The sequence below is a fragment of the Sceloporus occidentalis genome, unplaced genomic scaffold (genome assembly GCF_023333645.1).
Source record: "Sceloporus occidentalis isolate IW3139 unplaced genomic scaffold, rSceOcc1.0.p SCAF_158, whole genome shotgun sequence".
Classification (NCBI taxonomy): domain Eukaryota; kingdom Metazoa; phylum Chordata; class Lepidosauria; order Squamata; family Phrynosomatidae; genus Sceloporus; species Sceloporus occidentalis.
In genome coordinates this window covers 1,823,069-1,884,016 of record NW_028317138.1, presented here as the reverse complement: position 1 = coordinate 1,884,016, position 60,948 = coordinate 1,823,069, and the positions used below count along the sequence as shown (strand labels likewise).

Genomic DNA, 60,948 nt, shown 5'->3' with positions numbered 1-60,948 from the left:
TGAAAGGGGAAATGGGCAGGCAGTGGAGCTGTCAAGAGCCCACTCCCGCGACCTGGAGGATTTGGGTGTTGACTCGGAGAAGCCGTGCTTCTCCCAGAGTTCTCCAGGTCAAACCTGGAGAGTTTCCAAGTATATTGATATCCTTGCTTGAATGCAGGTGGCTCAATCAAGTGTATCTTTAAAGAGAATCTTCACGATGGGCTTTTAGTTTAGAAAGTTCCCAGATTGCTTACAAGGTCCCTTATATACTCAGGTGCATCTGCCTACCAAGGACATCCATTTTGACATTTAAATCCCTTTAAATTTCATACTTCACTCATCTAAGCTAACAGTAATCCATCTTAAGGAAGTCTGATTCCCATATCCGGGAACTTGGGTCTCAGGGTTTTTGCCCCAATCTCAGGGTGAAGCAGCAGAATCTGCAGAATCTCAGGGTCACACACTAAGTTCCCAGTTATGGTGATTCCCAATGCCAGCAGAAACATGGCCATAGTATTGGCATGATGTTGCTTGCCAACCCAAGGAATCAAGCAAACATTTACTATCTATAGGGCCAAAATGAACCAAAATGTGTGACCCATATTTTGGTGAACTCATAAAATCTCCCAGGGAAAAGAGCCAAGTAATTAAACCCGCTAACATAGCAATTTAATAAGGTTTAGCACATACACCCATCTATTTATTAACCAACTATCCAAAGAGACTGTAAGGGGCTTGTATACCGTATCATTTTTGTATGTCTTTTAAAAAAAAAAAAAAAAAAAATCTTCAAATTGAACAGATTTGTTTTAAATATATTACAACACATGGAAGGTTTCTCTGTCCGTTAGAATATAATGTTCTGATGAAGTTATGATAGGACAGTATAAAAACAAATCGTTTGGGAGAAAGCTGGAGTTAGAGTAGATGTAAGGTAGGAATATGGTGACCCTTTAAAAAGAGATGATCGGAATTGATTTTTTGCATATATTCTAATACCCTTGATTTATTCTATGATTGCCTATATTATTATATTATTATTATTATTATTATATTATAAGTACATGGTTCTTGATAAGTACAGGCTTGTGTTTATACTAGAAATATTGGTTCTAAAACCCATCCTGGAGAGCCATATATCTTAGCTACATCTTTATTGGAATACTTCGCAGCAATCCCAAAGTTCAGGTCTGTTTGTGGTACCCGAGGGTTTTTTTGTTCCTTGAGGATGCTTCTGAGAACCAACAAGAACATAGGACCGGTTTCAGGCAAACATAGGCACCTCTGGGCTTTCTGATGGATATTTTCCAACGGAATCCATAAGATTTATCGCGGACGCTGGGGTCTGTTTAGACTCTGATTGCCTCTGTCGAGGGGCCCGAGGACCGTTTCTGGTCGGCCATGGACATGGAACGAATAACAAATAATGCAAAAATAATTTCTCAGAGTACAATAAATGAAACAAGAACAGTTTCTTTAAAAAAAAGTAAGAAGTGCGCTCTAATGAGATTATGATATACTAATAAATTTGTGGTAACACTAGGGAACCCCTCATAATATAATCTCGGAGTGTGTGTTGGCTTCTCTCTTATTTCTCTATACACTGACTCATACGCCTTCAGCTATGTATACATCTACTTATTTATATAAAGCCATACATCGTATGGTTCCAGATACTCGTCGCTGTCTATATATTCACATGTAAACCTCCATGAATGTGTTTCTGCCCACATAGATCAGTAACTTGGCTTCTGCATACAACACCCACCTTATTTCTGAAAGCCCTCGGCATCAACCAGAAGTCCCTTGTTTCCTTGTTTTATGAATTAAGTTATTAGCATACCTGAGTTGCAGGGAGGTGCTGATGTTACTACCCATAAATTTAGGAGGGGTTGGTGTCCCCAGCTCTATAAAATACAGTCACACACTGAGGTCACATCACTTATTTGCAACTATGGCAGGTAGATGTATGTATGCCCCCCACCACCAGAAGACAACCACCCAGGAGACCACGCAATCTAAGGTAATGTGCCCAAATTAACATCAAATCTTTGTGTTAATGAAACTGTTTTATTTAATGGGCATGCTACTAACATGGGGTATTCAGGGGTCTCCTGTAGCCAGGGATAGCCATTCACAAAGCTAAATGTAGGGCAACAATAATTTTAATACATTGAATTTACATAATGTCAGTTTGTTATGGAAGAATCCTAAATTGTCCTCGAAAATCACTCTTCTGAAGTCTGGAATAATACAGCAGAAACTTAACGTACAAATGTCTTAAGAAGATAATGCAACCTACATTTTGGCAGGGAAGTTGGTAAATTCTGACAGCATTTGATCATGGAGAGATCTAGTTAATAATAGAGATATTATGTAGCAACTCTGTGGTTACTATGGTTCAGCAATTAGCCCCCCATGGAAGACCATGAAGATTACATGAATAAAGTATCTAAAAAATTACCACAAATGAGAAGTGAGACTTCTCTAACTTTTAAACCTTCAACTCTGTTGTTTCGTTGATGGATACCAACTAGACTCCAAATAGAGAAGTATTGATTATTAATAGAGTCATCATTGAACCAACACGGTCTACTCCAGACTATGCGACCCCGAGAATCCAAACACTGAATGCAGCTGACTTCATTTAGAATATCTTTACCTCCTGACAAGCCATGGCTTCCATAAGGATCGGTAATATTTGAACCATCTAGTTTTCATTACTAATGAGACTCAATTAAGTGTATCTTTAAATAATGACAAGTCCATGTTTTCACAAGGGCTGGTATTAAATTAATTTGGATATCATATTCGATGAAGTCCTTACATAGAATCGTCACAATGGGCTATTAAAGGGTTAATAATTCAAGAGTCTCAAGGTCAGCTCATTTTCAAAGTCCCCACTCCCAGCTATCCTAATAACGTTTGCAAAAGACAGCAACTTAATGATATCATCAGGTTTAATAAAGATGCCGCTGCGTTAAAGTGTTACCTGTCTAAAAGTCACAGTGTAACGGAAGAATTATCTGTGTCCGACTTGCCTTTTGATTTTAGACTATATTATCGAGGCATAGAAATTGGATTTTGTAATATCAAACGATGTGGTTACACATAGATGATGTTGATGATTCCATAATGATTTTCCGATCGTTCCTTCTGATAATTGTTAAATGGGAGTTTACTTGTCGTCTTCTTATAATCCCTGATTAGAAGATAATGCCTTTGGAGACATGTTCAATGAACTTTTCTTATTAGTGATGAAGCATTCTCATATTAGTAATTAATAATTATTCTAAGCAGCGCCATAATTAAAATATCAAATTTCGAGCATCTGCATAACACCCAGAGAACAAATTACATCATATTTTAGACCTTGTCCAGTAACTTGCCAACGAAGTCCAGGAACTAATTGCAACTTCTTGTCAATCCCTTGCTACTCCTTAACCAGCTAATTATCCTTCTCTTTAACAAGATATGCCTAAAGTAGGAGTAATCAAACGGTATACTTCCTAGTCCTACATAGTTGTCTATATTACATCATATAAACTTCAATTAGTTCTTGCTGAAACAGTTTAGCAGTAAAACCTCTTCTATGCATCTACCTCCTGCAACACGTTCTTGGTTTTCCTTGTAAACTAAGCTGGTTCCTGATGGAAAAAAATGGGCTATGAGTTGGATTATGAGACTAGCAATAAATTTATGGGTTTTCCTTCTGGTGATGGAAGGTCAACTAGAGACCAAGATCTTTAGCTCTCAAAGGTTCTGGAGAAGGAAGGCTTTATCTGCTAGATCCAAGATCGCTCAGGAAAAGATAAAACTACAATACTTTCTCCAGTATTACCTCATATGATCTTACATGATCATTAAAAGTTTGGTTAGTAACGTTTTCCTTTGACCTGTCGATTATAAGAATTTCCGATATTTAAAGTGGAGGACGAGCGACGTGGTTACAAGCACGGCCACCACGAGGACAGGGCTTTGGCAAGAATTTTTTTAAATAACCATTTCCGTAAATAATTCATAACACTAGAGCATAGACAATGCTTATTAAGTATACATCAGAAGATAATAATACTAGCCGGTGAGATGAATACATTTAGGAAACAAAAGCCTTCATTTCCTCTTCAAACCAAAGCTGTAAAATCCCCATCAAAGCTTTAGACCACTGTTTAACAGGGTTGTGGCCACCTACCCAGAAATATGTTTGTGTGATTCATTTTAACAAACATATTAACCGCCGCACCCTGGGTTTAATGTTATTTATTGTGAGGTGAGTCCTATTGACAGCCTAGAATAATAATAGCCTCCTTAATTCCGGACTTAGTGCCAAGACGTCATGTTTTATTTCCTTGCCAATAAGGAAGATCTGGTAACCGGCCACAGATGTGTGGCTTCTTTGTCTAAAGAGCTGGAGTTCCAAGATGGAACACACAGCGTTCCCAGCTCTGCCAGAAGTCATGGGAGTTGTAGATCAGTAAAAGCTACAGAGGTTATTCTCAGTAATGTCCATTATCGGGTTGCACGGAGTTAGTAATGACCATTGTACAAGCCAGTGTCCTAAATTCTAAAATTCTGGAGGTCATCTCCACCTGCTATGTACAAAACATACTTATTTTTATACAATACATCACATCAAATGTTCTAGCCGCTTTCAAAGCAGCCAATTCAGGTCTATTTCTGGTTTTTCTTCCTTGTGGTTATCGGTAATGGCTTGTAATGCATTGAGCAACATGGCAATTTGACCAGGAGCCAATATTAAAGGAGTCCCCAGTCTTGGGATGATGGGCTGGCAGCTTCCTAGGTGGTAGCCATATCATAATTTGGATTTTATTCATCAATCCACATCAATACATCGATGGGGTGAGAGAAGAGCAAGTTGACCAATGTTACAATTTCTTATAGGGGACGTCACACTAGTCTGACTTTTCCTTTCAGTCTTAGCAGGATATCATGAAATGATGGGTGTTTTTTAATTAAAAATGTGTGTTTTGTGTAATTTCACAAACTGCCGGATAGCTACTAAACAAAAAATCGAATTATGAGTGCAAAGAAGTTTGAAATCTGGTGGTTGACAGCATCACCCTGCCAGCTTACAGAAAAATTGGCAGTGGCCCCATGAAAATAGGGGTGTAGCTTCAAGTTGGCCCAGACGGTTGGCAGGGCATATTTATAAATTTCAAATTGAGTAATCAATAACAATTTTGAACACACCTACGATACTTGACATCTTCACAGAAGTTCCATCTCAAATGTCCCTATTATTAACTAGTTTTTGGGTATTTTTTCTAGAGGACACCATTAACGTCAATCTGTTTCCTTTAAATTCTGAAATTATTGCTCAGTTTAAGGTATTTTGTCTCCGTAGCCTGATGTCTTGACCACAGCCGGAGGGATTCCCATCGGGGAGATGGGAGCTGTGATGACCGTTGGTCTCCGAGGACCACTTCTCATGCAAGATGTGATCTTTACAGAAGAGATGGCTCATTTTACCAGGGAACGGATCCCCGAGAGAGTGGTGCATGCAAGGGGAGCTGGTGAGACATATCCTTTTACCTATCTCATTGACGCTAGGACTTCTTCCTAGGACATCTTGCCAAACCAATAATTAACGCAAAAGCCACATCTGAAAATAAAAGTTACGTTGAAACTAGACCATGATATATAATTAAGTATTCATAAACCATTAATAGGGATTCCATTTGCAGAAGAAGACCTCTGAAGTCATCTTTTCCATGTAGGCTTAATAAAGAGGTATCACCATTACCAAAACCATTAACATACATAACGGCAATCCTAGTTTCATGTATTGAGTTCCTTGTGGACGGTTCAACTGATTGCTAAAGTTAATTTTTTTTGCTTGCAGACCCTAAAAGCGTAGAGCTGCCCTTTCACCTATTCTGCAGCATAGCCCCCAAACCATAAATTCCTTCTCGGAAAGGGAATTCCATCCTAAGAAACTGATGATTACATTAAATTTAATTATATAGCGCCAGGAGATTCCATCGGCGCTGTATGATTAGACCATTATTGGGATCTGGTTCTTATTCATCGACGAGGGCATATATGGGATACATGAAGAAATGAAGGATAGATATAATACGTTCAGCATTAGAAAATAAATTTTCACAATAAGAACATTCTTTGTAAAATGGGATATAGGAGGTTTTTGGAAAAGTTTTTTTTTTAGCTTTTTACATTCTGTTAGATTGAACCAAATAAGAGATAGATGGAACACAATGGACCTAGAAGCGATTTCGATCTCACTGGCCAACTGTGACCTCTTTGATCAATCAAGGGGCAAGGGTGGTCTTTTTTCTCCTCTGTGATACCCATGACTATGCCTGTTACCCCCTCCCTCATGGAATTACCTAAAAAAACCGTTATATCTAGAAATGCAAAAAGATTCTATTAGCATAGATTTCTGTTTTTTCTGCAGGAAGTAGATGGGGAATTACCGCTGATTTATTTAACCAAACAACACATATATTTTTTAATTTTTTAATAAAAAATCTTAATCAGCTTTATTGAATGTAAATTAATTAATGTTATGTCAAGGAATCATTTGCACGCTTTTGTGAGCTGGAATACACGCTACATGGTGGGGCCACACGCATAAACTCATGACTTTATTACAGGAGCGTTCGGTTATTTTGAAGTGATTTACGATATCACGAAATACTGCAAAGCCAAAGTGTTTGAGAAGATTGGGAAGAGAACTCCAATAGCGGTTCGGTTTTCTACGACGAGTAAGTACCGGGAATATGTGATAATAATAAGTAACATCATGAAGTTTTTTTTATATAATAACCATACTAAGCTTAGTGACACCCCTGATGGTTGAGCTTAAAAGCACTAGACGCACAACAAAAACCAGAATAAAAGAAAAGTTATTGACCAGAGACTCACTGGGGCTCCAGAAACATCCACCAACATGCCTACTGCCCAAAGACAGGGGTATTTTCTCCATACTGCATGCTGGGTACTTGCTCAGTGTTTCAGAAGAACAAACCCTACTCGGTTTGTTCTTGTCTAGTTTTAGTTGTAGACCGTTTCTTTCAGGTTGTGCCTTGACTCAATGGAGGACTACCAGTAGAGTCGGGTACATTGGTGGCAGCTACGTCCTCACAGGTTTCACATATCTCGAGTAAGAGGGTGAATGTGCTTCTTTACAGCTGGGGAATCCGGAAGTGCTGACACGTTGCGAGATCCCCGGGGATTTGCTCTTAAATTCTACACGGAACATGGGAACTGGGACCTTGTGGGAAACAACACCCCGATATTCTTCATCAGGGATCCCTTGCTGGTCGGTATCTAAGCGTGTTTCCATCCATGGGTAAAGTATGAATATAATGTTGATACAAGCTGTAAAAGGTCCAATTTGACCCTTATTATAGAGGGTTGGACACCAGACAATGAAAATGCATAGGCATTAAACCAGAAGATCCAACTTGAGGAACATTTAGTTGACTTGGGTGACCCACCAGTTTTTGGTTATTGACTAGACCACTTAGAATGCCTAAGATACAATTCAGAACATGAACATGATGTAACTATGATTTTTTTGTCTCCAGTTTCCGTCTCTTTCTCATGCTCAGAAGAGGAACCCACAAACTCATACTAGAGACCCTAATGCACTTTGGGATTTTATTACCCTACGACCTGAATCTCTCCATGAGGTACCCGTCAAATGCTTGTTAACCAGCGCAGCGTGTTTCTCCTGGGAACAATTGTTTAGGATAAAATGGTATAAACACTAGGGACAATAAGGAAACTGATGTTTAATACTCCCATTACAACCTCAAATTACAACTCAATGAAGGTGCAGACTGTTGAGTAGTCAGCATTTTGTATTTATCAAACAAAAAGAAAATCCAGGGGAGGAAAAAGCCTTCACCACACCTAATCCAAGGATACCTTGAGGTTATTTGTTCAGCTATAAATAATCTTTACTACTTGGTAATCATAGCTGACAATGAGATACCGTCTAACTCATTTTGTGCCTTAAAGACCCCTTAATCATAGGCACAGGAACACATTTTGTGAGATGTTTGTGAGTCATATTTTTACAAGAAGTTGCTAATCAGAGGGATCTCTGTGACTAAATAACACGCCACGTGTCTCTCTACATATAGATCACACACTTGTTCAGCGATTGCGGCATCCCTGATGGGTTCCGGTATATGGACGGCTTCGGGAATCATGCCTTCAAACTGGTGAATGCGGCGGGGAAAGCTGTTTATTGCAAGTTCCACTACAAGGTACCTGCGGACCTGACGCGTCACTGGATTATATCCTGTATGCATACAGAAAATATATAGAAATGTTTCCCAGCTCACACTACTGGTGCATGGGCTGACAACATTTATTCATGGAATATATATATATATATATATATATATATATACTTGTCACATGAGCCTATATGAAAATGACATCACTAGTGTGTAGTCAACATTAAGATGACCTCACTAAAACAAGTTCTAATGTCCAGTGTAGTGATCAATATGACATCAGGGGTGCATATTCTAATGATGCATCTTCTACAGATCATGTCAAGGCAATATTAAGTGAAATATCAAGCTGGGATCAGTAGTGACCATTCTGCCATACTTCTAAATCAGAGTGACATCACTAGTGCGTATTCTAATTATGTTATATATCTAGATCAAATGATGTCACTTGTCTTTATTGAGATTACATCATCGGACCATATTCGAATGTCATGTTTCTAGGTGTCCTAGTCCCATACAGTTTCTGGCGTAATTCCCTGCTTAGTTCAGGCCATGAATGCTTAACCTAAAGAAAATACGTATGGATACCAGGAATGAATTCTAACCCGGAACTTTCTATTCTAATACTTCCAGTCCAAACAAGGAATTAAGAACCTGTCCCCAGAGAAAGCAGAGGCTTTGGCTGGAAGTGATCCAGATTATGCTCTGCGGGATTTGTATGACGCCATCGCCAGAGGCGACTTTCCGTCCTGGACGTTGTGCATCCAGGTCATGACTTTTGAAGAAGCTGAGAAGTTGCATTTCAATCCCTTTGACATCACCAAAGTAAGTGAAAAGAAACTGCACGAAGACACCTGATCACCCAACAGGGCAACATACCCTCAGTTTTTAGGCAGAAGAGCTGCCACCCCTGTCAGCCAAACCATTATATACCAATGATCATAGATAGTTACATAGTAAGTACAGTCTTACTTAGTGATGTATATAGCACCAAAATATTTCGTAGCTTTGTAAAATGGGTAAACAGGACATATCAAATAGTGTTTCTCATAACAGTTTGGGCTTACAGAAACAAAAGGTAAGGAGATCATGTTGAAATGAGTTTACAAGCTAGAAGATCTGGCTTAAATACTGGGCTCTTTTTTATTTTTGTAACTGATGCTACATCTGCCGTTTTATGAGATGTGATGAATAAAGTTATAATAAGCTAAATCAACAGGGTATTATTAAATACAAGTAGCAGATGGTACCAAGAAAACAAAAATCAGGAGCAATCCATCGCCTAATGGCTTCTGTACATGACACTTAGTCATATGTTTAAACTGCATTGAGTCACCATGTGTATGATGCAACATATTAACATAATTGTCAGCATTCCATAAGAACCAGCACGTGCTTAATGATGTCACTAGCAATGGGGACACCTAGTGGCCAAAAACAAATATGCACACACTGAATCATTTAAACTACTTTCATACTAGAAAGAACACACCTATAAAATGCTGTAAAGAGAATTTATTTTATGTAATCTTAAATATAATTGTAAGTACAAACTGTTACAACAGGTGTAATAAAGCACATACACACCCATTCCAAATGTTACACCAGAACAGTCATTGCAACAAATTCATTATCATTAATTTCATGTATTATTAAGTACGAGAAAAACGTACGAGAAATTAAAAAAAGGTTTTTTTATTGATTTGATGTTGTCTTGATAATTTAGGCTTTCCCTCTGGTCTCTGGTGAGGTGGGCTCCCTCTTTGGTGTACAATACATGGGACATGGTGTATTTCCCATTTTCACACAATGTGGTCTCTGTTCTGCAGGTTTGGCCTGAAGAAGACTTCCCTCTGATCCCAGTGGGGACCCTGACATTAAACAGAAACCCAGTCAACTACTTTGCTGAAGTGGAACAAATTGCCTTCGCGCCTAGTAATATGGTTCCAGGAATAGAACCCAGCCCTGACAAAATGCTCCACGTAAGCTGCAGACCCCCTCCGACGCTTTACTAATGGTGGTTTCTCTACATTGCCATTCCAAAGTTTGGGGTCACTTAGAAATCTTCTTGTTTTTGAAAGAAAAGCAAATTGTGTCCATGAAAATAACATGAAATGGATCAGAAATCCAGTGCAGGTGGGGTTAATGCTGTAAATGACTATTGTAGCTGCTTTTTAATAGAATTCTTTCATAGGCATACAGAGGCCCTTTATCACTCCCATCACTCCTGTGTTCCAATGGCCCTTTATCACTCCCATCACTCCTGTGTTCCAATGGCCCTTTATCACTCCCATCACTCCTGTGTTCCAATGGCCCTTTATCACTCCCATCACTCCTATGTTCCAATGGCGCATTGTGTTTGCTGATCCAAGTTTAAAAGGCTAATTGATTGTTAGAGAAACCCTTTTGCAATTACGTTACAGCCAGAAATGTCCTTGTTTTCCTTGACAACAGCTCAGTGACCCCAAACTTTTGAATGGCTGTGTATGTGTTTTACACTCTAAAGCTGTGTCTAAAGCAGTTGGTATATGAGGGACGCCAACAAGCAGTTGGTATATGCAGATGAGAGAGATCATGCAATTATGGGTAAAGAATAAAAAATGGCGTACCTGGTGTCCTCTCTGCAGAACTCATCTCCTTCTGGTCTGTGCCGTCATGGCTCCCAGACAAGGAGAGCTTTGAATAAGCTGTCACATATTTACTTTATTTTTATGTTGTATATGTGTTTTCTACATATCCCCAAAGTTTATGATTCAAAAAATAATGGCAGGGCATTCCTATGAAAATAAAGTATAGACACACGGAGTTAAATTGTGTAATATATGAAGGTTTTTGTGAATCAAGGCCATTGTCCCATGGAAATCGATGTTTATTCCTACTAATGTTTCATTAATACTCTGACCTTGGTATTTGCCATTTAGTACAAAGTGAATTTACGAAATGAATGTCCTGGTATTATGCAAACATGTTAAATATTAAATCAGTGATTAAATTCGGGGACATCCAAGAGGGGTCTGGCACAAGTCGTTCTTACAAGATGTGGGTTTTTTTGTGTTTTTTAGGGACGACTTTTTGCTTACCCTGATGCTCAGAGATACCGGCTAGGAGTGAACTTCAATCAGATACCCATCAATTCGCCCAAGAATGCAAAGGTGGCAAACTTTGAGAGAGATGGATTTATGGCTATGGGTGACAACCAAGGTGAGTCTTTAAACCTACTATGTAGAAAGGGGGCCGACGGCACTCCGTACTCACCCGATGTGCTGCTCCAGGGGCAGATCAGCGGTTGCTGAGTTCGGCCAGCGGCTGGATATACCCCATGTAAAAATATAACGTGTGGCCGGTCATATCCCGCAGTTGGTCTCATGTACTTCATCCCCAATCTGGTCTTGGATGCAGACCCACAGCTGATATTCAAAAGAAGTTCTAAAGTAACCGAGAACTTTCTTATTTGCCAGGCATTTCTTGGTATTTTACCATCCTGCCCATATATATATATATATATATATATATATATATATATATATATATATATATATATATATATATATATATATATATACCGTATATACATGTTACGGGTCAGACCAGATATATAATGAATAACGCATAATTATTTATATTCAATATGTGAATAGCTGATATTGATTGGTTATAAGAAATCACCATGACGATTACTACCTTGTTCCTGCTGATCACACAGACACATTACATGTGCATTTACTTTGTCGAGCATCACGCTCCCAGTGACAAGCTCAACGCAGGTGTCTTGTTGGCCCAAAACTCACGTGTTTTAAATTTTTATGAAGGTAACGGACCAAACTACCACCCAAACAGCTTTGGAGGCCCAGAAGATGACCCACAGTTCCGCACAACAGTGTTCAATGCTTGTGGAGACGTGGACAGATATGACACCGGGGACGAGGACAACGCAAGCCAGGTAGATCATTAACACAATATTCTGGGCAACCCATGCCTGTTAACACACACAGCAGTCCTTTTGGTCCTTTGAACTTTTTGTTTGTTTCGGTTCTTGCCTAAACTCAGATTCCTTTACCAACCTCACCTTGTTAAATAATGATCACTCACACTCAACTGACACACTCCATTCCACTCCGTCTTCTCTGCTGTCATTAAGTCTCGATGCTTATTGTCTATAAGATTCTTCCTTTAGCCAAAGGTTGTCAGTTCTTGGTGAAACTAGAAGTGTTACCAAAGCACATCTCTCTTCTCGAAGGCTTGTTGACGTCCCTCAAGATGATATTTGCTTTTCAGGATTTGAATATATGCCATCAGCACATATTGACAGGGGAGGGGGGGGGGTTTATTGCAATTTTATCGGAAGAATAGTTCCAGATTAAATAGAATTTTAAATTCTATAGGATATATAGGAATTAAACAGATTAAACGGAATTTTATGGCGGATCAGTTTTTAGAGTTGTAATGCACCCGCGGTGACGAAAGTTCTAATGCAATCTAATACATTTAAAAGTAGCCTGGGTTTACCCAGTATTAGACAGCCCCGGCATTAGAATAATTATTTAATTACAGTGTATGTAAAAATAATAAAAAAATATAATTATACCGAGCGCAGAAAACACATTTTGCTACGGAAGACTACGGAAGACTAAAGATCTCAAGTTTTTTAGTAACTGTACACTGGAAAAGTAACCAGCCTGCAACAGTATTTGGAATTGTTCTTTCTTACACTGTGTTTCCCGATATTGTATATTCATTATAGGTTTTTATGTTTTAGCAAATTTTGCAATAACATTTTTTCCCCAACCAAAAAAATATTTATAAACACATTATTCATTCACACACAGAGTGCGTGTTTTAAGATTAAGTAAAGAATGAATCATTCGCGGTGGTCTGAAGATCTTATTCCCGATCCTTCATGGTCCTTTTCTAGGTGCGGAGATTCTACTTGGAGGTTCTTAAGGAAGATGAACGCCAGAGACTGAGCCAAAACCTAGCGGCGAGTCTGAAAGGAGCGCAGCTTTTCATCCAGAAAAAAGCCGTGAGTGTCGGATAATAAACTCACTTATGCAAAGACCGACAACCACCAGAGCGGTACAAGGTTCAGGACGCAGAAATGTCACAATCAGTATTAGCAACAACCTTTTCCAAGCATACACTGCTGTTGGCTAAACCATGCAGATTATATACAATTCTGGAGCAAAATAAGTACAAGAACAAACAAAATTAAAAGAACAATAGGTAAAAGTGTACATGTGCTACAACACTCTGTGGGAATCCCACTCTCCCACACTTCAACAAGATAAAAGACAAGTATTGGTGGTGCATTGGTAAACGTAACTCACCCCAATGGGTTTATGCAGAATAAATGACATAAAAATTACGAGAAAAAAAAAAGGATAATAGTGCACTCTGTATGTTATAATATATAGCGCATTTTTAAAAAAAAATATAAAAAAAACTCACATTCTGATGAGTCAGACAAAGAGTCATCAACGCCAACACACCCAACTGTGCTTGAATGGAGACCTACTTGAGGAAGCCACGGGCGAAACGCGTATCGGAGGATTCACAGACACTTAAGTAGAGTATATTTTATGTTGTAATTTATGTAATAAAGTTTTTATTTCACATAACTTTTTATATTACATTTATATACAAATACTCCTTAAACTCTGCTGGATCCACTCTGCTGTCCATCACCTTGAAGGGGAGCACTGCCCTAAGTCAGTATAGTGTTCTTTATCCCTGGAGCCAGGTTACCGGCTCTAGGCAAGGTGAGAAGCTAACTGTAGCCACCTTTTTCTGTTCCATTTTTGATGTGTTGCAATTCTGCTCTATGTGATTTTATCCATTTGTAGCACCGTTGGGTGTGTGATCCCTAATCACACCAGGCGTTGATGATTTGACTCAGTCTTTGACTTATCAGAATGTGAGTTTTTTATACATTTTTTTTTTTAAAAAACCCGCTATATTTTATCATCCAGAGTGCACTATTATCCTTTTTTTTCTCGTCATTTTTATGTCATTTATTCTGCATAACCCATTGGGGTGAGTTACGTTTATATTTACTTCTGTCGCTCTGCTCACTGTTGGTAAGTAAAAGAACAAGTATACAAGTGATAAATCTCCCAAACTATTAGCTTTATTAATAATAGCAACTCTTATCTGCTGGGAACTAAAGCTCAAAACGAGATAAAAAGTCACTGCGGTTTGTCACTTTTTAGGTAAAGCTCTTCACAGAGGTCCATCCCGACTACGGGGCTCGTGTGCAGGCGGAACTTGACAAACTGAACGCGAAGACTGGAACTGTGGTAACATAATAGTGTACCTAACCCAACTGACACTGAAAAAGTCTTCCCATAAATAATTATTTCATTATGTCAAATTGTGTCTCATTCATATTATTTCAGGGAATGCTTAACTGTCATGTGACACAAAAGCAGGCAGTAATAGGCTGTTGCCATAGCTACTAAAAGAAAGAATCTGAAAGGTTCCAGTGTTATGTGATTAAACCTTCTGTGGAAAATACAAAATCACAGATGAAGAGTTTTCACTTAACATGATCTAGGTTTTATTAATGTTTTATCTAAGTGAAACAGCACCTTTATAGGAAATATATTTATAGGAAATATATAGGAAATATATTGATAGGAAATATGTTTATAGGAAATAAAGGGAAATATATTTATAGGATATATAGGAAATATATTTATAGGAAATACCATATATAGGAAATAAATAGGAAATATATGTATAGGAAATATAGGAACTATATAAGAAATATAGGAAATATTTTTACAGAAAACATATAGGAAATATATTTAGAGGATTTATATAGGAAATATTTTTAAAGGATATATAGGAAACATATTTATAGAAAATATAGAAATATATAGAACATATATAAAAACAATATTTATAGGAAATGTAAGAAATATATAGGAAATATAAAGTTCTTTTGTTATAGAACCACTTATTTACATGAGTAAATAGTTAGCATTTTTAAAGTGGTTGGAATATGCAAATATATGCAATGCATTGTGGGACCACGAACAAGTGTCCAAAACCTTTAAGAGGAGGAACATTTATAGATATTTCAAATGTTGTTTCTTTCTTTCTATCTATCTATCAATCATTTCTATATTGATGTAATTAGCTGACTTTTTATGTTTCCATTTCAGGAGCTCTACCAACGAACGGATGATAAACCCTCACCGTATCAGATTAACAGGCGCTAGCAGACATGCATTAAACACGCTTCGGCTTCTCCACATATCGAGCAGCCCTGCAGATAAGACAAGAGAACCCCCCGAGAGACCCCCGGTGAAGGCAAATATTCTGGTCGGAAGAAATGTATCAGATTTTATTTGCAAAATAATAAACTCATTGCGTGTCTTTCCCGTCTCACTGTTTTCAAAGCTTAAATATAATTGCCTTTAAATGCCTAATATTTACTTTCACCACTGATTGGGATATATAACATTTTATTATTCTCATTTAACGTAACAATATTGTACTTTTTAAGGAATGCATATTAAAGTCCTCAGAGGGTTAGGTTACTTAGAGTACTTTAATATGAATTCTTCTGTAGTTGGGACAGTTTATCGTATACGGTCATATTAGCCAAAGATAAAGTGTCTGTAGTTGAGGTTGATACCTTTTATTACGCCAACATAAGATATAAAGTTACATAAGCTTCTGGGATCTCAGAAGTCCCATGTTCAGATGGAATTAAAGGGGATAAAGTACAATAGATTTCATATTCAGGCTTTTTTGGATCAGCAGCTCTTTCCAGGGGCAGGTTGAAGGACATCACTGTGACCGCGGTGCCCGACCTGCGCATGGCACGGCCAAGGTGTAATACACACTTTGTTGCATAACAGGGCAGGGAACAGAGGTCCGCACTGAGTGAAAGCGAGATTTTGGCAACAAATCACACTGTCCGCCGTATCGGATCGTTAGACTTATCGGCACTAATGAAGTTCGATAATAATCCAATCTATAAGAATAGAGTCTATGGTTAAAGGTGCTGTTCCACTTTTGCTGCTGAACACTTGTTTAACTAAATACATTCATATTTTTTTTTGCCTGGAACACTTAGTTGTCATGTGACACAAAAGCAGACACTGATAGGCTGTTGCTACAGAAACTGGAAATGCCTTTTAAAAGTTTATTTGTTGATTTATGTGATTAAATCTTTGAGTATAAAAGGACAGATCTTATAAGGTTTATTTGTTTAACACACTAGAGAGTGCATTTAATGCGTGGTCTAAATGGAGCTTTAATAGCCCTGGGCTACTATATGTGAGAGACACCAAGTTAGATTTTCTCTTCTCATTCGGTTTTTCCCTTCTCTCTCAGGCTTTATCGCATCTTCTTTCCCCAATCCTTATCTCCTTTCCCACCTTTTCTTTTGAGTTTTATTCACTAAAGGGTGAGTTGTGGTTCATTTCGCTATTCACTATGAAAGGCCAACACTGTTAGGATTCCCCAGCAAAATAGGCCTGTATGATGTATAGTTCAATGTGTAAGGAGGCTTTCAAGACATCTCACTGACTTAACTATACATTATACAGAGCCAACCAACGCATTTCTACCGCAGAAGCTCATTGGGGTTTGTCCTTCAAAATGTATAGTGAAGTCAATGAGTTAGGTGACAGAGAGAGAGAAAGTGAGGGAATGAGAAGAGAGTAAGTGTGGAGGATAGGTTTGGAAGGGGAAGGAAAGAAAGAAAAGATAAAAGACAGTAAGCAACTGGGTGATGATGGATTCTGTAAACTTAGGCGTTTGGCCAAGAATTAGAATTAGTACCCTCCTTTCCTCACCCCCTACCACTATCCCTCCTTCCCTTCTCACTCTTTTCCCTTGACACCCCCTCATTATATACCTCTGTCCTCTCCTCACTTTCTCCCTCTGTCACTCTCACATCCTCTCCTCACTTTCTCCCTCTGTCACATTCCCCACTCACTCTCACATCCTCTCCTCACTTTCTCCCTCTGTCACATTTCTCACTCAGTCTCTCGTCCTCTCTTCACTCTTTCCCTTTGTCACCCTCATCCTTGTCCTTCTCTTTTCCCTGCTCTTCCCGCCTCTCCGTCTGTCGCCTCTCCGTCTGTCACCCTCCTCTCCCCACTCTCTCCCCCCTCTTTCCCCACCTCTCCCCCTCCTCTCCCCCTCCTCTCCCCCTCACACTTTTTGCTCTTTCCCGACCTTTGTACACTATTTTGCTGGCTCCCGTGGATGACACTGACTGACAGCTCCGCTGTCCAATCGGCGCGCTCCACCGCCCTTTTTGCTGTCAAATCTACGGCTGGTCCTGTCAGAGTGGGCGGGGTCTGCTGTGTGATATTATAACTGTGAGCCGCCGCAGCGCTCCGTTCGCACCGTAAACATGGCGCAGCAGAGGGACAAGTCCGCCGATCAGATGAAGCTCTGGAAGGAGAGCCGGGGCTCCCAGGTACCTCAGCCCCAGACATGTCTGCCCTGCTAGCCGAGGCCTTGCCGGCTGTACACAGCCAGGGCCCTCATATATGTCTCTATAGATATAATATTAATATATTATATTTGCAGAAATAAATAGAAAGCCTGGGTTTTAGTGCCTCTATATTAGGCCCCTTATTCCTCATGTAAGGTCATTATATTATTATTCTGTATATAATATAGTTTTGAGTTTGTAACCACACAGGTGCATTTAAATAAAGGGAGCTGTTCTGCATTAATTGCATCATATGCATGTCCTACAGGAGAATAATACCCTATGGGGGCAATTACTGGGGTTTATCAGGGATTTGTGCTCTTCGTGCAAGCTGTAGGTACACAGAAATGGGGTGAGGAGCCTGCAGTACCTTCAGTGCAACTCCAACTCCGAGCATGCTCATCCAGCCCACCACAGGGGGGAGGGATAAGGGTTACCTGTGAATGTGCAATCTCTGTGAAGTTGCAGGTGGCTGTGCATGCTGGGAATTGTAGTTCTCAGCAACTGTTGCTAATCCCTGTAGATCCCTCTGGTTTGGACCGGGTGTCCCGTAGCTGAGAGCGGGCTCAGGTCTACCACCCGTTCTGGGTTTCCGTCCTGTGTAAATTGTTACTGGCGTGTAGCAGATATTTTTAATAATCGTCCATGGTCTTGGGGTCAAGATATAGAATAAAAGAAAATGTGATTTGTAACCCTTTTAGAACTAAATGATACGTCAATTCATCGCAACATCACATTATCTGCATTAAAGGGGGGGATGTTTATTTTCAAAATAAAAATCCTTGTGTTAGAGTTATTTTGACATAACGTCAGTTTGACCTTAGTTACCATAACTTCTATTTGAATAATTCTATATGTTGTATAGAATATAATTAATTAAAACAATATATAATTAATTAGCACAATTGTTAAAAATCGCAGCGGCATCATAAATTTGTCCAAATTCTGCTTTTTGACCAGTAGTTCCTGTGTTTTAAAACATGAGGGCAGAACAAAAAGTAAATAAATCTGCCCCTTTGCCCTGATTTTTGTACTTTGGCCGTTTGTTCTCCGAACTCTCTGATAAAAACGTTGTTGGTTTACGATCCCGTGTTGCTGTAAATTTATATCTTATTTTTAGCCATGATAGGTTTTTATTTTATTTTCTTTTTTTGTGACCCATCTTTGGATTTTTTTTTTTTTTTACAGGGTTATTGTTTGTTTTTCCACTTTTCTTTACTATGAATAATAGAATAAACGGTTAATATTTTAGAGCTCTTTGATCCAAGGAGAAGGGGGATGAAATTCCTTCTTCGCCCCGAGTGCCAAAATTAGAAATAAATGGCCTTTTCTGGACCAAAAGCAGGAAGGAGGGTAGAAAGATTGGGTGTTTCTTATGTTGCTGTGTTCCTACCCAACGCCTTTCAGGCAAGAAAGCCGTGAAGCCTTAGGTATTTATGTGTAGCCACTTATATCACCTTTACACATCTCCCCACCCATGCATTCATCACCGAGCAGGGGTTTGGGCGTACCTTCACCCGTGTTGTTGTAGAGGGCCAGGACAAGGGATACCCCTAATCCATACACTACCGTCCAAACGTTTGGGGTCACTTAGAAATGTCCTTGTTCTTGGAAGAAAAGCTAATTTTGTCTATTAAAATAACATGAAATGGATGAGAAATCCAGCGCAGGCGGGGTTAATGCTGTAAACGACTATTGTAGCTGGAAACTGCTGATTGTTAATGGAATTTCTTTAAAGGCGTACAGAGGCCCTTTATCACTCCCATCACTCCTGGGTTCCAATGGCCCTTTATCACTCCCATCACTCCTGGGTCCCAATGGCCCTTTATCACTCCCATCACTCCTGCGTTCCAATGGCCCTTTATCACTCCCATCACTCCTGCGTTCCAATGGCCCTTTATCACTCCCATCACTCCTGGGTTCCAATGGCCCTTTATCACTCCCATCACTCCTGGGTTCCAATGGCCCTTTATCACTCCCATCACTCCTGGGTCCCAATGGCCCTTTATCACTCCCATCACTCCTGGGTCCCAATGGCCCTTTATCACTCCCATCACTCCCATCACTCCTGCGTTCCAATGGTCCTTTATCACTCCCGCGTTCCAATGGTCCTTTATCACTCCCATCACTCCTGCGTTCCAATGGCCCTTTATCACTCCCATGTTCCAATGGCCCTTTATCACTCCCATCACTCCTGCGTTCCAATGGCCCTTTATCACTCCCATCACTCCTGTGTTCCAATGGCCCTTTATCACTCCCATCACTCCTGTGTTCCAATGGCCCTTTATCACTCCCATCACTCCTGTGTTCCAATGGCACGTTGTGTTCGTTGACCCAAGTTTAAGTTTAAAAGCCTAATTGATGGTTAGAAACCATTTTTTGCAATTATGTTACAGCCAGAAATGTCGTTTTCTGTAAAAACAGCTGAGTGACCCCAAACTTTGAATGGTAGTGTACATTAGGGGACATCAGATGTCATTGTTTTACTGCACACGGTGGGCTGGGGGTGGAGGGGTACATCGTTTAGGCTTACCATGTAACCCTGCCATTGGGGCAAATGCTTCAGACACCTACATAAACATCTGTAGCGGAGCCATTATTCCCAAGAGCTTACAGTCTTGGTTAATCTTTCCCAACGAAGAAAGGGACTTGATGAAGCCTCATATCTTTTTTTTTTATCTTTTTTCTTTTTCTCCCCGATTCTCTCAATGCTCTTCTCAATTGATCGAATGAAAATGGCCAGTCTCGCTTGCCGTATGTGATCTCAAACATGGATATTTTTGTAAAGTGTTTTCTTCGCTCTATCAGGGTGCAGAACGTATAGACAAGTCATAAAGCCATTCCATAATAAGCAGGGAGCCAAAGGGCAAAGCTAACATAGCATCCTGACCGCTCACCTAAATAACGAGGACGAATGTTTCTCTGGTGACGAACAATGCGATACATTCTTCCATTGTTACGCTTATAGGCCAGGTGAACGTGATACGTACGTAAGCCAAAATATTTAGCCGTTTAAATGCGTGCTTTGGACAGGAATTAACATTTATTCATATTTTTATTTACAAATAATATAATATATAACACTTATATTTCTAGCCGATATCTTGGATTCGGGAAGTGCAAATCCTCGTAATTAAAGCCTTTAATAAACCACTTAGCTGTCGAGTTGATGGCGACTCATCGCGGCATGAATATTATTTCATGGAATCGCCCTTTTTATGGGTTAATTAATTTTGTAACTTTTGCTGCTCTCCCCCCCCCCCCCCTGTTTCTTAGGGGGTGGATTAAAATGTGTTTATCTGTATGCTTTGGCACAAACAAAATCCCATGACTTGCTGAGAGCGCATATTGTTGAATTGTGAAATTGTTCAGGAATTGGCAGAAATTTGGTTGAAAGTTCTCCAAACTTTTTCTGTTTTATTTTTTGGAACGGATTTAAATGCACCGCAGCTAAAATGTCAATATTTTTCGTTTGTTCTCCATGATGCGCACGTGCTATTTGACCGACAAGTTTAGCAACTGTACCTGCGGATGGCTTTTTTATTATGATTATTAATAATAATAATAAATAATAATAAATTTTATTTATATAGCTTAAAGTCTGATATAAACTTAATTCCTCTTTTAATTCCCAGTTGATTTCCATTTGAAATCAAATGGGGGAAAATACATCAATTGAAATAATGGTGTAGAAATATACCTATTTTTTTTTTAGAATGCATTTTCTTTTCAACAAAAACAAAATAATGAGCCCAAAAATAAAAATTGACAGTCTCCTGGGCATGCCACCAACCACCCTATTTTTATATTTATTCAGAATCCGGATGTCCTTACCACAGGAGGGGGCAACCCCATATCGGACAAGCTGAACATTTTGACCATAGGTCCCCGGGGGCCGCTTCTGGTACAGGATGTGGCTTTCACGGATGAGATGGCTCATTTTGATAGGGAGAGGATCCCTGAAAGAGTCGTTCATGCCAAAGGAGCAGGTAGGAACACCTTTGTTAAAATAAGGTAGTTTACCAAGAGTTAACCATAAATAGCATGGCTACTTAAACAATATTCTGTTTTTAGGTGCGTTTGGCTATTTTGAAGTGACACATGACATCACCAGATTCACCAAAGCCAGGGTGTTTGAGTACGTTGGGAAGAGGACGCCACTCGCTGTGAGGTTCTCCACTGTTGGTATGATATAATTTCCTCCGTGTTTAAGCACAAAATGTTGCTCTCTTTACGTTCTCCCCTTACAATTTTTTCCCCCCTTCCCTTTAGCTGGCGAGGCTGGCTCAGCTGATACCGTCCGAGATCCTCGTGGGTTTGCCGTGAAGATGTACACAGAGGACGGAAACTGGGACCTTACCGGTAATAACACCCCAATCTTTTTCATCAGGGACGCCATGCTGGTAAGTGTGGTTTTTAGCCATTAGTTTGTTTTTTGTCTAAGCGCTCCCGTTGGTTCATAGGCTTTCATTCTTCAGGGGGTGCCTGGGGCAATTGAGTGTCCCATTTAATGCAGATGAGACCCCCCCCTCAGTTAATATACAGCTTAATTTGGGGGATTATTTGGCAGTTTGCCGCAGGGCACCATTGGGATCGGCCCCTTTATAGTACCCAGTGACGATGGTGAGTTAGAAACCAAAGCTCCCGGTCTCCCACTTTAGTGAATAAACACTTGTGGCTGTAGATTGTTTAGCTGTTGCGTGCATTGAATTGGTATTTCAGAATTGTGAAATGTTCTAGTCTGCGTTCCAGAATGTTTTGGACGATTAAATCCATTCCAGTTCAATACTTAAAACACGCAAACGGGGATAATCTCGCAACTAGTCCTAAATCCAAAGTCTCGGCATGAAATTCAGCACCATGCACTCTGATACTGCTTTATCTAAACGTTGCGCAATAGTCGCGTAATGAAAAAGAATACTTCTGTCCGATGTGAAGAATGCAGACACATGAATAATGTTACTGCCACGTTGTGGTGGAGGCTGTGTGTCACAGCATTAATTGCTGGTAAATCTAGTTGATTGTGGCCCTTTTATTACATCTTAAACATATGTATTTGCTTAAAGTCACGCAGTCAGCATGGTGTCTATTTAAATGATGGTGAGGCTTCTAAACTTTAAAGGCAGCGATTATAAAGGATAATATAAGGTTTTACTTTACTGAAAGTGTACAGAAGTGGCGCAGCCTCCCAGCAGAAGTGGTAGAGTATAATACAGTGAGGGTATTAAACATGCATGCTATAGACATACGGCTCCTGAATCCAAGACGAGACCAACGACTGGTTAAGGTTTACAGCTTTACAACGGGAAGATGGACCGTCAAATTTTATGTTCCTGATCTACCCTGGCTTCCCAGTTGACGTCATTTTTATGGATTAAGTTTCCATCTTTCTTCCTATGCAGTTTCCATCTTTCATCCATTCTCAGAAGAGGAATCCCCAGACTCACCTGAAGGATCCAGATATGGTCTGGGACTTCTGGGCTCTGCGTCCAGAATCTCTCCATCAGGTTCGACTTTTTTGTTATACTTTCCAAACTTGCTGTCAGTCAAGGTTAATAGTGAAGAGAAATATTTGGACTAAGGCTTTTGTTTTTTTTTTTCTTTCTTTCCAGGTCTCATTTTTGTTTTCGGACCGCGGGCTTCCAGACGGTCACCGTCACATGAATGGTTATGGCTCACACACCTTTAAACTTATCAATGCAAAGGGTGAAGCTGTGTATTGCAAATTTCACTACAAGGTATGCGTTTCTGGGACTAAAGAAAGTGAACTTTGTCTTCCAGTCTGATAGAGGATTTCAGCATCACGCCCCCCCCCCAAAAAAAAATCAAAAAAAAATCAGCAGAGCTGCACTGGTTCCATTGAATGTTGCGTGTTCTTATTACATTCAGATGAACACAGGGTAGCCCTGGCACCTTCTGGCCTGCGGGGCAGATAAAACCAAGTGGCCTCATGGCGTTACATGAACCCACTCCTTCCCACCTCCCTTTGCCGGTCTAAACCGGCTCATAGGGCAATGACTCCTTTGTCCCCCTAGGCCAGCCCACCCCCGATGTGAAGTTCTGGGCGTTTGGTTGGTTAAGGATTAGCACAATTTCCAAAATTATTTTGATAAACACATAGTGAAGTGATGCAGTGCAGTCTGCCTGCCACCAGATGGCGCTCATGCAATATCTGACATTATTATTTATTATTATTATTATTGTTAAATGTTTTATATAATGGCATCATATTCCACATACAATGAGTACTATTATCTATGAAAGTATAACTGTGTAATGGTAACACATATGGCAAGGGTAACAGGTATTATGTTAAAATCTGGACTTGTTATATTTCAACCTAAGGCCAGTAACAATCAAAGACTTGAAAGGACTTGCTTTGTACTTCGAGCTCTGTTATTTGACAGCCCCCATGGCATTTTGAGGGTTCATTTTTGTCGCACTATCCAGTTAATTCTGAAGTGTGCCGCGTATATTTTGTGTCATTCCAGACTGACCAAGGCATCAAAAACCTTATGGTGGAGGAAGCTAATCGCTTGGCGGCCAGTGATCCAGACTACGGGATTCATGATCTCTATGAAGCCATCGGCAACGGGAACTACCCTTCCTGGACCTTTTACATCCAAGTCATGACCTTCGAGCAAGCTGAGAAATTCCGCTTTAATCCATTCGATTTGACCAAAGTTAGTGAGCATCTTCATATAGTGTGTGTTGCACATGATACCGCAAGGTGGAGGTGCAAGTTAAAGGTGCTGTCCCACCAGGCCAAAACATCGGCTCTCCAGCATATTAAGACAGGCCTTTTAACTGTGAACATTTGACTTGCCCGACCCCCCCCCGTACACTTAGATTGACATTATGTGACCTAAAGTGTTTTTCTGTATTTATTTTTAAAGATTTGGCCTCATGGAGAATACCCGCTGATTCCCGTGGGGAAGATGGTGTTGAACAGGAACCCAGTGAACTACTTTGCCGAAGTGGAGCAGCTGGCGTTCGACCCGAGTAACATGCCCCCCGGGATAGAACCCAGTCCGGATAAAATGCTGCAGGTACGATCGCCAGAGCCTGGGGAGACCGCATGGGAATGCGTTTCGTTTCTTACCTTTCCTATACACCTTGGTGGGGACAAAAGATGGCTGACCTATCTTTCCTGCCCGCCTCCCCCAAATCAAAGGGACCTGGTTTTTTTTTTCTCCTCTTTCTTAATTATCGTATTTACCTGTGGATTGTAAGTGCTCCTATCAAGAAAGGCATGATATTTTTTTTGTAGCGGAAGTGCATTCTGCTTTTATATTTTGCTATTAGCTATAGTGATGATTTTCTTTCTGAAATCTCTTCTAGGGGAGACTCTTTTCTTACCCGGACACTCACCGACACCGATTGGGTGCCAATTATCTACAGATCCCGGTAAACTGCCCATACAAGGCTCGCGTTGCCAATTACCAACGAGATGGACCCATGTGCTTCTCTGACAATCAGGGTAAACCAGCCCCCCTATATTACACAACTACTTTTCTGCACCCAAAAATAAGATAACCTTTTTAAAGCACAAATAACTTTTTTGCTTTGAAGTCTCCCTGAAAAGGTTGCTGATTTTGGTTCAGATCTGTGTCCCTATTACATGTAGATTCCTCTGCATGCAGGTGGAGCGCCGAATTACTACCCCAACAGCTTCTCGGCTCCAGAGAACCAGCCTCAAGTAAGGGAACACAGGTTCCACGTGTCTGGAGACGTCTCGAGATACAACAGCTCCGACGACGATAACGTCACTCAGGTAACAGCCCGGTATTCCAGCGAGGAAGCGGCCGGGCAGCAGAGGCTTCGCTGTCTTTAAGATCCAGCCCTTTTAAAAGGTCTAAATAGTATTTTATCTCAAGGTCCGGGACTTCTACACCAAAGTGCTGAACGAAGAGGAGCGCAAGCGCCTGTGTGAGAACATCGCCGGGCACCTAAAGGGCGCTCAGCTCTTCATCCAGAAGAGAGCTGTAAGTCACCAGGCGCTTCTTGCAGAGAACACACTGTTTATTGCGGGGAGACTTTTAAAGTTATATTCTTACTTGGTAATAGACTGATATTGGATCTCAGGTTCTAACTCCTGTCCTCCTAACAGGTGAAAAACTTCAGCGACGTTCACCCCGATTACGGGGCCCGGATCCAGGCATTGCTGGATAAATACAACGCCGAAGGCCCAAAGAAGGTAAGACTTTCTGGATTAAATTCACCGAGGCCCTCGGATGATCTCCTTACACCGTGTTTTAGTTAACAAGGTCCGGTAGATCAGATATGGCAGCGTATCTGTAACTCGGGGCAGGTCTCTGTATTCCACATCCCGTCTTCTGCTTTCGCTCTCACTTTGATCTTTTGTGACGGAAACCTGGGATTTTGGCGTTTCCTGTTTTGCAACGAAAGCTTTAATGTCGATGAGAACGCCTAAGCCCAGTGTAGCTTCTGGCCGGTGATTCGGCTCGCTGTCCTGCTTCAGACCAGTTCCCTATAAATTAAAAACAAACACTCATTCGTACAGTGCGGTTGTGGGGTCCTATTGGTATACCATTAAGAACCGAAACTTTACACAAGACCCAGCAGACCTGCAAGTATTTAGTAAACCCCCCCAGATACCGGCAAAGTCAAAAAGTTTGTCTCTGGGGTCGAATAATATGCAATATTTTCTCTGGGTTCCTAATATCGGATGAAGTCTGTATCTGTTAAATTGCCTAAATATCTGTTCTTTTTTTTTTTTTTCTTTTATTTCGCACTATACTGGATAATTCTCATGTTGTTTTTTTTTATTTATTTTTTTACAGAAAACTGTGAAAACGTACACCCAGCATACATCCTACCCGACAGGCAACGACAAGGCCAATCTGTAAACCTTCTTCTTCGAGAGCGTATCCGTCCGCAGGCTCCTACCTGCCTTTTAATTGTACCGAGTGGCTTGGATAAGAAATCTCGCAGGATCAATTCAGCTAATTCTTTTATTCTTAACCCTTTCAGTGCCTTGCGGCTTCGTGCAGCTTGACAGTCCGTGGTGCTGGTACTGAAACGGTTACAAGTAATGGTAACCCGCATGTTGGAAATGTTCCAATTTGTTTTGAAAATAACACGTTGCAAATTATTAGTAACAGCCAAGATTTAAAAAATAAACGCTTGTTTCGGTTTAATTTCCTGAAAGATCCGGCACGGGATGATTCGCTTTGGCCGGAATTCTCAAAGCTTTTCTAAACTGGAAACGGCTTTAAGTGCCTTTCTTTTTAAAGGGCTCAACTAGTTGCTTGTTGGTTGTCTTGTTCTCTAACTCGTTGAATAGCGGTCAACTTTGAATGTTGCCCTTGGAGGGGGATCTGTCATCGTTATGGGCTGTCTGACAATCTGGGGCAGTACCTCCTGATTTTTCGGGGCAGTTGTGGTGGTGGGGGGGTATATGTCCTCTCCAGGGTTATTCTTCAGTAGGGTGTTATCTGTTATGCTGAGAAGGTTGGTGGGATGGGAATATCAGACTAACCTCCTTTTTCTGTATAATAAACCTTCTGTGATTAATGCAAACATACGGGTGCTTTTGTTTTTTGTATGTACATCATGTGCAGTCATGTCTCTTTTCTCTGTACCCCTGCCAGTTAAATCTGAGATCCATTCGCCTTGTTTTATAGAGATGCCGTTTCGTACCGGCGTGTAAAGAATGTAACCCTAAATGTATGTTTTATGAGGCTCCATTATTAATCTAGTGGATGCCAAAAGAATAGGGAACATTTTTGTGATGCTTACTCCTTGACAGAGTTAAAGGTGCAGTACCACTTGGACAACAGAATTACTGACAAGGCATTTTAAGCAAAAAAAACCCCAACTATTTTCTTGCCTTCTATGGCAACAACCTATCCATGCCAGCTCTTGAGTCACATGAAAAAAAGTTTCAGGGTGAAAACTTGTGCATGAGGCAAAATTCTACTCGACTGTTACTTTTTTATTGAACTATGAAAATTTCAGAGGGGTAGCACATTTAACATTTTATTTCGTGTTTAGGCATTGCTAAATTGCTAAAATTCCTTGAAACAAATTTGATGTATTTACATTGAACGCAAAGTGACATTTATTTTTTGCTTCCTCTTTCCTCTCTTTTGTGGTCATTCAATACATACGTATACTAAGATAAAAAAAAAAAAGTAGGTATTGCATTAAAGGGCTTCCGGTCATGTTGCACGTGGATTGCACTTCCCATTGTGGCCGTGGAGAAGGGGAAGATTAAGTAACTTCTGTATTTTTGTTTGGGGGGGGGGGGGTTGACACTGAGAAACTGAATTCAAAAGGATAGAAGAGTAATTTGGCCTTTGGTTGTATCTTATGTTAACGTTGACCTTGTGCATATGTCATAAACTGTGTTAACCGCCACTCTTTTATTTCGCTTATCTTGGTGAAGAGGGGTATCAGATCAGAGGGTGGTGGTGGTGGGGGGGGTTAAATTTTATTTTAAAGAGTTAAGGGTCTGAAGGACAATTCCAGACACAGACAAATATTTTAACTTTTAGATGCATGCAGAAGACGGCCGGCGTTGTTACATCAATCTGGAATTTGAGTATGAAAAATTAATTAGAAAAGCACGGGATAAAATGGGGATCGAACGTAAAGCAAAAAAGGGAGGAATTCCAATTTGCCCGAGATGTGTTTTTTTTTTTTTTTGTTTTTTTTTGTCTGAATGTCTTTGAATATGCTGTTTGTAATGATGTATCTGAAACATATTAGTGCTTACGGAAAGGTAGGTCCTCATCTTACAGACATAATGTTTTCAGGAAGCTTCTTTGGTAGAAGTGATGATTTTGAGTCATTGCTGTGATTTTAAGGAATTATCATGTGAATTATATTATTAAAGAATTCTATGTTTCTCCCCTTTTTGTTAGAGAAGAGTTTAACAAGATCCATCTTTTAAAATGAGCCCAAAATCATCTTATTTAAAAATACACCCTACAGGTGGGTCTTCTCTGCATGCTAGACAGATTTGGCCAAACTTCAGACATCCAGGAGTTAAACATTTTCAAATATAAATCTAGTCGTCTGTGGACTATAATTTAAAGAGCTTCTGCAGAAGCTTAGGGCCACCCTCCATCCATGGTCATGGTATTCACGTACGTTTTAATGGCTTTTATGATGCCATTTTTCAGTTTGCCATATGTGATAAGCACCTATAGGAGGGTAGGGGGTCCCATGGTTGAAGAACGTAGCTGCTGCCCAGCGGCCCCCTTTTCTTTATAGAAAATATGTTCTAAATATTACATTTGACCAAGTTGCCATGTTTCCAGCTTCAGAACCTCCCTAGAATTTTGATAGCTGATAAATATAAGTTGGAGGAATCCGTGGGGTGTATAATAATCACTTTAATGTTTGGATGTAGTTATTACGCCGCAGTGGAAAGAGAACATCCAGCAGGGACGGGGAGGAGAGCGAGGGCATTCCAGGGGAGGGAGATGTGTATTGCAGAAAGGTGGGAGGGTCTGGGGTTACTAAAATGTGTAAACACCGTAGGAGTTCTCATATCCGACAGTAAGCGACTAGAGACAAGAGCTGACACTCAGAATGTACCAGTCCAAAGTACCCAGCCCGGCTCTCCAGGTAACAAGAACAGCGGACATTCTACAGGTCGAGATGGTGGGGGAAAAGTTACGTGGAGGGTACTTTGTACCCTGGTGTTTTCGGATGTGCCTGCGGGAAAATGAGTATTGGGAAATAACTGTTCCCCCCCCCCCAAAAAAAAAAGTTCGGTCTCGTTACACACTGCTAGAACAGACCGGGGTAAATGGGTACAATGGGGTGGTTGGGTGGCAGTGCCGGCTGTATGTATGACAGGTGAGGGTCTTTGGCGTATCTTTAACCCCAGCATACGGGCTTCAAGCAATGTGTGGTATATTAAGGAGCAATCTATATGGTTCAGGGGGTAGAAATCTTTGCTGGGGGTGATATTTCATGGGTTACAGATGGATCTGTGTGCGACAGGGATAGTACTGCCAGGGCTGTCTCTAGAGACGGGTATTTTAAATGTCTGGTTTATTATTTCTCTGCATTGTTCTGTAAGATACAAAGTATCATTGTGGCTATGCTATATATATACACATATATATATATATAAAATATTTTACCATGTGCTGTTGTATGATTGTGTTTTCTGGGGAGTGTCACAGACAAGGCGTGAGCTCTGTGTATGTACTAAAGGTGGGGGTGGCATTAAAACAGATCCGTGTCTGTACTCGGCTTAGTTCTGTGAGTGCCAAGTATCCAGAAAGCGATGGCGTGTGAGTGTGCGAGGGGTTCTGCGGGGAGGCTGAAGGGCGATTATTGTGCTAGGAGATAAGGCATAAAGATGTGTGAGCGTGTGTGTTAGCATGTTTCTCTGTACATGTGCCAAAATGAGAGAATGATAAGGCCTTGGCTGAACCCTATCGCAGATCTCCTGGCTTTTTTTAGGGTTAAAAACTTTTATGAGTAACTTCATTTATGAATGTTTTCCAAAGTTTGCACAAGGATCACCGTTGTTCATAAAACCCTTGAAAGTCAACAAAGGGTTTAAAAAAATTTGGAGCTCTTTCTTTTAACTCTTTGGTCGGCGACCAAGTGGACGGGAATATACTTTAGATCAGTCAAGGTTTTATCTGCCACGACATTCTTGGATTTAATGATGAAAACACACCCAGAATGTAACGCATTGTAAAGAAAAAGGTCCATCATGGTCATTCCGAGGGTGCCGAGGGTGCCGAGGGCATGTAATATGCAGTTTTGCCCCAGTGACTTGTGTAAGAGGCTAATTTTCCTATTACCTCCGCAAGTACCCAGCAGAACCGTCTCATGCGCTTATTACACATACAGTATGTGCCCTTTATAGCACTTCAACACCTATCATTCCAAGTTAGAAAGCCATGATTGCCCAGCTAATCCTTGGTTTTTAACTTAAGCATTGCCAACGCACCCCGTGCATCTTGCTGACGCTGGCCTAATGTGCTTGCATGGTAAGATTAAAGGGAAATTATGCCCCTACCGGTATACTTTGTGGCATGGCACAAGCACTTGTATTATATGGCTATGCAATAGCACGGCTACGGAAGACCCCAGAGCAGGGTGACCATTTTTCCCCCAGGACACATGTGCTGCCCCCTGCAGTATGTGGCATGCATAACCCACAATTATCAAATCTGTAATATACCCCACTTACTGCGGGGCAACGCTTTACGTCGCTGGTCAGTAACGTGAAATGTATAAGCATCCCGTGTGGTCACCCCTACAGGGGCAGCGAGTCGGGGTGCGATTCATGCAGGGTGTGGGGTGCTGTTTGGATCCCTGCCCAAAGTGCAGAATTATTTAGTTTCTCCACTGGAAGGACTGTAATAGCAAACACCAGAAAGGGCGGAGGTACGAATTAACTAGCACCCGCTCTCATGACTCCTCCGGTCCGCTTGTTCCAGCCACATACACCCTGGTCAGCGTTATAATCAGACTTTGATCCCAACTTTACATTGTCGTTTGCACCTGCCCAGGCCAACTACCCCCTGACCACAGGAGCTGGCGTTCCAACCGGCGACAAGCTCAATGTCCTGACTGTGGGCCCCCGGGGGCCGCTTCTGATGCAGGATGTGGTCTTTACGGACGAGATGGCTCATTTCGACAGGGAGAGGATCCCAGAAAGAGTTGTCCACGCTAAAGGAGCAGGTGGGTAGTGGAAAGCGTTCCCTCTAAGGTGAGAGACTAAGCGGCTGGTGATCCCTCCATCGGTCCAACATGATCCAAAACGTGCCCCACGAGACCCTAAAGAAACCGGTTTCCTAGTCTATTCGCTCCACTTCTTGCTGCGTCCTGCGTTGGCTACTAAGTGCATTATTTGTCTCGTGTTTTCCAGGAGCCTTTGGCTACTTTGAGGTCACTCACGATATCACCAGATTCACAAAAGCGAAAGTGTTCGAGAAAATTGGAAAGAGAACAGACATCGCCGTTAGGTTCTCCACCGTAGGTGAGAGGCCGGCTTCCACTGGGAACACTAGTGGGAGGGTGAAATCTCGCACCTGCAGAGGTGGAGTGGACACTTGCCTACGTCAAGACCTTTTCGGCCACTCTATTCACCCCATAAAGCGTAGTCTGTTAACCTGCTGCGCAAAATCCGGACGGAAACTATAATTTTTGTGAAATTTCCTTTTGGCAGAAATGTAATCTTTTTTCCACCATCTGCAGCCAATGGAAAATTTCTGTAAAAAAAAAAAGTATAAAAGTGCCAGGGATGGATACTAACTTAATGAGGAAAATCAAATAAAGCTAAAGAATAAAATGTAACTTTTATCAATATTAATTTAAAAGAAATCTTATTCCTCTATTTAACATAAAAAAAGGTGTTGTAGCCACTCACAATAAACCCCCACACAATTATTTAGGGCTAGAATAGTTGACACTTGAAGGCACCTGAATAATCATAGAAGGGAGCCTAGAACGTGTTCAGAGGCTACCACCATAGAGCTAGACTGCTACCCGTCTATGGAGCAATTCTAGAGCTAGTTGGAATTCCTCCGCGCTAATATAAAAATCCATCTGCACTCATTCTACACTGATCCCTGTCTGCCGTCTTTTTCCTCCCCAGCTGGAGAAGCTGGATCGGCCGACACCGTCCGTGACCCGCGAGGATTTGCGGTGAAATTTTACACAGACGAAGGAATCTGGGATTTAACTGGCAACAACACGCCCATCTTTTTCATCAAAGACGCGATTCTGGTGAGTTATAAAACAAAATCTTTTTCAGAAATTACATCTTTTAATTCATAAACCTAGCCGGCAGATCGGCCCCATTCGGCCCCCGTCTAGTTGCCCGTTTCTCCTGCTGTAAGAGTCAAACCTCAACCAGTTGTTGGTCTCATTTTAGATGCAGGAGCAGGAGTATGTCTATCCCATGCATGTTTAAATCCCCTCACTGTATAAGCCTCTAACACTTCTGCTGGTAGGCTGTTCCTCTTATCTACCACTTATATCTTTTGAAGATCTTCAGATCTGTCCCAAATACTGTACCTCCCTCTTCCTGCTATTAATGCCACCGGCCATACAACCCAGCACCCTGCAACACTTTTCCCGACGCTTTAATGCATTCCCTGCTTTAGAACTAATTACTGGTCCTAAGAAGTAACAGCTGGTATGACATCATCATTTACGTGGGAAATGTACACCGAAACAGCTGATGATGCAACCGACTAAGAAAACCATTTAACAGAGAAATCGTAATAAAACAGAAGTTATAGAATAACATTATTATGGGCGATCTCAATATTTAAGTAATAATAAATGATTCTTTTTTTTTTGCAGTTTCCATCCTTTATTCACAGCCAGAAGAGGAACCCCCAGACTCACCTGAAGGACCCGGACATGGTGTGGGATTTCTGGAGCCTGCGGCCAGAGTCTCTGCACCAGGTTGGTTATCGCAACCTTTTTCTCTGTACTTTCTTAGAAGTACCATTTTTTAATATTTTCGCGTTTATAATAAAACCAGTTTGTCCGCCGACGCTGGGGCAGGTCTCCTAAACCCTGTAACTTTAATAAAACGAATGATTGACACATTTAAGGACACGGCCTAGCAGAAGAGAGAGAGAGATATCGCGATTATTACCCACACCCAGGAGAGAGCGTTTATCACTCGCAGACCTCTGCCAGGGAAAAAAAAACTCACTTTATTCTCCAGAGCTTCACCCATGATAATAATTTTATAAAAAAGCATATTGTGCTAGATATTTAAACGACTACAATTCCCATAATCCCTCTCCAGTAATGCAGCCAGTGATGGCAGGTACCCCTGGCTACCCCTGCTTTATCATAGGAACGTACTTATTTAGGTTGAAAAAAGACCTAAGTCCATCAAGTTCCACCCGTCTACCGATCCTTCCTGCCTTTGATCCGAAAGAGGGCAAAAAAACAACCCAATGAAGCTATTTTTTAGGGATTTTGCCACCCAGGGGGCAAAATTCCTTCTTGACTCCAAAAGCCAATCAGATTTCTCCTTGGATCAAGAAGCTCCTAAATATTAATGTTTATTCTATCATTTATAGCCCGGTATGTTCTGCTTCCCTAAGAAAAAAACCCCAAAATATCCAGACTCTTTTTGAAGGCATCTCTTGGCAGCGAATTCCATACCTTTATTGCCCTCACTGTAAAGAATGCCGTACGTACACTAGCAGTATTAAGATGGAAAGGAGACTCTACGTAGAAGGTCTTCATCATAAGGACGAGGGGCATACAAATGGCCAAAAAATACTCAGAACACACACGGATCACCCAGAAGAAGACACGTCAATGATTGGATGTATGATGTCATCATACATTTTGTGGTTTATATTATAATATAAGGCGAAGGGAATTTATATAATTGTTTATATTTCTCGCAGGTAACCTTCCTGTTTACCGACCGTGGCATCCCGGACGGACACAGGCACATGAACGGATACGGGTCTCACACCTTCAAACTGGTGAACGCCGAAGGGAAGGCGGTGTACTGCAAATTTCATTACAAGGTATGAGGGCCGGGAGCTGGAAAACACCCGTCTAGAGGGGAGTTTAAATAAAAAGATATATGCGTGATTTAATCAGATTAATTATACGGGGAACACAACATGTTCCGACAGCGCTTACTTATTCACCATCAAAGTTTGCCTCTACTTGTCTCCTCTCCCTCCTTTCTCCTCTTGCTTCTTTTTTTTCTCTCTCCGCATAATCACCGTTTAAGATGAGCGCAATAACAAAACTAAGATTTGGAAAGGTTTCAATGATATTTACTATCATTATTTTTGTTAAAAAAAAAAAAAGAAAATGTAATATCTAATAAGTGATAGACCCATTCTGCCCCGTCTAGTCGCCCGTTGTCGGTCGTTGTTGGTCGTGGGTCTCGTCTTAGACCTTAATCCGTCGTTGGTCTCTTCCGCTGGGAGGCTGGGTGAACTTACTTGATACCCAACCCTTCTGATCAAATACCTTCCCATCTTGCATGTGTTTCCTTGACCCTTAAAAGAAGAGAGAGAGAGGTGGACAATGTTACGTAAGATGTTTGATCCATGATCTTTTTCTCCAACCTTTCTTTGAAGACCGATCAGGGCATCAAGAACTTAACCGTAGAAGAAGCTGATCGCCTAGTGGTGAGCGATCCCGACTACGGCATCCGAGACCTCTTCTGCGCCATCGCTAACAAGAACTTTCCGTCTTGGACCTTTTACATTCAAGTCATGACGTTTGAACAAGCCGAGAAGAGCCCCTTCAACCCTTTCGACCTCACCAAGGTGAGTGAAGGGATATCGCCTCTAAAGCCAGAAAAGCACATTTCGAGGTAGCAATGAGGTCACATAATTAGAGCATTAACCTGAATCAGATAGTTGGGAAAACGTTTTTTTTTGGTTTTTTTTACAAATAGTTTGAGAATTGGATCTAATTTGGTAAATAATTTCATAGAGGTTTTTAAAAAGTTGGGGGGGGGTCCATGTTTTTTTTTTTCTATCAAATGGTGACCTCATCGTTTGTAAGAGCATAAAATAATTAAAATAGTGGGGAAAATATATATATATTGTTATTAATTAAAAGAGTGTGCGGGTTGACTGAATTTTATTTATTTTAATTGATGTTAAATAATTGATGTTAATTAATGAAAGCTTTTGCTAATTTAGAGGCACTAAAGCGCTCCTAAACATCCCTTGGATGAAAAATAGGTTGAAAGCAATTGAAAAATAACACTTAAGAAGGCGGAACTTGCCGGATCTTGCCCCAAGGTGTTTGCTACACACCTGGCGAAGGATTATTCCTATTATTAGTCTGACGTCCATGAAAACAATTATTTGTGTCACTCATTGTGTGGATTAGCATGGAATAGAATTAGAATATTAAGTTATGATGTCATCGCCCTACACCTTCATTCTCTATTACAGCAGGCCAATAAGGCATTGTTTTAATGTGCCCCTTTAACGATCAAAGTACCCCTTAATTTATTGTTAGAGGGGAGGCTAACATGTTACGTGACTTTTATATGTTCTACAATTCAACAAAAGGCTACATATCGAAAATGACAAGCGACAGAAAGGATAGATTTTTAAATGAACTGTCTCAAAATGATGTTCTCCGGGAGACTTTATCATCTGGGTAACAGCAGACAGGCTGGCGGGGATAGCAGGGCGTAACCTGTCTGGCCAACTGAAACAGAGATTAAATTACAGCAATTAACAGTCAATGAACTAATGATGTCATTAATGACTCTCCTTTGTGTCATACAGTATATAGGGCAGTATAGCTCGCCTACAACCATATGTACAGCCTTCAAATGGGGGTATAACCCACATAAAGTTATATACATGGCAGTAAGGTTGAGATATAGTTATACGAATAGCACTTGTATGTATATATATATATAAGGCATTTTTCTGGGGGGGGCTTCCATATATAAAACCCCCAGGCCAGTATAGATTATATGCAGCCTGAAGAGCTAGCTCAGGGGTCAATCAATCCAGGTGGGCTATTAACACGGCACATCAGAACATATTTAGGAACCAGCATACATAGGGTCCTGTTCTGTCCAAAAATGCTCTACGAATAATAGGGTGTCCCATAAAATGAGCACAGAAAGGACCCAGGCATGGTGTAAGTGCTGCAGAAAAAAATAAATCCCTGTGACTTCAAAAACAGAAGCCCATTGGGCAAATACCCTGCACCCCTTTGCCAGCCCACCCATGTTTATAGGTCTTATGTGAATGGCGCAACAAGTGTGGCAGATTATTTAGCTTTTCTCTTTTTTTAAGAAAATATTTTGTTTTCCTGGATTTTCGAATTATGTTCATCGATGGTCCTCAGGTCTGGCCTCATGGAGAATACCCGCTGATTCCCGTGGGGAAGATGGTGTTGAACAGGAACCCAGAGAACTACTTTGCCGAAGTGGAGCAGCTGGCGTTCGACCCGAGTAACATGCCCCCCGGGATAGAACCCAGTCCGGATAAAATGCTGCAGGTGAGGGCAGTGGGCAGCAATCAAACCCTACATCACATCCCATCATTCAACTCGGCCCTTTGTACAGCGCCGCGGAATATGATGGTGCTATATAACTCAATAATAATAATAATTATAATATTAATGATAAGGGGTGATAGATATTATTTCTGTATTCACTGCAACTTTAAGTTAAATAAGTAGAGTTCATATCCCATTTGATTCCAATGATTAAATATGATTTAATGGGCTATTATATAAACTACAACTCCCACAATCCCCAGGAAACCTCTCGGTGGCATTGGGTCAGCACTGCTTGGCAGTTATTTAGGGCAATGTCCACTAAGCGGTGTTTTTACTTGTGACGGTTTATGTGCTCCGTTCCAGGGCCGCCTCTTCTCATATCCAGACACACACAGACACCGCCTGGGTCCCAATTATCTACAAATCCCCGTCAACTCCCCGCGGGGCACAAGGGTAGCCAATTACCAGCAGGATGGCCCCATGTGCATGTTTCATATGCCCAGTAAGTATTCACGGATCAATGATTGCTGTCTCATGTTACTTTGCGAAAGAATACACTTTGTGTGTCTGCAGGACCTGTCATGACTCATAGGCTGGGAGGCTGTTCCATTTATCTACCACCCTCTCATTAAAGTAAAAGTCCTTCCATCGAAGCCTCTGACCCTCTGGTGTTAGATTCTGGTCTCTCGTTCTAACGTTTCTCCTCCCTTGAAATAAACTTCCCTCCTGTACTCTGTTAAACTCCTTTAACTATTTATTTATTTAGTTTTAATTGAAATACTATTTATTAGATTTCATACAATTATTAGTATTTAAATAAAAAAAAAACTATTTAAATGTCTGTTCCATTGGTCATATGGACTTTAAACAACTTCCCAATAAGGTTTGTGGACAGGACTGGATATTGCGCTAAAATAACACTTGGCCGTTGACTTCACCCCAGACTTTTAGGGTTCAAGGTAGACCTGTCCTGTTGGGCAAAAGAGGTTGCCCTTTGCTACAGTAACCTGTGCTCAGATCAGCCAGAAGTAATGTTGGAATTTCTTGACCTCGTGTGATTTAAAGCCATCGCGTCCAGGGGTTTAATACCAGGTTTGACGTTGGAAACCATCTGCAGTCTCAGAAAATGTAGCAGGTTTCTCTTAAATATACATTTTCCTGGGCCGGGGTCTTCGTTCCTTACAGTTTCTCTAACCTACTTTTACATGATGAATAATTCTCACAAGACTCCTCGGCGTTCCGAAAACACGATCACGCGGCATTGTTCTCCTTTCCTCGGGTCAGGTTATGGGCTACAAGAAGAGCGTCGCTTGACCATCACATGTCAGAAGCTCCTGCCAATTCCTAACACGCTCTGAGATGTCACCAAATACCTTCCTTCTGTAAAAAAAAAACCAGAACTCCGATGTTCTTTGTTGAATCGGGAGAAGTATTCGTTTTGTGCCCCACCAGGTCTTCATCCTTGGTCAACCTTCTTCTTGGTCGGCACAGAGCACGGTTTGCAAAGAGTTGTCACGAAACCTTGCTATGGGGTCAATTTACTAACACAATTCAGCAGAAGACTCTTTAGAACTTCCATATTTATCAGATATGTTTCATGTCGGAAGCCCCAATATATTTATGGAGATCTAGGAGGCTCTCTGATTCTTCAGGGTTCTTGCATCTCCACACGGACCTGCTGGACCGTTGTGTCTTGGGGTCTTTGGGGTTTATTCACTAAAGGGGGAGTTGACAGGAGAGTTTACGAGTTGAGTTCCAGATCCTTGACTTCATTCTATGAAAGTTCAACCTCAATGAGCTTCTGCCGTAGAAAGATCTTGGCTGACCCTGTATAATGTTTAGTTAAATCAGCAATGTGACTTCAAAGCCTCCTCACCCATTGAATTATACATTATACAGGGCCAGTCCAGCCCTTGTTGCTGGAGAAGTCTGTCGTTAAAGCGAAAACTCTGCTGCAAATTTGCCTTTTAGTGAATAAACCCCTTTGCTGGGGACAGTTGCTATGAGGACACGGATCAATCTTATGACAATCTAGCGGCTTTATTGAGAGTTTTTATTGAGTTCCATGAACGTAATTTTTCTTTATTTAGGCAACATGCCGAATTATTATCCAAACAGCTTCGTGTGTCCCCGAGATCAACCCAAGCACAAGGAAACCTGTTTCCCTGCCTCAGGAGACGTTGACAGACACAACACGGACGATGAAGACGACGTCTCGCAGGTAGGGGGGTCCCAGCCGCTTGGTGAACGCACTGTGAGATTGGGTTTAGAATGGACTGAATGGCATACACTGTATACAGTAATAACCCCCTGGCGCTGTATACAGTAATAACCCCCCCAGCACTGTATACAGTAATAACCCCCCAAGCACTGTATACAGTAATATAACCCCAGCGCTGTATACAGTAATATAACCCCCAGCGCTGTATACAGTAATGTAGCCCCCAGCGCTGTATACAGTAATATAACCCCCCAGCGCTGTATACAGTAATATAACCCCCAGCGCTGTATACAGTAATATAACCCCCCAGCGCTGTATACAGTAATATAACCCCCAGCGCTGTATACAGTAATATAACCCCCCAGCGCTGTATACAGTAATATAACCCCCCAGCGCTGTATACAGTAATAACCCCCCAAGCACTGTATACAGTAATATAACCCCAGCGCTGTATACAGTAATATAACCCCCAGCGCTGTATACAGTAATGTAGCCCCCAGCGCTGTATACAGTAATATAACCCCCCAGCGCTGTATACAGTAATATAACCCCCAGCGCTGTATACAGTAATATAACCCCCCAGCGCTGTATACAGTAATATAACCCCCAGCGCTGTATACAGTAATATAACCCCCCAGCGCTGTATACAGTAATATAACCCCCCAGCGCTGTATACAGTAATATAACCCCCAGCGCTGTATACAGTAATAACCTCCCTACCGCTGTATACAGTAATGTAACCCCCAGCGCTGTATACAGTAATATAACCCCCCAGCGCTGTATACAGTAATATAACCCCCCAGCGCTGTATACAGTAATATAACCCCCAGTGCTGTATACAGTAATATAAACCCAGCGCTGTATACAGTAATATAACCCCCCAGCGCTGTATACAGTAATATAACCCCCCAGCACTGTATACAGTAATATAACCCCCCAGCGCTGTATACAGTAATATAACCCCCAGCGCTGTATACAGTAATATAACCCCCCAGCGCTGTATACAGTAATATAACCCCCAGCGCTGTATACAGTAATATAACCCCCCAGCGCTGTATACAGTAATATAACCCCCCAGCGCTGTATACAGTAATATAACCCCCAGCGCTGTATACAGTAATAACCTCCCTACCGCTGTATACAGTAATGTAACCCCCAGCGCTGTATACAGTAATATAACCCCCCAGCGCTGTATACAGTAATATAACCCCCCAGCGCTGTATACAGTAATATAACCCCCAGTGCTGTATACAGTAATATAAACCCAGCGCTGTATACAGTAATATAACCCCCCAGCGCTGTATACAGTAATATAACCCCCCAGCACTGTATACAGTAATATAACCCCCCAGCGCTGTATACAGTAATATAACCCCCAGGGCTGTATACAGTAATATAACCCCCAGCACTGTATACAGTAATATAACCCCCCAGCACTGTATACAGTAATATAACCCCCCAGCGCTGTATACAGTAATATAACCCCCAGGGCTGTATACAGTAATATAACCCCCAGCGCTGTATACAGTAATATAACCCCCCAGCGCTGTATACAGTAATATAACCCCCAGCGCTGTATACAGTAATATAACCCCCCAGCGCTGTATACAGTAATATAACCCCCCAGCGCTGTATACAGTAATATAACCCCCCCAAGTTTTATCTCATTTTGTTCCAATAAACTCACTTTATCTCCAGATCTGGAGCCGCCGTTGCTGTCAGTCATGTGATATTTTGGGTGGCTTTCCGGCTCATACACCACACTGAGCTGATGCTTTATGGCAATGCTAATGAAGTCTATTCTAAGTCAATTCTAAGACTGAGCCATTCTATTGTTCCCCACAGGCAGTATGATAAGGAGTCGGGGGGTTTAGTAGATCGGGGCTCAGATAACAGAACGAGAATCATACAAACGGCTGATATGCAGCTGCATGAAAACATTATATTACAGGGCAAAAACTACAACTGGGGGAAAAAAAGCGCAATATATACTATTTTTAAATGTTCTGGTTTTGGTTGATTTTTATCCATAAATGATGTCACTTCAGGTGAGAGCATTCTACACCAAAACCCTGTCCGAGTGCGAGAGGCAGAGACTGTGTGAGAACATCGCCAAGCACCTAAAAGACGCTCAAATCTTCATCCAGCAGAGAGCCGTGAGTGATATCTTGTGTGTTATTACATCATCGATGAATACTTGTAGTGAAAACTCTCCGATTTACTTATGTGCCTTTTTTAAGATAATAACTGAAAACAGGATAATTAGAATGTGTTTTGGGTTCTTTCCCAGGTGAAAAACTTCAGTGACGTTCATCGGGATTATGGCGCGAGGATCCAGACTCTGCTGGATAAATATAATGCTGCAGAAGGAGATAAGGTACAGATAACCTTCCAAAAAGGACCATTTAACGAATTCCACATTTACAAAAAAAAAATGGCAAATTTAAGGAACAGTAAACTAAGGGCTAAATTTAACACGGGGAAGAAAAGAAAAACCTCAGTGCCACGCTTCCTCATAGGTGAAAGGTTATCCAATTTTTAGGGGAACTGGGTGGGGCTTGATAATAGCCACACCCACAAAGCCATGCCCATTTCAAAAAATCTCCACCCACTTTCTATGTGTTTTGTTTTGCTAATACCTTTTATTGCCAACATCCCATACGATGGAGCTCATTAATGTCTGCAACCTTTCCTGCCCAGAGGGCCGGTCTTGTGCCTAAGGGTACATGGACAGTATATCTGGCACTGAAAATGGTCAGTATACCATGGGCTATACCTATGGACTTGAGGAGAAATTCTACTCACCCTTTCAGCCAGAGACATATGGTCAGAGGACCAAATCCAAACTGGGTCGATGGACTATGGGTCTGTTACAGGGTCACCGTACCCAAGGCTGGGTCCCCCTGTTTGAGGGCTGAGGAATCACCAGTCAGTCCCTCATACGGATCGCACTCAGCTATCCACGGATCATCCAGACCACCATTCGTAGTAAACCAAGAAGAACTCTCTTTATTACAAACACACAGAACTTATATACAACCTCAATGCAATGTGTACCGAACCCAACCCCCAATCCCATCAGCCACATCCCATCACAAATCCCGTCAGTATACAGGGGATGTATCAGGTGAGGGGATTACAGAATACAATGGGTTCCCCCACCTGTGTTATCCCCCCTGTAGTGCGGGGGCCGTCTGGGCAGACAGGGCTGTGCTGGTTGATTAAGAGCCCCAGCCAGATTATAGGATCGTCTCTTTGAAGGCTGGGGCTGAATCCACATCAGTCTCTGGGCCGGTTACACAATAAACACAATATAATATATTACCGGGTCACGGTATACAGAACCGGACACAAAAGCGCTCCGTGACCCGGCTAAACTTCATATGACATATGAGCCAGCTAGCCTGGCCCTGTCACAGGGTCAAAGTAACAAAGCCACATGTTTCCGAAGATCGAAGGACATTACACACAACAAGAGCCCCCTAAAAAAACATAACAGCCATTGAAAGCCTGCCTTTCCCTTCCATATAACCAGGTAGAGGGGATCGGTGGCTTCACCTTACTCACCACTCTCCACCATGCGTGGCTTCACCTTACTCACCACTCCCCGCCATGTGTGACTTCACCTTACTCACCACTCTCTACCATGTGTGACTTCACCTTACTCACCACTCTCTACCATGTGTGGCTTCACCTTACTCACCACCATGTGTGGCTTCACCTTACTCACCACTCTCCACCATGTGTGGCTTCACCTTACTTACCACTCTCCACCATGTGTGGCTTCACCTTACTCACAACTCCCCACCATGTGTGGCTTCACCTTACTCACTACTCCCCGCCGTGTGTGGCTTCACCTTACTCACTACTCCCCGCCGTGTGTGGCTTCACCTTACTCACCATGCCCCACCATGTGGGGCCTTACGGTTCTTATTTTAAAAATGTACTTGGACTCCTTTGAAGCCAACAAAGACATGTTAATGATTTCCTAACAATTCATCTTATAACCTGTTATGTTTGTTTTAAACTTCAGCCTAAAAAAAAGATCAAAGAAAAAAATCCCCACACAGAATAGAATTAAAATTAGAACGCAGAATAATGTTCTGTATTAGAAGACGGTACGTCTGTTTATGTATTTTTCTTTGTTGGAGTTTATTAATTTTGTCCTTTTTTTATATTTATTTAGAAACCGCTGCATTGTTACGTTAGAAGAGACGAAAAGAACGCGCAGTAGGGTGTTGGACCTGCGCAGCTATGGGGGATCTCGATGTCTGGCGGATCCCATCCTCCTTTAACTGCATTTCCTGCGATTTTAGTCCTGCGACTGCTTTTTTTTTGCCTGTTTTGGGCAAACTGTTTTTGGAAACAAGCGCTTAATCCAAGCCAACCGTCCTGTAAACTGCATTCATTGGTGTTGCTGAAGAATCCCGTTCACAGGGGTCCCAAGTTTGGAGAATGGGTTTCAGGGAGAGTTTTAGGGGGTCTGGCGGCGGAGCCCCCAAAAGCCAGAAAGATTTCATAAAGTGAATGCTGTCAGAAATCGCACAACTGTGTCACAATTCTATACGTGTAGTGTTCATAACACAAATACTATGTATGTTACAATGTGGTTATGTGTATGTTTTGTTTTGCCTGATTATGTGTATTTTGGGAACAAAAAATGTTCATTTTCAGAAGAATATTCCCTTAGTTTCTATTTGTTAGAAATACATGCAGTATTTTTTTAGCTTACGTCAGGCTTATGCATTGGGATTCGTACAAATTTTATATTTTGCCGGCTGCGTATCTTTTATAAAGCTTTCATTTTAATATTCTCATAGAATACATAATATTCCTAAATACCCGGATATTACACTCTATATTATTTTTACACTTTGAATTATATGAGTCTTGACTGCTTATACCCATATGTACTGCACTCCTCGATTTCTCTTATAACTATTCCCACCTTGTGGCCTTAAAGCCAAGAGCCGGCCCTGGGTATACTTCTATTCAGATACACTACTGTTCAAAAGTTTGGGGTCATGTAGAAATGTCCTTGTTTTTGAAAGTAAAGCACATTTTGTCTATTAAAATAACATGAAATGGATGAGAAATCCAGCGCAGACGGGGTTAATGTTATAAATAATTATTGTAGCTGGAAACAGCTGATTCTTAATGGAATTTCTTCATAGGCGTACAGAGGCCCTTTATCACTCCCATCACTCCTGTGTTCCAATGGCTCTTTATCACTCCCATCACTCCTGTGTTCCAATGGCCCTTTATCACTCCCATCACTCCTGTGTTCCAATGGCCCTTTATCACTCCCATCACTCCTGGGTTCTAATAGCCCTTTATCACTCCCATCACTCCTGTGTTCCAATGGCCCTTTATCACTCCCATCACTCCTGGGTTCCAATGGCCCTTTATCACTCCCATCACTCCTGTGTTCCAATGGCCCTTTATCACTCCCATCACTCCTGGGTTCTAATGGCCCTTTATCACTCCCATCACGCCTGTGTTCCAATGGCCCTTTATCACTCCCATAACTCCCATCACTCCTGTGCTCCAATGGCACGTTGTGTTCGCTGATCCAAGTTTAAGTTTAAAAGGCTAATTGATTGTTAGAAACCCTTTTGCAATTATTTTACACCCAGAAATGTCCTTGTTTTCCATGAAAACAGCTGATTGACCCCAAACTTCTGAACGGTAATGTATATATATATATATATATGTATGGGGAATCCGTGTTCCTAATGTATGTTCAGCTACTATCGTATACCGATGGACGGATTCAGCCAAGGTGAAAGTTCCCGGGCTCTCGCTGGGTTTGTCTTTTTAATTAGCCGCGTTATTGTGTTGTATCCAATAAAAATGTAAAAGACAAACACTTTTCCTTGAATATTGGTGAGGAATTTGATCAGGTGCAAATAATGAACAAACGCACAGTGGACGCATCCTGTAGACACCGGAACATTCTGGCAGATCCAAGATCCAGGGGGCAGAATTGGTTATCACTGGTTGCTATGGCGACTACTCCATGTATCCCCATTACTCCAAATGTAGCTGCTTCTTTGTCTCCATCTAGTGGTTACAAAGGGGATTGCAGCACTTATTTTTTATTCCGCCAGTATTTGGTGAATAATACTGATATTTTGTTACTCTATCCAGGATTTTTGCGCACAGTTTCACAGCCAGTTGTTGCTCAGTTGTTCAAAAAATGTTTATTTTTTATGGACGTAATACAAATATTTTATCCAAAAATACATATTCTCTATTCACACTTTTTACAAATTTGTACAGTTTTTACCTTTTCTTTTAAGCAAAAAAACAAGTAGGAAAAAGCTGATTTTCATAGGCATATTCCAAGGTTTACATAAGTATTTCCCCCCCAGTTATTATGTATATTTATACATTGTTAGAATCGATTCCCGTATTGTATTTTTTGTAAAGTGAAAAGAGCAAGGTTTGGGGACTTTTTCTTGGGTGATTTACAAAACTCTTTAAAATTGGAATCTTTCAACCAGAAATTGTCTTATTTACCAAAGTAAAAAAAAAATCTAAAAAATGGCATTCCAGATAGCAACCCTCCACCCCAGAGATTAAAACATAATTACAAATTAAAGTTAAAAATTTGGACATCAAAGTGCATTTATTTCCAAAATTAAACCAGAATTTTCTAGTAAATTAGAAAAAAATTAGATTTTTTTAATGTTTTTCCCAGAGATTTGCCAAGAGCTATGGAAAATTGGCTTTGGGCTGGGTGATGGTGGGTATGTAGCGCTCTCACCACCTCCTTAATCTATTAATCTATTTTCTACCTACTCGTTTCCCGAATCCCACCAACAGTTCCTCGGGTTCGACCCCTGAGATGACATCAGAGACACGTTCGTGGCGTGTCACGTCTCCGGGGCAACGTAACAATACCGGGAGATCTCAGCCCCAACAGTCTTTGTTAAAGTGCGAAACGCTGAGCTTCAGCCGACACTCCCTTGGGAGCAAATCCTTGGAGAACGGTCAATGCCATCCATAAGCATTCTTCCCAAATTTGTACACCAGGCGTCTGTCCACCCGCTCCAGGATCCCCGTCTTGTAATAATGCCTGCGATAGCAATGCAAATTTCCATATTAAAAAATGCCTTAATTTATAGCAATTAAAAATGCAAACTATTGGATCCAACAAGAGGGTAAAAATTCTAGAAAAAAAATAGACATTATTATATAATTAATAATAATAATAATAAATTAGATCATATAAATAAGTTTGTATAATGTATTAAAGAACATGGGTTAAAATAAAACACATATAAATGGTGTTATGTGTATAATAATTTGTCATCTCTCTCTTTCTGTTTACACCGGGAAGCTAAGTTTACCAAAACCTTCCGAATTTTAACTCACGAGAGCTTCGCACGGCAGTTGCGCCTCCAACGTTTTTCTTCTTTACTATGAAATGCTCAGAATTAGGGATTAATCCTGGACCTCTTAATTCCAGTCTACAGTCATGTGACATAAGGTAAGAACACTGATACATTGTCACGTTTATTGCCACAAAAGCATCCTCATTGTACGTGTGATCTTCTCTATTCCTTACTTGTGTTGGAAGCTCCGATGCTTGAGCCCCCAGTTTTTGGTGGCATATGTCCTTTGGGTGATGATTAATTATTAATTATATATTAATTAGAAGAAAGCTCATAATTAGGGATGGATTAAAGCTACTTGGGGGCATCAAAATGATGACCTAGTCTCCCGTTACAATGATATTGTTGGATGGTTAGAGTTTGGCCGAGGAGCTCTTTTACCCTGCGCCGGGGGGTTCCAGGGTATTTTTGACACTCACCGCAAGGCTCTGCTGAGCTTTTCGTAATTCATCCGGTCGTTACGTTTCCTCTGGCCCCACATCCGAGCCAGAGCTTCAGACTTCACCACGCGGAATATGCCCTGCTCCTTATCCTCCCAGTCCAAAATGCCGTTATTATCCTCCGGCGAGAGGAGGATATCCCTCAAGAATTCCCACAGGTGCGAACTGTGTATTCCTGAAAGAAAAATAAATAAAATATATAATATATCCTCTAGATTGTGAGCTTGTGAGCCGAGCCCTCTTTACCTAATGTATCGGCTTGTCTTAGTCTGCCAGCTAAAAAACATATATTATATAGTAATAATAATTATAATAATAGTAATAATAAAAATAAAATCCTGATAATAATCTATGACCTGGCTATAGATCAACAAGTGGGTCTGCTTCTGATTCTATGTTTCTATATCATCTATTAAATATTATTATTATTTTATTTTTTTTACAAAAATAATGATAATAATAATTGAAACCTCCTCCTATAGTACACGATAAACATATTATAAAAGGCACATATTACTCAACAAGAGTTTATCCCAAAATCTGATTAGAATTTGTTCTTACTGGGCCGGCTCTGCGCAGGAGGTTTATCTTTCTTTACCGCTTCGGTTTTCAGGGTAAATTTTTCTTCATCTAAAGAACAAAAAAAAAAAAGTTGTTTTTTTTCCCCCCACAGTTTAGATTATTTTGACCAGGATATACTGATTGGGGTGAAAATAAACTTTCTGTGGTCTGCATTAATCAGTTTTGTAAATTAACTTTTCTCTATGGTGTAATTATTACATGCAAACCATAGTCATGCAATATGAACCGGACCTTCTCCTTCTGCTAAGGTGTTCAGGAATGTGCAGTTCCACGGTGTGCCACAAGGTGTCAGTAGACTTACAGTTTTCTGTATAGAGACGTATGATAATAGATTGCAAGCTTCTAAAACTACGTAGGTCTTATAATAAGCCCAAAGAGGAGACATACACTACCATTCAAAAGTTTGGGGTCACTTAGAAATGTCCTTGTTTTTGAAAGAAAAGCAAATATTGTCCATTAAAATAACATGAAATTGATCAGAAATTCAGCGCAGACGGGGTTAATGTCATAAAAGACTGTTGTAGCTGGAAACGAATGATTTTTAATGGAATCTCTTCATAGACATACAGAGGCCCTATATCACTCCCATCACACCTGTGTTCCAATGGCCCTTTATCACTCCCATCACTCCTGTGTTCCAATGGCCCTTTATCACTCCCATCACTCCTGTGTTCCAACGGCCCTTTATCACTCCCATCACTCCTGTGTTTCAATGGCCCTTTATCACTCCCATCACTCCTGTGTTCCAATGGCCCTTTATCACTCCCATCACTCCTGTGATTCAATGCCCCTTTATCACTCCCGTCACTCCTGTGTTCCAACGGCCCTTTATCACTCCCATCACTCCTGTGTTCCAACGGCCCTTTATCACTCCCGTCACTCCTGTGTTCCAATGGCCCTTTATCACTCCCGTCACTCCTGTGTTCCAATGGCCCTTTATCACTCCCATCACTCCTGTGTTCCAATGGCACTTTATCACTCCCGTCACTCCTGTGTTCCAATGGCCCTTTATCACTCCCATCACTCCTGTGTTCCAACGGCCCTTTATCACTCCCGTCACTCCTGTGTTTCAATGCCCCTTTATCACTCCCATCACTCCTGTGTTCCAACGGCCCTTTATCACTCCCATCACTCCCGTGTTCCAACGGCCCTTTATCACTCCCATCACTCCTGTGTTTCAATGGCCCTTTATCACTCCCATCACTCCTGTGTTCCAATGGCCCTTTATCACTCCCATCACTCCTGTGTTTCAACGGCCCTTTATCACTCCCATCACTCCTGTGTTCCAATGGCCCTTTATCACTCCCATCACTCCTGTGTTCCAACGGCCCTTTATCACTCCCGTCACTCCTGTGTTCCAATGGCCCTTTATCACTCCCGTCACTCATGTGTTCCAATGGCCCTTTATCACTCCCATCACTCCTGTGTTCCAATGGCACTTTGTGTTCGCTGATCCAAGTTTAAGTTTAAAAGGGTAATTGATGGTTAGAAACCTTTTTGTAATTATGTTACAGCCAGAAATCTCCTTGTTTTCCATGAAATCAGCTGAGTGACCCCAAACATTTGAATGGTAGTTTAGTCTCAAAAGCTTGAGCCAATAAAGGCATGTTTTACCGGTTTTTGAGTCATGTATGAGTATATTATGCTTTTTTCACGGTATCTGCTCTGGATCCATGTGCTTTACGTGTAGAAACACACACATGTGCGTATATACAGACACAGAGGGGCGATACATTCCCAAAGGGAGCTACACTGTATACAGCGAGGGGTTAAATAAATAAATCTCAGCGACTGGGACTTACTTTCTTCTTGGAGCGGCTTTGTGTTCTCCACATTATTGAGTAAGGAAAGTCCTGCAAAATAAGCAAAAGGAGAAAAAAACATTTAATTTCTCTAAATGATTCCTCCCCCCCCCAAAATAATTATTTTCACAGAAAATAATTACAGCCGCTACTAGTTTGACCCAAACCGAGCAGATTAGGAGGCAAATTTTACTCTGCTGCCTGTGCTAGACCTTTCCGTACAGCGCTGGAGCATATGTTGGCGCCATATAAATCAACAAATAAAAACAGGCCTACAACAGACTTTGCTAATTTTGTTAATTTGTACCTGCAAACGAGGAGAGACCACAACGAAACAACAACGAAGCAGAGAGCTCTGGATTTTTTGGGGCATTTTGTTGCTTTTTCACTCTCACGCAGACAGATTCGTGGAGAAAGAGAAGCGTTTCTGCTCCTCTCTGTCTCCGCAAATCCGTCTCCATTTGTCAAGCTTCTTGGAGTATTTCCGAAAAAAGGGCGGAGCCACAGTGAGCGCCGAGAGGAGAGCCTTTCCCTCTTTTTCTCCAATCGAAGGAGAGGGTGTGTGTGGAGGCTCCGCCCTTTTGTGGATGCTCTCCAGGAGGCCTGGTTAACGAAGCTGATACCGAGGGGGGAGAGGAGGAGGAAAGAAGACAGAAGAACAAAAAGAGGCAAGAGAAGAAGCTCAGCGGTGAGAAAGGAGACAGGGACAGTGGTCAGCGGAGAATGTAGGGGGACAATGAGAGCAGGGAAGTGAATGAGAGTGTGAGAGAGAGTGAATGAGAATGTGCGAGAGAGTAAGGATGTGTGAGAGCATGAGAGTGACAACAAATTTTGTTTGAAGTCTGAATGGTTTTTGGTCCGTTTGCACATGTCTACAACCCACATCTGACCCAACGCCGTGCCTTTGATGGCTTTGGTACGGCTCTGAGTTTAATGATCTCTGAGACTAAAATCCTCCGTGACCGTGTGACGTGCTGCGTCACTGACCGCTGGGTTGGGCACGCTTGATGACGCCGCCAGACTAACCGTTTGCTCGAATGTCGTGTAGAAGGCTGTATAAGTACTGTCCGCAGACGCCTGCCGCCTCGGTGAAGTCCTCCTTGGTCATGCTGCAGAGCTGCAGGCCGGACACGTTGAAGTAGGAGAACGGGATGCAGGTGGCATCAAGCTTGTAGCTGTCACAGCAATACTGAAGCCAGTCGCAGACATGGTGCCGGGTCCAGTGTTCGGGGGGCAGCGAGGACCACAGAGGAGGGACACCTAGAACACGCAGTACAAATATGAGACAAATAGCTCAAAATCATAGCTCAAAAAAGCAGTCACTGATAGGTTGTTGCCATAGCAACCGACAAACAGTTCTTACAGCGCCCTTGCCGTTGGGATCAGTCTTATCCGCCGTTGAGCAGGACTTAACGACAGGTTTACTCAAAGAACAGATACTTTGTACCCCGTAGATGATTTTTCCGGAGGTCCTCTTTTTCCGGATGGGCGGAATATTCTAGATTCCTGTTTTTTTTGTTTTTTTTTAGTAGTTGGTGTTAGGAAGGGATGTGGACGGGTAACTCCTCGCCCAAGTATTCCAGGGCTAGTAGGATCTTGCGCTGCTTATTTGCCTATCTGGGGCAGGGAAATCCCCGACCGCGTTTGTTGCGAGTAGAGACTCCGTGATGATTAATGTATCGGAGCTTTGCTGCTCACGACAGCCCCGGTAATTAAAAAAGGCGATGCTGATGGGAAGGGCTAATGTATATTTCTTTGTCTCCTAGTCACCAGCTATGGAACGGCTCCGGTCTATGTATTAATAAATAATAAAGAATAATTTACAATAAACATGGGCAACACGGCATTCGTTTCTTAAAGGAAAAAACGGATAAACCGGACAGAACAAGTAGGGCATCACATAACAATTTGGAGTTACAGAAACAAAAGATGACGAGGGCCTTGCTCAAAGAGCTTACAATCTAGAAGAATATTCTTAGTATTACTTTACACAGCTCAAACAAAGCTTCTTAGAATGCGGTGTTCGGGGCCAAGTAATGTTCTATAAACCATCTTCTAATTGAGGAAGAAGAAAAACAGATGCTACCGATCGGCATTAGTGATCTGGATCTTGGTGGTCATTTTTTGGGTTAATATAGTGATTTTTTTGGAAACGTGTAGGACATGGCTTTATTGTGAGTCACCTGCATGGAACAAAAATATCTGGAGGAAAAATATGCTAAGGAAGGATAATGTATTTAATTTGTTAAAATGTTTTTAAATAACCTAACAATACTTTTCCGTCAACATTAACTATTTCATTTAGCGCATAACATTTAGCTTCTTATTGGTCAATCATTATATATATATACCGGTATACTTATAGTATAGTTCCAATGGCCCTTTATCACTCCCATCACTCCTGTGCTCCAATGGCCCTTTATCACTCCCATCACTCCTGTGTTCCAATAACCCTTTATCACTCCCATCACTTCTGAGTTCCAATGACCCTTTAACACTCCCATCACTCCTGTGCTCCAATGGCCCTTTATCACTCCCATCACTCCTGTGTTCCAATGGCCTTTTATAACTCCCATCACTCCTGGGTTCCAATGGCCCTTTATCACTCACATCACTCCTGTGTTCCAATGGCCCTTTATCACTCACATCACTCCTGTGTTCCAATGACCCTTTATCACTCCCATCACTCCTGTGTTCCAATGGCCCTTTATCACTCCCATCACTCGTGTGCTCCAATGGCCCTATATCACTCCCATCACTCCTGGGTTCCAATGGCCCTTTATCACTCACATCACTCCTGTGTTCCAATGACCCTTTATCACTCCCATCACTCCTGTGCTCCAATGGCCCTTTATCACTCCCATCACTCCTGGGTTCCAATGGCCCTTTATCACTTACATCACTCCTGTGTTCCAATGACCCTTTATCACTCCTATCACTCCTGTGTTCCAATGGCCCTTTATCACTCCCATCACTCCTGTGCTCCAATGGCCCTTTATCACTCCCATCACTCCTGGGTTCCAATGGCCCTTTATCACTTACATCACTCCTGTGTTCCAATGACCCTTTATCACTCCCATCACTCCTGTGTTCCAATGGCCCTTTATCACTCCCATCACTCCTGTGCTCCAATGGCCCTATATCACTCCCATCACTCCTGGGTTCCAATGGCCCTTTATCACTCCCATCACTCCTGGGTTCCAATGGCCCTTTATCACTTACATCACTCCTGTGTTCCAATGACCCTTTATCACTCCCATCACTCCTGTGTTCCAATGGCCCTTTATCACTCCCATCACTCCTGTGCTCCAATGGCCCTATATCACTCCCATCACTCCTGGGTTCCAATGGCCCTTTATCACTCACATCACTCCTGTGTTCCAATGACCCTTTATCACTCCCATCACTCCTGTGTTCCAATAGCCCTTTATCACTCCCATCACTCCTGTGCTCCAATGGCCCTTTATCACTCCCATCACTCCTGGGTTCCAATGACCCTTTATCACTCCTATCACTCCTGTGTTCCAATGGCCCTTTATCACTCCCATCACTCCTGTGCTCCAATGACCCTTTATCACTCCCATCACTCCTGTGTTCCAATGGCCCTTTATCACTCCCATCACTCCTGTGCTCCAATTGCCCTTTATCACTCCCATCACTCCTGTGCTCCAATTGCCCTTTATCACTCCCATCACTCCTGTGTTCCAATGGCACGTTGTGTTCGCTGATCCAAGTTTAAGTTTAAAAGGCTAATTGATGGTTAGAAAACCCTTTTGCAATGATGTTACAGACAGAAATATCCTTGTTTTAATTTTATTATCAATGCCCATGAAATATTTTAAATGCTGTCCCCCTACTACAAAAAACCCGACTTGTTCTCACCTGGTGGATCTCTGTAGGCTGGGTAGATATCGCTGCAGAACAAATCCATCCAAGAAAAGTGCGTCTCGGAATATGACGGCATGACAGCACTTTGCGGAACAGACTCTATCATCTCCTGTAACATACAGAGAACACGTGACCATAATGTGTAGACACAACACACAACCCATTGTGTTCTATGGATCGATACATTCATATCCCCAACACTCTCCCCAAATACTCTCTGCTCCTGGCATATGCTACCAAAAAAAATCAGCAAAGTAACAAATCCAGTTTAAATTATGACTTTTGCCCAAATTCTTTATTTCGGTCATATCGTCAGCTATTACCCCATCGAAAACACCTTCCTTTCGGATTGTAACCCCAATAAAATGTGTATCTCTCCTCCCATATCTGCTCTTTCCGGGGATTTGTGGGAATCTCCCCACTGGAGACGCTTCCTGGACCTTCCTGCGAATCTCTCCATTGCTTCACTGAATGCCGCGGAATAAAATATGTATTAGCAGAATCCTGGCGCGGAGTCCAAGCTGCGGGAAATACTAGCGAGGTTAATTATTACACTCATTTACCCTCTCCTAAGCCTGAAAACGCTTTATTATATATATTTACTTATTATGCGTTAATATAAATTTCTCTATTGTCTTTTATAGCGCCATCGTATTCCGTAGCGCTGCACGATATTCCGGAATCACTTTAAAGGCACCATTAAAAAGTAAGATTTAAATTGCAGTAAAATTAAAGAAATAAAAATCCAACTTCCATAGCACTCATTAAAGTATGGGCATTTTGGGCACACGTAAATCTAGGTTTGGGACAGCTATGAAGAAGATAGTTTTGCTGGCAGGACTACAACTCCCATGGTGCTTCACAGCTGGCCGATCAGCATTTTTGTCCCACCGCAGGTTACCGGTTGGCTCGCCCTATTTTACAGAATCGGAATAATGAAGAAAACATCTGTACCCCGGGGCGTCTGGAGTCATTTGTCCCATAATTACATATTTTCTACATGAATTCAGTCTGTGCCAGACAACGTAAACAAGGGAGGGTTACCGGGTAAAAGTTTAATACGAGGTGACTCCGCGAAGACGTTCTGGTCCTCCCAGTGCTTGTTATCTAGATTAGAACCAAAACATTGTATTGTCCACATACCGTCAAGACATCACACACCCAAGTATTGCCAAACACCGCTCACTACACACCCACTTTCTTACTAGTTGCCATCAGTTTTGCCCCATTTGCCGAGGCCAACAGGGTTCCCTAGAGGCCATGGACAACCAAAAAGCTATCTGAGCCACATCAAAAGCCCAGTTTGTCATAATGATGTCATGTCAATGGGTGATTTCCTCATCGAATGGAGAAATATGAATGTTAAGTGGCCTAGAACTTTAACAACTCTATCGTAACATATGGTAGAATGCGATACAACTCATGGAATTGTCTTCAAACAGCGAGCGTTTGAGCGTCTGTTACTAGGGACTCGCACCTTGAGGTAAAAGGTTGACCATCGTTCCCTATAAATATGTTGAATGTTGGGGAATTGTAATGGAATAAATGCCTGGGGTTCTAAAAGCTTAGAGTCATCCCTCTCCCCGTATGACACAGATAAACAGGTTAGGTATCAGTGTAGAACTATGTAGAACATGCTGTTTGTACAATGTTGGGGTGCGTTTAATAGGCATGGCAATCCTTGACTTGGACTGAGAAGACAAGGCAGAGTGGCGCCATTTAGGATGTTCTTCAGCAGGTTGCGAGCCTTGAGATTCTGAAATACTTTAAATGAATACCTTCTGACATACAATAAAGTCAAGGGCTACGGAAGCCTCTTCCATGGTGGGTCTATCTATCTGTCTATCCTGCTACTGTTCCTGACATTATCTCTGTATTGCGTCCCATATGGCACCCGCATCCCGGTCAATAACATTCCTGATTAATGATTTCACCCTCTATAAAAATGTCAGGGATTAATATGAGACAGTCTCTTATATAAATAATTCCAGAGGTCAACGAAAAGAACACTTGCGTGATCCAGAGGGTAACTAGAAGCTTCACTTCAGGATTTTAACAATGGTGTTTATGGTACATGTACCACACATGTAAGAAACTGTATGTGGGGAGTGAGGACCTTCATGGAAGGATGGTGATCATCAACTGTCAACTGGTTTCTGGAAGGAACTGGGTCATCAACCTGGTGTGACCCTACTGAAAGCCACAGATGTTTCTTGGGTCCAATTCGGGTGTTAGCACACCGATGTGTCTGACACAAAAGGGCAGCAACCTCCGAAGCACTTTAATCTTTGGAAATCTGCATATTTTTTTGAGTATGTGATGAGGCCTGCATATGTTATACATGGTCCACCAAGGTGCTTTCAAAACTAAGATGAACTATGGGACACCATATCAACTGAGAATGGTGACTCAAACCTTGCAACAACGCCTTATACATCTGGAGGCCCACTGGCCACTGGGGACTTCTCATGGTACACAGAAGAGAAGACTTTTGTAATAGCTGCCTCGGCGGATGCTCCATTTGCCCAGAATTATTTCTAACAGCAATTTATGTGGTTCCAGAGTCCTGTTGGTCATGCGTTGGCTAGTGACGTCAATAGGAAACATAGCTTAAAGAAGCCATTTTTAAGGAATGGGGGTTAAAAAACTAAATTCAGGTCCAGAAATGAAGCTTTATATCGGATTATCACAAACCCAAGGAGACAAAAAAAGAATAAAACCTCTATGAATGAATTCTTTATAGGTTTAAATAGACTTATAATAACAATGTATACAATATACTATTATTTACTACGCTAAAAGGTAATTTCAAAGAAAAGGTTTCCTATTGGTTTTAGGTTAATAAATGAGGGTCCACTTTCTTTGACGTTCATAAGTTCGGAATGTTAGAAATAAGGTATTATTATAGACTATAATACTATGTTATTTATCATCTAGCTCACTAGACTGGACCAAAAGGAATCAGATGTGGAATTGTTACCGGACAAGGAAAGGTTCTAAACTCAAACAAGGTGTCTACAAAAAACATGATGATTTCACTTAAAAGATACACTCCCGGAATTTGTTTTTGGTCGTCTATTGATACAATTTATCATTTTTAGAATTGCACAATTGAGTGATTTGGAGATTAGAGATTTTACAACCCATCCCGGAAATAAAAGATTATTACACCAATACCAGCTTCGTCTCGATTATCTCATTGTTTAATAAGCACTACACAACTATGAAAACACGAAAGCTGATCCCAATTTAGACTACTTAATTATGGAAGCCACGGTCACAAAGGACAACTTTGCTCCAGTATTACAGAGGTAAAGCAATGGATACCAAATTAATACGACAAAGCAAAGCCCGTTTAATTCTTTCAGGTTTGGGGAGTTAAGGAACGAGTTTCGTTAATGGTAAGACACAGGTAGGTTATCAGAGAGTAGATCTAGTCAAGGCTATGACAACTCTACCACCAACAAACATAAAATCAAAACGATAACCTCCGAAAAATCCAATGACCATGCCATATATTTAGTGGAAACTTTGAGAAAAAGTCGGTGCTTTGAGAAAAATGGGAGGTTTGATACCTGGGACAGAATTGTCATGTTCTGATAGTTAAAGTTGGTGTATGAATTATCTTTTTATCTACATAGCTTGTGATCTTCTCCTAATCAGACCTCATCTCCCATCAGCCAGGAGGGATACTGGGAATTGTATTTAATCCCTTCATTGCCAACACTGTCCCATATTAGACCATTTGTGGATGAGAAGGTCCCATGGGCCCAATACCGTCCAGACAAAGGCTCACCTTCCAAAAGTCTGTGCAGGTCACTCAGAGCAGGAATCGCGTACAGAAGTCCAGCCGTTACAGAGCGAAGCTCCCGATCGTCTCTGATGAGCACAGGGCTGCTTGTGAAAGCGTAGACAGGTTGGGTCTGTTTTGCAGGTAGAAGCACACACCCTCCCGTGACGAGCAGGATTAAAGAGGAAAGACTTTTAGGAAGTCTTCGTTCAGAAGGAGTCTGTCGAATTTCTATAGAGGAGGGGGGGGGGGGCTGTTGTTTCAATGGAATCACGCAGGTTAATAAAAACACCACTTCTGTATGACCTGTGTGTATGATATACATGGAACCGCATGGAACCAAGGGAAACAATGCTATTTTTATTTGAAGGTCTTAGAATAGAATTAATCATCATAAAAATAACTTTTTGGGTCACAAACTCTTTTTGTAAAGGTGGTTTGCGAAGACTGTAAGGGTAACTGGGGGGTTCGCATGGTGAATAGAAGATTCTAAGGGTAACTGGGGGTGGTTCTCATGGTATATAGAAGATTCTAAGGGTAACTGGGGGGTTCTCATGGTATACAGAAGATTCTATGGGTTACTGGGGGGGTTCTCATGGTATATAGAAGATTCTAAGGGTAACTGGGGAGGTTCTCATGGTGAATAGAAGATTCTAAGGGTAACTGGGGGGGGTTCTCATGGTATATAGAAGATTCTATGGGTTACTGGGGGGGTTCTCATGGTATATAGAAGATTCTAAGGGTAACTGGGGAGGTTCTCATGGTGAATAGAAGATTCTAAGGGTAACTGGGGGGGTTCTCATGGTATACAGAAGATTCTAAGGGTTACTGGGGGGGTTCTCATGGTATATAGAAGATTCTAAGGGTAACTGGGGGGTTCTCATGGTATACAGAAGATTCTAAGGGTTACTGAGGGGGTTCTCACGGTATACAGAAGATTCTAAGGGTAACTGGGGAGGTTCTCATGGTGAATAGAAGATTCTAAGGGTAATTTGGCAGGTTCCCATGGCAAAGAGGAGATTCTAAAGAAGAAGAAGAAAGGTTATGTAGCTTTTTTACAACAATATGAGGTTTCTTCGACCTCATTGGTCGAACCAGTTGAAAATATCTATGTATTGACACATATATATCTATATATGTGTGTGTGGGACTTGGACGAGGACCTGCATTAGACCCCGCTTTTCAAAGCTCCAGTTAAGGGAACTCATTAAAAACTCAGGGACTGTAGAGACTTCTTTCATTTTAATGCATTCGCGATGAAGACTCTCTGTGAAGGACTATTAAAGGGTTAACATTCTGAAAGATGCGCTTATTCAGAAAGTTTCTTGGTAGCTTCCACAGAACCCCATTTTGACCCATAAAATATCAACTCATGTTCCGAGTGCGATTACAGCATTCTAATAAATAAGGGTCGCTATCTCGTCGGCTTTGCGACTTCACTCCATTAGTAAATATCAGTTTGAACTGTTTTGTTACAAATGCTCAGACTTCCCATGTAACGGATCATTTTTATGCAATCTGTATGTAAACATGACGATGGGATTCTCAATAACTCAATCTATATAGATCAGGAATGTTACTTCACCTGCAGCTCACCGATCCGCATACTATTACCTGGAAAATAACAAAAGTTTAATTAGAACCTGTCGTGTTTTAGTTCATAAATCAAAGTAATGTTTCACTGCTTTGGGACTATGTGGAAAAGTCATAAATGTACCACCCTCTCCAAAATTTCACTGATAGCCAGATATAGATTTAAGAAGATCCTTCCTAGAATAGATCACTGGATCTTTGGTGGGCTCCTCTCCGATGACTGCCTTCTTCTTTGATAATTACCATGAAAGTGCTGCTTTCCTATTCTGTTAAATATAATAGAATAGATTTTTTATATACATAGATTGATTTATTATATTTGTTGTGGTTGTATTATCATAATTCTGTAATATATAATATATATAATGGTATTGAGACCACTGCCCCTTCGACCCAATACCTGCTTAGAACTAATTTCTTTAAATGTGTAATATATTGTTAATATTTAATTTTATTATTTTATGAGAAAGAGTACTGATAGGTCGAATGTTTTTGTTGCCATAACAGCTGAAGGAGCTTACTGCGCCTTTGTTTAAACCTGTTGATACAAAATAGAATGATAGATGTGCGTTGGTGGCACAGCCTGGTCTTGGTGGAGCGAACTCTAATGACCTATTTTTATCCAAGTGGAACCTTTTTTTTTTTATGGATTGGATGAGAGTCGGGATTCCATCAGATACAGAAGATGTGAAAATATTAAAAAAATACCTGGCTGAGAATTTTTGTCCCAATCACATAAGGTTGAGGAAGGTCTTCTGAGAACTCATAAGTGAGCACGACGGTGTCCACCAGGACAATTCGGCCCATACCAATGTTTTCTCTAAAAAAAAGGTATTTTAAAGATTACCTTTATTCCAAATAAAGAGACTGAACATGCCTGATAGAAGACAAACAATACAGACGGGATGGTAAGCCAACCCTTACGGACATTCGTTCCGTGAAGCTGGACTTTTTCTTTTATCAAGAATGACTTGGACCTACGCATTTTCCGTTGTTGGCGGCTTTCTTTTGCTATCCTATTAATTCTTTTTGCGGCTGCGGGCATTTGTTAGGGAGGGCCAGTGGGCTCACCCTGGACCGATAACTCTTGTAAGACTCCTTAAGAAAATGTATTGGAAGAAGTGAAGGGAGTAGCCAGCTTGAAGGAAGGAATATGTCATGGGGTGATTGCAAAAGTGTAAAAAGTGAGACAACGACACCCCTTCCGAGCGCTGTGAAACCCGGTGTTCAGACTCTGTGTAGGTGGTCTGTGCAATGCGGGAAACGCTTGGACGGATCCAGTTTTGTATATTATGTAAATTTCATGGGCGGCAGCGTTGGCTCGTCTCCCTTCTTCCCGGTACGATCGGATTCCGGGATTCCTGGATCTTTTTTCTCTTCTCTATCTTATATTTGTTATCGGCAGCTTCAGTCTGACAACAGTTTTCCCATTAGCACTAATCAGATCCCTCCCATCTATGTCCTAATGTTGGTAATATTTTATATTTTTATGAAAAAGAATCCTTCTGGAAAAAGAGGTGGCCTGTAATGTTTTCCAAACTTAGTAGCTTCCAGCTGTTGTTAGATGTCATCGGTTTTACATTACTGGCAGGGATCCAAAATCAATCCACTTTATGGGATGGCTATATGAGGGTGAGAACTACCTCCATCCTCATCCTCGCACCAATAACCCTAGGCTAACTCCTGACACTGATGCTTTAACACCAACAAACACATACCAACACCAACTGCTAACACCATACACTGACACCAACACACACATACCAACACCAACACACACATACCAACACCAACACCAACACACACATACCAACACCAACACCAACACACACATACGAACACCAACTGCTAACACCATACACTGACACCAACACACACATACCAACACCAACACCAACACACACATACCAACACCAACTGCTAACACCATACACTGACACCAACACACACATACCAACACCAACTGCTAACTCCATACACTAACACCAACACACACATACCAACACCAACTTCTAACACCATACACTAACACACACACACACATACCAACACCAACTGCTAACTCCATACACTAACACCAACACACACATACCAACACCAACACCAACACACACATACCAACACCAACTGCTAACACCATACACTAACATATACACACACTCTAACACTATATGTTAACACACACACATGCTAACATGCTAACACTCTAACACCATACAGCAAACACACACATACTTTAATAGCATGCACTCACACATGCTAACACCATATGCTCACACACAAATGCAAACATCATATACTCACACATGCTAACATCATACACACATCACACTCTACCACCACCACCACCACCACCACACTCACTCTAACAAAATACACTTACCATAGATATACACACTCTAACACTATACACGTACACGTATATAACATATATATAAACAATGGTTCTGTGGGTCTCTGTGTCTCGAGGTTTCTCTGCGCTCTAATAAAGGGGTATTAGTGGGTTCTGTGGCTCTCTACGTCTCGCTCTGTCTCTGATAAAGGGGTATTAGTGGGTTCTGTGGCTCTCTACGTCTCGCTCTGT

General features: G+C 41.4%; 4 protein-coding genes across 4 annotated transcripts; 3 read left to right on the top strand and 1 right to left on the bottom strand.

Annotated features, from left to right (window-relative positions):
- The first annotated feature begins 5,350 nt into the window (after positions 1–5,350).
- On the top strand, positions 5,351–15,430 carry LOC149280190 (catalase-like). Its single transcript, XM_089500757.1, has 12 exons — positions 5,351–5,513; positions 6,615–6,725; positions 7,152–7,282; positions 7,551–7,655; positions 8,112–8,237; positions 8,844–9,035; positions 10,040–10,192; positions 11,273–11,411; positions 12,020–12,150; positions 13,123–13,230; positions 14,417–14,503; positions 15,374–15,430. The coding sequence occupies exons 1-12, from the start codon at positions 5,387–5,389 to the stop codon at positions 15,428–15,430; spliced, it is 1,467 nt and encodes a 488-aa protein (XP_089356883.1). The 5' UTR covers positions 5,351–5,386.
- Positions 15,431–17,583: 2,153 nt separating this feature from the next.
- LOC149280189 (catalase) lies at positions 17,584–26,537 on the top strand. The gene is made up of 13 exons (XM_089500720.1): positions 17,584–17,649; positions 21,485–21,656; positions 21,742–21,852; positions 21,940–22,070; positions 23,070–23,174; positions 23,280–23,405; positions 24,159–24,350; positions 24,564–24,716; positions 25,009–25,147; positions 25,311–25,441; positions 25,545–25,652; positions 25,778–25,864; positions 26,472–26,537. The coding sequence occupies exons 1-13, from the start codon at positions 17,584–17,586 to the stop codon at positions 26,535–26,537; spliced, it is 1,587 nt and encodes a 528-aa protein (XP_089356846.1).
- Positions 26,538–29,229: 2,692 nt separating this feature from the next.
- LOC149280188 (catalase-like) lies at positions 29,230–43,103 on the top strand. Its single transcript, XM_089500756.1, has 13 exons — positions 29,230–29,265; positions 31,179–31,350; positions 31,538–31,648; positions 32,267–32,397; positions 32,980–33,084; positions 34,053–34,178; positions 34,746–34,937; positions 36,493–36,645; positions 37,012–37,150; positions 38,739–38,869; positions 40,918–41,025; positions 41,160–41,246; positions 43,056–43,103. Exons 1-13 carry the CDS (start codon positions 29,230–29,232, stop codon positions 43,101–43,103), a joined length of 1,539 nt encoding a protein of 512 aa, XP_089356882.1.
- Positions 43,104–45,865: 2,762 nt separating this feature from the next.
- On the bottom strand, positions 45,866–59,171 carry LOC149280187 (ETS-related transcription factor Elf-5-like). The gene is made up of 7 exons (XM_089500755.1): positions 59,073–59,171; positions 56,778–56,904; positions 50,120–50,353; positions 49,094–49,144; positions 47,271–47,339; positions 46,689–46,884; positions 45,866–45,950 (listed from the first exon to the last, which is right to left on the bottom strand). Exons 1-7 carry the CDS (start codon positions 59,169–59,171, stop codon positions 45,866–45,868), a joined length of 861 nt encoding a protein of 286 aa, XP_089356881.1.
- Between the last annotated feature and the right edge of the window lie 1,777 nt (positions 59,172–60,948).

What these genes read in the sequence shown, in the direction of transcription:
- LOC149280190 (XM_089500757.1), top strand. Translation starts at nt 5,387, where the DNA reads ATGGGAGCTGTGATGACCGTTGGTCTCCGAGGACCACTTCTCATGCAA. An exon ending in GACCTGAATCTCTCCATGAG is followed by an intron (nt 7,656 to 8,111) that starts GTACCCGTCAAA and finishes CTCTACATATAG; the next exon opens with ATCACACACTTGTTCAGCGA. An exon ending in ATCCCTTTGACATCACCAAA is followed by an intron (nt 9,036 to 10,039) that starts GTAAGTGAAAAG and finishes TCTGTTCTGCAG; the next exon opens with GTTTGGCCTGAAGAAGACTT.
- LOC149280189 (XM_089500720.1), top strand. Translation starts at nt 17,584, where the DNA reads ATGGCGCAGCAGAGGGACAAGTCCGCCGATCAGATGAAGCTCTGGAAG. An exon ending in CGTTCATGCCAAAGGAGCAG is followed by an intron (nt 21,657 to 21,741) that starts GTAGGAACACCT and finishes TTCTGTTTTTAG; the next exon opens with GTGCGTTTGGCTATTTTGAA. An exon ending in TCTTCATCCAGAAGAGAGCT is followed by an intron (nt 25,653 to 25,777) that starts GTAAGTCACCAG and finishes TCCTCCTAACAG; the next exon opens with GTGAAAAACTTCAGCGACGT.
- LOC149280188 (XM_089500756.1), top strand. Translation starts at nt 29,230, where the DNA reads ATGTACCAGTCCAAAGTACCCAGCCCGGCTCTCCAG. An exon ending in GTGCATGTTTCATATGCCCA is followed by an intron (nt 37,151 to 38,738) that starts GTAAGTATTCAC and finishes TTCTTTATTTAG; the next exon opens with GCAACATGCCGAATTATTAT. An exon ending in ATGAAGACGACGTCTCGCAG is followed by an intron (nt 38,870 to 40,917) that starts GTAGGGGGGTCC and finishes ATGTCACTTCAG; the next exon opens with GTGAGAGCATTCTACACCAA.
- LOC149280187 (XM_089500755.1), bottom strand. Translation starts at nt 59,171, where the DNA reads ATGGGCCGAATTGTCCTGGTGGACACCGTCGTGCTCACTTATGAGTTC. An exon ending in ACACGACATTCGAGCAAACG is followed by an intron (nt 49,145 to 50,119) that starts GTTAGTCTGGCG and finishes CTTATTTTGCAG; the next exon opens with GACTTTCCTTACTCAATAAT. An exon ending in AAAGCCGCTCCAAGAAGAAA is followed by an intron (nt 47,340 to 49,093) that starts GTAAGTCCCAGT and finishes TTTGTTCTTTAG; the next exon opens with ATGAAGAAAAATTTACCCTG.